General features: G+C 38.9%; 3 protein-coding genes and 1 pseudogene across 3 annotated transcripts; 1 reads left to right on the top strand and 3 right to left on the bottom strand.

Moving 5' to 3' along the window:
• Positions 1 to 2,469: 2,469 nt before the first annotated feature.
• On the bottom strand, positions 2,470 to 7,265 carry LOC125592987. The gene has a single exon (XM_048768781.1). It carries the CDS (start codon positions 7,263 to 7,265, stop codon positions 3,585 to 3,587), a length of 3,681 nt encoding a protein of 1,226 aa, XP_048624738.1. The 3' UTR covers positions 2,470 to 3,584.
• A 14,758-nt stretch (positions 7,266 to 22,023) lies between these two features.
• On the top strand, positions 22,024 to 27,034 carry LOC106444763 (DUF21 domain-containing protein At5g52790-like). The gene is made up of 13 exons (XM_013886205.3): positions 22,024 to 24,273; positions 24,370 to 24,446; positions 24,550 to 24,633; positions 24,885 to 24,998; positions 25,110 to 25,196; positions 25,301 to 25,440; positions 25,523 to 25,610; positions 25,687 to 25,760; positions 25,844 to 25,974; positions 26,062 to 26,225; positions 26,304 to 26,350; positions 26,444 to 26,717; positions 26,865 to 27,034. Exons 1-13 carry the CDS (start codon positions 24,093 to 24,095, stop codon positions 26,907 to 26,909), a joined length of 1,506 nt encoding a protein of 501 aa, XP_013741659.1. The 5' UTR covers positions 22,024 to 24,092; the 3' UTR covers positions 26,910 to 27,034.
• A 10,659-nt stretch (positions 27,035 to 37,693) lies between these two features.
• Positions 37,694 to 40,547, bottom strand: LOC106442853. Its single transcript, XM_013884489.1, has 7 exons — positions 40,261 to 40,547; positions 39,776 to 40,083; positions 38,827 to 39,698; positions 38,577 to 38,745; positions 38,325 to 38,478; positions 37,868 to 38,207; positions 37,694 to 37,777 (listed from the first exon to the last, which is right to left on the bottom strand). Exons 1-7 carry the CDS (start codon positions 40,545 to 40,547, stop codon positions 37,694 to 37,696), a joined length of 2,214 nt encoding a protein of 737 aa, XP_013739943.1.
• A 3,625-nt stretch (positions 40,548 to 44,172) lies between these two features.
• Positions 44,173 to 49,435, bottom strand: LOC125593010 (annotated as a pseudogene).
• Positions 49,436 to 72,089: the final 22,654 nt, after the last annotated feature.

The raw sequence follows: 72,089 nt of genomic DNA, 5'->3' as shown, positions 1-72,089 counted from the left end.
GACGGAATTCCGAAGAAGATAAGGGTTTCCTCGGAATTTCCTCGGAATATTCCGAGGAAATTCAGTGGAAATAGGGTTTTTAAACAGAAAACAACGTTTTGCAGTTTGAATAACACTTATATAACCCTTATTAAGTGTCTTAGACTGATTATGAAGTCAAAAATTTGTTCCTTACCCTATAATAAACACTTTTCCGATTGTATGAACGAAATCCCCACAACATAAGAGAAACACTTATACACTTTAATGAATGGTAAAGGGAATACTTTCAATTCGTTTTGAAATTTGTTATTTCATGGTTTATGATCATCTATACAAAGAATCCTCAATGATATGCATTACAATTGTATAAGAAAAGGAATACGGCAAAAAAAAATTGATGTTTTGAAACCCCAAACACTAGTTCCTCGGTATTTCCTCGGAAAATTCCGACGGAATTCCGAGGAAGATAAGGGTTTCCTCGGAATTCCCTCTGAATATTCCGAGGAAATTCCGAGGAAATAGGGTTTTTAAACCGAAAACAACATTTTGCGGTTTGAATAACACTTATATAACCCTTATTAAGTGTCTTAGACTGATTATGAAGTCAAAAATTTGTTCCTTACCCTATAATAAATACTTTTCCGATTGTATGAACGAAATCCCCACAACATAAGAGAAACACTTATACACTTTAATGAACGGTAAAGGGAATACTTTCAATTCGTTTTGAAATTTGTTATTTCATGGTTTATGATCATCTATACAAAGAATCCTCAATGATATGCATTACAATTGTATAAGAAAAGGAATGTGAGAGACAAGGTTTCACTTCTTAGATTTAGGTTAGGTCAAGAGAGATGAATGAGAATCGTGGGCTGAATCCCGTAAATAAACTTGAAGAATGAATATGATTTTATTGATGAGTTGAAAGATGATGAATACAAAGGAATGTATCTTGAGATGACTGCTAAAGAATACGTAATGCTTTTAATCTAGTACAAAAGTTGATATATGGAAAAGAGATGGCTTGTCTTTTATCTTCTCCGTCTTTATATAGTCTAGGTTTCGTTGGCAACCCTTCAACTGTTCTCCTAGATATTTGGCTTCAATTACGGAGCTCGCTTTAGGCTCCTCTTGACCGAGTCTCTTAAGGTGTTAGCTCACTTTCTGTCGTGACCTCTGCTATGATGTTTCCCAGGTCCAGTCGTCAGCTCGGCTTTCAGCTCCCTTTGTTATGATGGGCTTATCGCAACCCACATGCTAGCTCACGCTTATCGGTACCTCACCTGAGGGTCATATTCGGGTCCAACAGTTGCCCCCAGCTTCCGAATAAAATCCTTTGTCTCGGAAGCTAGAATCTAGCTATCGATCTTATCTTTTCGTTAAGATAATGATTAGTTCTTATCCTATTTAGATTCAGCTTACTCGATCTAACGGTCTTTATTACGTTTGGCAGAATCTATGGTTCAGATGGAGAGGGTTTGAAATGACTTTTCCGAATCTCGAGAGGTGATGGGATATAAAGCGGTGAACATTAACTGCTAGCCTTCCACTTTCTCCACGCCTCCGTTCGGTTTTCAAGATAACTTCTCTCTCTTTGGAGACGATGATATATATATATATATTTTCTTTGGATTTATTGCAGTTGGCTGGGGCTGTTAACAGGGCCCAGCTCAGGTTTGAGAATGCTCTGTGTGCTGCCCCCAATGCTGGTGAACTTGCTGAGGTTACCGAGATGGTTAAGGCAGCCAAAACCGATCTTGACCAAGCCCGGGTTCGAATTTCTGAACTCGAAGCCGAAGTGACGAGGCTAGGCTCGAAGGCCGATGCTCAGCAAGGAGAGATCGAGAGTCAAAAGCTCGATATCCAGGTGAAGAGCAGGAGGATCAATGATTTAGAGGCTGCTCGAAAGATAGCTGAGCATCAAGTACGTGAACTCATTGCCTCATCCCGGGATAGCCAGAAGAACAAGGAAGCTGAAGTCAAGCTGGCTGTCAGGGAAGGGAAGAAAGAAGTCGCCGAAGCTTACGGCAAGATCCTGGTCTGTGTTAAGGAGAAGTTTGCTAGGAAGAAAGATGAGGTCGACGCTTTGGTGTACGCTTAGGAGCTCCAAGCTAATGCCGACCTCTTGAAGGATATACTGAACAACAAGATCCAAAGCGTTGAAGAGGAGTACAACCAATTGGTGGCCTTATTACCAGAAGCGACAACTGCGTATGAGAAGGCTCAAGTCTCTGACTTCTCGGTCAGCAAGCTTCCTCTTCCCCAGATCTCGGAGAGTTCAGGTACTTTCGAGATTAACATGTTTAATCCATCCTTTTCTGGGGAGTATGGCTCTAATTTGGGTTTGATGGCTCCTGACTTAGCTCCAGTCGAGGCAGCAATAGGAGGTGACGGCAATGTGGTCGATGAGGGAGTTCCTGCCGGTGCTGGTGATCCGATTCAGGAAGAGAAGGAAGATTGAGAGCTACGGCTCTTTTAACTTTATGTTTTGTGTTTTTAAGACTTCGGCCTAAGGGCTTTGTTTCGTTATGTTTTATGACTTAGTGCCTGAGGAGGCCTTTAAACCTTAACGCTTGCTGGATTTCAATAGCCTGGGGAGGTTTTTAAACCCTTTCTTATGTTTAAATCGTGGCTATTATTTCTGTTTTAAGTTTTTGAACTTAACCTCGTTTCATTTAATCATAGTGATTGCGAATCTCAGATGAGTTGTGTGCCGTCATCGTTGAGTCGGATTAGGACCTTTAGTCTTTATTTATGATAAGCATTTAGCTTAATGGATATTCGGTCGTGATAACCTTAAAGAGGAGTTCTTGATTTTAGCTCGGGGACCTGAGTCCGATTCGTAAGGTTCTGGGACCTGGTTGTTCAGGTTCGTAGGAACCTTTATTTAGATTCATAGGGACCTGAGTTAATTCGAAGGACTTCGAGGCCTTTGAAGTTTAACGGATGGAATTGAGGAATTTCGGGATTTTCCTGATTCTTTAGGATTTTAAGACTTTTCGATTTTGATAAGGGTTTCAAGACCTTCTGGTTTTGATTAGGATTTTAGGACCTGGTTGATTGTTAAGGATTTTAGGACCTTGCTGATTGTTAAGGATTTTAAGACCTTGCTGATTGTTAAGGATTTTAGGACCTTGCTGATTGTTAAGGATTTTAAGACCTTGCTGATTGTTAAGGATTTTAAGACCTTGCTGATTGTTAAGGATTTTAAGACCTTAGTTTATGTTAAGGATTTTAAGACCTCTGGGTGTATTAAGGATTTTAAGACCTTAGGTTCAGGTTTTCAGGGACCTGAATGTATTCGAGATTGTTGAGCTTAGGTCCCGATTTAGGGGGACCTAAATTTTCTTGGAGGGTTTTAAGACCTTTGATGTTTTTGAAACTGAATCAATCGTTTTATTAATATCAGATATCAGAGAATACATGATTCAGATTATTTACACAGTAACTATTTTTAGGCTAAGTGTTCTTGGTAACACCTGCCCCTTTGGCTTAGGTGAGGAGGTTGGTGAGAAGAGGTTGGGGCTGCACTCATGACGGAGTTGCCTACGTACCCAGTCAAGGGATCAAGCCAAACGTAGTTCAGGGGTTTTAGGTACCTAATGATAGTATCTTTTGAGGTTCGTGGCATTCCACGATCGGATTTCAGGTACCCCGGTTCGTACCTTCTGGAGTTTGTAAACTCCGGGTCGTACTATGTGGATAATTCGGTAGGGTCCTTCCCAGTTGGTTCCTAACTTTCCAGCTCCCGGTTCCTTTGTTCCTTCGAACACTTTCCTAAGCACTAGGTCCCCTACGGCGAACTGTCGGGGCCTTACTTTGGAATTGTAGTGTCGTGCCATTGCTTGCTGATAATTTTGAATGCGAAGCAAGGCTTGGTCTCGTCTTTCCTCGATCAAGTCGAGGCTATCCATCAGGAGCTGGTTATTAGCTGCGGGATTTGAGGTGCAGAGCTCCCGTCTGAGGCTACCTGCGGTGGTTTCTGCTGGGACGACAGCCTCCATCCCATAAGCTAAGGAGAAGGGAGTTTCCTCTGTAGCTTTTCGTGGGGTGGTTCGGCAGGCCCATAGTACTTCGGGTAGTTTTTCCGACCAAAGCTCCTTTTGGGCTCCTAGGCGTTTCTTGAGGTTTGCTAAAACTGATTTGTTGGCAGCCTCCGCCTGTCCGTTCCCTTGAGGTCGCCGAGGTGATGAGAAGGTGAGGCGGATGTTCCATTTATCGCAGAAACTTTTGAAGTCGTGGGATATGAACTGTCCTCCATTGTCGGTTACGATTTCGTATGGGACGCCATGCCTGCATACGATGTTTTTCCAAACAAATCCTTCGACCTCGAATCTGTTTATTTGTTGGAAAGCTTCAGCTTCAATCCATTTCGTGAAGTAGTCGGTTAGGACCAGGAGGTTTAGTAACTTCTTTCCTTTCCCTGAAGGTACTAATGGACCTATAATGTCCATAGACCACCTCATGAATGGGTAGGGAGCTGATATGTTAGACAGCTTTTCCGCTGGTTGGTGTATGATCGGTGCATGCCTTTGGCATTTGTCGCACGATGAGGAGTAGACCTCACAATCTGCGATAATGGTAGGCCAGAAGTAGCCTTGCCTTTTTATTCGGATGGCTAAGGCTCTGCCTCCGGAATGGTTTCCACAGGAACCGTCGTGCATTTCCTTCATGAGTTTCATAGCTACTAGGCCGTGAACGCATTTTAGGTAAGGTCCGGAGACACTTCGTTTGTGGAGGGCTGACTCGATTATACAGTATCTTGCTGCTAAAGCTTTGAGTTTTCGAGCCTCCCACTTGTTGGGTGGAATTTTTCCCTCTAGGATGTAATCCATGATCGGTATTCTCCAGTCTTCTCTTCCTACAACTTTGTTGTGAAGAGAGGAGGGAGATTCCTGTTCGGGACCTGGTGCCGTGGTGCCCCCGGAGATATTTGTTGGAGTAGGTTCTGGGTTCTGAGGAATATCTCCAATTTCCTCGTTATCCCCTGTGGTTTGTGTAGCGTTCCTAGATGCGTTTTTAAGAGCGGTGCGGCTTCTTGTTTGGATTTTATAGACAAGTGGCTCCGAGGTCTGGATGGTGCCCCCGGAGGTACTCGTAGAGTTAGGCTCTAGGGAGTCTGAACTTCGGTGAGTACCTTCACTTTTGTCGTTGTTTTCCGGGTTCTGGGTTGCTTTCCTGGAGGTGTGCTTTCTGAAGCTGCGTGTTCTAGTTTTCGGGAACCAGAATGTCGTGAAAACTTGGGTAGCTACCGTCGGGAGGCTGTTATCCTCTATTTTTTCCTTTGGTTTGCTATCCATCTCAGCCTTGGTAGCTATGTCGATACTTGGCTTCTCGATTCCTTCCACGGGTATAATTCGTTTTACGAGAGGGTCGGATGTGGAAGCTAATGCGGCGAGCGCGTCTGCTGAGGAGTTCTCCCCTCGTGGGATCCTCGTTAGCTCGAACTTGTCAAACTGCTTTGTGAGGTTTAGGACGACCTCGAGGTATGCCCCCATTCTTTCGTCCCTTGTTTCGTATTCCCCGTGAAACTGGCTAGCTACCAGCTGCGAGTCGCTGTAGGCGTTTAGCTCCCGAATTCCGAGGCTCAGGGCGAGCTTTAATCCAGCGATTAGTGCTTCGTACTCGGCCTCGTTGTTGGAAGCGTTAAATCCAAGTCTATAGGATTGTTCGATGGTTTCTCCGGCTGAGGAGGTTAGTCTTAAACCGACACCGGAGCCTTGCCTTGACGAGGCTCCGTCCACGTATAGGCTCCATTTCGGAGCCTCTGTTTCCTGGTCTAGATGTCCGGATGCTAGCTCAATAACGAAATCGGCGAGGACCTGAGCTTTTGCTGCTGCTCGGGGTCTGTACTCGATGTCGTACTCGCTGAGCTCTATAGCCCATTTTGCTAATCGTCCGGATTGGCTAGGGCTATGCAGAATCGTCCGTAATGGTTGTGAGGTCATTACGATGATCGAGTGCGATTGGAAATAAGGTCGCAGCTTCCTGGCGGCTGTCACGACTGCTAGGGCTAGTTTTTCCATGGTGGGATATCTCGTCTCGGCGTCTATTAAGCTTTTGCTAGTATAATAGACAGGTCTCTGTTCGTTTTGTTCCTCTCGTACTAGCACTCCGCTGACTGCAGCTGCCGACACGGCGAGGTACAGGTACAGTGGTTCTCCTACTACAGGTTTGGATAGTATCGGAGGTTCCGAGAGGTAAGCCTTCAGCTGTTTGAAGGCTTCTTCGCACTTTTCATCCCATAAGAACTTCTTATTATTTTTCAGAAGTTTATAGAATGGAAGGCATTTATCGGTGGACCTGGAGATGAATCGATTTAGTGCTGCGATCCGTCCGGTCAATCTTTGTACCTCTCTGGTCGTTTTAGGTGATGGCATTTCTAGGAATGTCGCTATTTGTTTCGGGTTGGCTTCGATGCCTCTTTCGGTTACGAGGTAACCTAGGAATTCGCCGGAAGGTACTCCGAAGGTACACTTAGCTGGGTTTAGCTTCATGTCGTATTTGTTGAGGATTTCGAAACATTCTCTTAGATGGGAGATGTGGTCCTCCCCCTTTGAGGATTTGACTAACATGTCGTCGATGTAGACTTCCATGGTTTTTCCGAGTTGTCCAGCGAACATTTTATTTACTAACCTTTGATAGGTAGCTCCCGCGTTTTTCAAACCAAACGGCATGACCTTGTAACAATAGGTTCCTCGTTCAGTTATGAATGCGGTTTTCTCTTGATCCTCAGGATCCATCATAATCTGGTTATATCCTGAAAAGGCATCCATAAAGGACAAGAGCTGGTGTCCAGCCGTTGCTTCGACCAAACGATCGATATGAGGTAACGGGAAGCTGTCCTTAGGACAGGCTTTGTTTAAATCGGTGAAGTCTACACAGATTCTCCATTTCCCATTCTTCTTTTTTACTACCACTGGGTTAGCTAGCCAATCGGGGTATTGTACCTCTCGGATGGACCCGGCCTTTGTTAGTCGATCGACCTCGTCGTTGACAGCTTGGGCTTTTTCTAGACCTAGCTTACGACGTTTCTGTTTGATCGGTTTAAAAGTAGGGTCTACATTGAGCTTATGAGTGGTGACATTTGCATCTATGCCTTTCATGTCGCTGGTGGTCCATGCGAAAGTTTTGATATTCTGTTTTAGGAATTCGACGAGCTCCTTTTTGGTTTCGAGAGGTAGCTCGGATCCGATGCTCACCTGTTTCTCAGGGTTTGAGTCGTCGATGCTAACTTTTTCGGTGAGGTTCTTAGGGGGACCTCGGATATTTCGTTGCATTTCGCGACTCTCCTGGATCTGTAATTGCTATTGGGGGGATTCTTTTATGATTTCGAATCCTCCCAGGTAACAGATCCTTGAAATCTTTTGGCTACCGTGTATGGTAGCTATTCCGTTGGTTGTTGGAAATTTCACGCATTGGTGATAAGTTGAAGCTACTGCTTTCATCTTATGAATCCAAGGCCTTCCGAGGATTGCGTGGAAAGGGGATGGTTTGTCGACAATTATGAAGTTGGTCATTTTCATGACTCCGCCAGCTATAATTGGGAGCTTAATTGTTCCCAATGAGGTGGCTGTTTCACCTGAGAAACCTACGAGGTTGGATTTCTGGTCGACAATTTCGTAGTCGTCTATTTCCATTCCCTTTAGTGCGTTGTAGAAAATAAGATCGACGGAGCTTCCGGTGTCGATCATGAGCTTAGGTACCTCGTACCCTGCTATATTTAATGTTATGACAAGGGCATCGTCGTGAGGTCTATCGAGGTCTAATGTCTCGCTCTCCCAGAAAGAGATCTTAGTGTTAGACTCAGGCTTGGTCGGTTTGGACTGAGTGTTTGACACAGCTTTCCGTACGTGACTTTTAATAGAGTTAACGGAGTCTTGACACACACCGGACCCTCCAAGGATGTAATCGACCCTTGAGCCAGGGCTCGATTGGGGAGGTGGTTTACTCAAGAGGGCCTCGATTTGTAGGCTTTTTCCTTGTGGAAACTTTCCAAGGATCATCTCGACTCTCTTTTTGGGAGCTGGGGGTGGTGAGTCTGTTTCTTTTTCAGGTGACCTCTCGCGTTTCGGAGAGCTATCTCTGGGACCTCTCTTCTGATAAGGTTGTGGCTTTTTGAGGTCCACATCTTTTATTTCTCCGGCTGCGAATTTAGCAGCCAGTTGTCGTTGGAGGTCCCAACATTCTTCGGTTGAATGTCCCTTTCGATCGTGGTAAGAGCAATGTTTGCTCTCGTCATAACCTTTGGACCAGGGGGCTTTAGCTGTCGCGGCGACAGGTTTTTCTTCCTTGTCTTCCTCGACTACGTAAGAATGTTCTCCCTGGGTCTGATTATTTCGGGAGCTACCTCTTTTGTGAGGTCCCTTTCCATCGGAGGCTTCGCCTTTCGGGTGACTCTGGGGTTTTCTGTGGAGCTTATCTAATGCTGCCATTTCCTCCTCCAAGGTAATGTATCTAGAGGCCTTATGGAGGGCGTCATCGATGGTTGGAGGGGGATTTAGCGTTAGCTCCGAGAAGAAACCTGATTTATACCAGAGACCTCTCCTAAGAGCCTCAATGGCTACCTGATCGTTGGGATTCGAGAGTTTAGTTCTTACTGCTCTGAACTTTTCGATGTAGACTCGCAGTGAGTCTTCCAGTCCTTGTCTGATCTTCCAGAGGTCAGCCTCAGACGCTTGTTTCAGGATGTGAGTTGAATATTGCTTCATAAAGGCGTTAGCCAATTGATCGAAACTGTCTATAGAGTTCGGCTCGAGGCTGGAGAACCATTCGAGGGCTGTTCCGATCAGGTTTTCGGCAAATGTTCTGCAATATCCTGCATCACACTCTTCCTTTGTGAAGTGAGCTTTAACGATAGCTAATCGGAAGGCTCTTAAATAGGCCTTTGGGTCTGCGTTCCCATCGTATTCAGGAATTTTAATTTTTCGAGTATCTCTTATGTAAGAGTTGGCAATTCTATCGGTGAACGGAGTTCCACGAGTCTCCTCAATTAAGCTCTCGATTTCGGGAGCTGAGCTCGTTACCTTGTGAACTTGAGCTCCCAATTTCTGGAGAGCTGCGTGGGTTCGCTCCATGTACCTGCGAATTGCGTCAGGTCCCTCGAAGGGAAGGACATTTGGGTCATTATCAGATACTCGGCGAGCAGGTTCCTGGTGAGACCGAGCTCGGTCGTCTTCCCAGCTAGCTGGCGAAATAGGTCGCATATTGGTCCTTAGGCTCCGAGCGAGGTTAGTGCGGAGAGCTGCAGGATCAGCATCCGTTCTTTGGTATTCGTCTGTGCTTGGGGTTGAAACCCTAGCTTGAAACACTGAAGCTGATGTTCTGGCCCCGGACGGTATGTTGGTTCCTGCTCCAGACCCGGAAGGAGGTGGCGGTGGAGGCAAACGGGTGCTCCCACCGGTGTTTCGATCAGGCATGGAGCTAGTTGTAGCTACATTGCTCCCCATGGTGCTGGTGATAGGAGGGGTAAACGCAGGAGCTGTCCTAGCGCGAGGCGTTCGGAAAGCAGGTTCCTGCCCTTCTGCACCTGGGCTATCAGGGGAGAAGTTCAGGCGCTCTCTAGGGAAGGAAGGGTCGGCTAACCGTTCATGGAAAGTGACTCCTCTTCCCTGGTGGACGGACGGTTGGGTCGTTGCGGATTGAGATCTGGTTATCTCTTCGAACTGTTGCTGCCGTTCGGCTAACTGTTGCACCGTTCGCTCGGTCTCTTGAGCTTTGTCCACTAACTGGAGCATCATCCGACGGATCTCAGAAAGCTGATCTTCCGTTTGGTTCGGAGCGGATTGATGCGATGGGTTATTGAGGGCTGAGGACCCAAAGTTGGTCCCTCCGGAGGCTCTCGGGTTATTTGCCCCCGGAGCAGTGCGGTTCGGTGAGCTATTGCTCTGGTTCGATTGATCGGGGTTAGATGGATTCGTTCCATCTAATGGATTCATCCTTTAAGCTTTAGAGAAAGGGATTCGATTATTTGTCCCCACAGACGGCGCCAATTGTGAGAGACAAGGTTTCACTTCTTAGATTTAGGTTAGGTCAAGAGAGATGAATGAGAATCGTGGGCTGAATCCCGTAAATAAACTTGAAGAATGAATATGATTTTATTGATGAGTTGAAAGATGATGAATACAAAGGAATGTATCTTGAGATGACTGCTAAAGAATACGTAATGCTTTTAATCTAGTACAAAAGTTGATATATGGAAAAGAGATGGCTTGTCTTTTATCTTCTCCGTCTTTATATAGTCTAGGTTTCGTTGGCAACCCTTCAACTGTTCTCCTAGATATTTGGCTTCAATTACGGAGCTCGCTTTAGGCTCCTCTTGACCGAGTCTCTTAAGGTGTTAGCTCACTTTCTGTCGTGACCTCTGCTATGATGTTTCCCAGGTCCAGTCGTCAGCTCGGCTTTCAGCTCCCTTTGTTATGATGGGCTTATCGCAACCCACATGCTAGCTCACGCTTATCGGTACCTCACCTGAGGGTCATATTCGGGTCCAACAAGGAATACGGCAAAAAAAAATTGATGTTTTGAAACCCCAAACACTAGTTCCTCGGTATTTCCTCGGAATATTCCGACGGAATTCCGAGGAAGATAAGGGTTTCCTCGGAATTCCCTCTGAATATTCCGAGGAAATTCCGAGGAAATAGGGTTTTTAAACCGAAAACAACATTTTGCGGTTTGAATAACACTTATATAACCCTTATTAAGTGTCTTAGACTGATTATGAAGTCAAAAATTTGTTCCTTACCCTATAATAAATACTTTTCCGATTGTATGAACGAAATCCCCACAACATAAGAGAAACACTTATACACTTTAATGAACGGTAAAGGGAATACTTTCAATTCGTTTTGAAATTTGTTATTTCATGGTTTATGATCATCTATACAAAGAATCCTCAATGGTATGCATTACAATTGTATAAGAAATGAAATACGGCAAAAAAAATTGATGTTTTGAAACCCCAAACACTAGTTCCTCGGTATTTCCTCGGAAAATTCCGACGGAATTCCGAGGAAGATAAGGGTTTCCTCGGAATTCCCTCGGAATATTCCGAGGAAATTCCGAGGAAATAGGGTTTATAAACCGAAAACAACGTTTTGCGGTTTGAATAACACTTATATAACCCTTATTAAGTGTCTTAGACTGATTATGAAGTCAAAAATTTGTTCCTTACCCTATAATAAACACTTTTCCGATTGTATGAACGAAATCCCCACAACATAAGAGAAACACTTATACACTTTAATGAACGGTAAAGGGAATACTTTCAATTCGTTTTGAAATTTGTTATTTCATGGTTTATGATCATCTATACAAAGAATCCTCAATGGTATGCATTACATTTGTATAAGAAATGAAATACGGCAAAAAAAATTGATGTTTTGAAACCCCAAACACTAGTTCCTCGGTATTTCCTCGGAATACTCCGACGGAATTCCGACGGATATTTTAGTATCCGTCGGAATTTCCTCGGAATATTTTCATTTAGCCGGGCAAATATTTTGCGAAAATTGAAATTAGAATTCCGACGGAATTCCAACGGATAGTATCCGTCGGACCCTAGGTTTTATAACCACGAGCCGCTTCTTCTTCCCCATTTCTCTGTTCTTCCTCTGTACGGCTCCTCTCTCCTCTCCGGCGATTTCCCCCTGAATTCCGACGATATCTCCGGCGATCTCCCCCTTCTCTTACACAAATCATGTAAGGACCCTATCCCACTCTCTTAGGTTCTATTTGTTAGGTTTTTCTGTAGATTTGATAGATTTTTGTTGGGGTGATTGGTTAGGATTGTGATTTGGTTGTATAATAGGTTTAGAATTGTGATTTGGTTGAATAATTTGTTTTATTGAATTGATTTAGAATTTTTTTATATTTTTTTTATTTTTTTTTGTATTTATAAAATCGATTTTTGTATATAAATTCAATTTTTGTGTAAAAATTCGATTTTTTTATTTTACAAAACGATTTTTGTATATAAATTCGATTTTTTGGATTTTACAAAACGTTTTTTGTATATAAATTTAATTTTTTGGATTTTACAAAACATTTTTAATATCTATAAAACTTTTTTTTGATTAAAAACTATTATTTGGGATTTAAAAAAATATATATATATATATTTTATAAATTTCTATATTTATTAAACATTTTTAATATTATTAAAACTATTTTTTGTAATTATTAAACTATTTTTTATTTATTAAAACTATTTTTTGTTTATTAGAACTATTTTTATATATTTATTAAACATTTTTAATATATATAAATCTTTTTTTGTGATTAAAAACTATTATTTGGGATTTTTTTTAAAAAATATATATATATATATTTATATTATATAAATTTCTATATTTATTAAACATTTTTAATATTTATAAATCTTTTTTTGTGATTAAAAACTATTATTTGGGATTTAAAAAATTTTTTTTTTTAATTTATATAGAGAAAAAGACAAAAATAGCACTAAATCAAGTTTTTGTTCCCAAACTAGCACTCAAGGTCAAAAGTCACAAAAATAGCACTTAATGTTTTATCAAAAGTCACAAACTTAGGGTTTAGAGTTAAAGGGTGGGGTTTAGGATTTAGGGTTTAGGGTTTAGAGTTTAGGGTTTAGATTGTAGGGTTTAGGGTTTAGGGTTTAGGGTTTAGGGTTTAGAGTTTAGGGTTTAGGGTTTAGAGTTCATGGTTTAGGGTTTAGGGTTTTGAGTTTAGGGTTTAGGGTTTAGAGTTTAGGGTTTAGGGGTTAGAGTTGAGAAATGAGGTTTTGGGGATAAGATTTCAAATTTTGAAAAATAAAAAAATTAAAATTTTCAAAGGATAAACTTAGAAAGGTGCTATTTTGGTCATTTTAGTTTTTGAGTGCTATTTTTGTGATATAAACTTAGAAATGTGCTATTTTGGAGATTTGCCCATTTATATATTTCTATATTTATTAAATATTTTTTTTTTTAATTTACAGGTCTCATGATGATCAGACCCGGCCTCGACAGCGTCGTGGTCGTGGTGTTACGGGGAGCCAGTCTCGTGATTCCAGCCATTTTAGGGATTCCCCTTCGCCCCACAGCTCCTACCATACATCTCCCTCTGCTGCACCCGCTCCTGCTCCTCTCGCTGCCGCTGCTGCACCCGCTCCTGCTCCTCTCGCTGCCGCTGCTGCACCCGCTCCTGCTCCTCCGGGTCCTCCGGGAGTGATGAGTGTTGCGGAGTTGGTTCGACAGCCCGGTCGTGACCATCTTCCCTATCTCACTCCGTATCCACATGGACGGGGTCAAACATGGTAATTAAACATATTTTTTTTTTCTTTAAAATTTGATTCATTATTAACCGTTTGTCCTTTTTATTAGGTTCAACCGATCCGGGAACGGGATCAGCGCATGGATCAACCGTATGATGTACTCGGCCCTCGACAGGGGACATCCGACTTTCACTCACTTCCCTACCGACAAGCAGCATCTGTGGTTTCGTCAGTTTGCAGTAAGTATTCTAATTTTTTACTTATATTTTTAATCTTTAATATAAATTTTCTACTAATTGTGTTTTTTTTTCGGCAAGAGTTCAACTGGAATTCCGATGAGACGCTCTTTATCTATCACCACTTCGTCCATAAAGTTATGGACAACTATGAGAAGCAGATCCACGAGTGGAAGAAGAAGTGGGAAATCAACAAGGTTTGTTTTTAATTTATTAAACAATTTTTTAAATTTATTAAACGATTTTTTAATTTATTTAACTATTTTCTTTTTTTTTATTAAAAGGTCCCAAAGTCCATAAACAACACGGTCTGGACGGAGTTGTGTGCGCATTGGGATAAGGAAGAGACGAAAGAAACTTCTTCCACCAACTCCACCAACCGCAGGAGCGACCGTAAAGGGAAGAGCGTCTTCAAGCATAACTTGGGTGCTCAATCTATTGCCTTTCTGGGAGATCGCATGGTAAGTTCAGTCGCTTTTTCTTCAATTATTTAAATTTTGAAATTTTATTTTTTGTGCATTTCTTCTAATTTCTAATGTTTCATTAATTTATGTTTTTTTCAAGGCGGAAGAAAATGATGGCGAGCCGGTTGATGATCTCGCCCTAATGAAGAGGGCGTATACCAACAAGAAGACCGGCCAGATTGATGACGGTCTTGTGAGGGAAGTGGTCACCCTGGTCCAAACTCAGGTGCAGGACGAAGTGTCTCAGCTTCAAACCGAGGATGACGCTTCGACGGCTTCGACCAACTTGTCCCGGTTTCGAATCAACGAAATCGTTGAATCCGTAAGTTCTTTTTTTTAAAGTTTAATTCATTTATTTCTTGATTTAAATTTGGCTATTTTCTATTTCAGTCGGTTCCAAAGAAGAAGGGACGTTTGGTCGGTTTGGGTCGTTGCACCCGGTCGGTTCCTCCTTCTGCACCACCGCCCTTTGTTGATCCAGAAGTACTTACGGCTCAGTTGAAGGACAAAGGTGATCGCATATCTTTGTTGGAGACCCAGATGGCGGCTCAACAGGTGGGCTATGAGACACAGAGGAGGTTGAACCAGCAAATGATGGAGATGATGCAGAGGATGTACCCGAACGAGGTGTTCCCGGACGTGCCAGACCCGTAGTTTTTTTTTTTCTAAAACTCGGAATGTTTTATTTTTATTTGTACAACTTTGAATATTAACTAATATGATTTCAATTTTAATTTTAATTTTATATTTTCGAATTTAAATTTCAAAAATTTTATTTTTAAAAAAAAAATTAATTTTTTTAAAATTCCGAGGAAATGAACCCTCGGAATATACCGAGGGACTAATTCCTCGGAATTTTCCTAGGGTTCAAATTCCGAGGAAATAAACCCTCGGAATACACCGAGGGACTAGTTCCTCGGAATTTTCCGAGGGTTCAAATTCCGAGGAAATAAAACCTCGGAATATACCGAGGGACATGTTCCTCGGAATATACCGAGGGACCCTTGTTCCTCGGAATTTTCCGAGGGTTCATTTCCTCCGAATTTTCCGATGAAAATTCCGAGGAACATTTCGTCGGAACTTCCGAGGTAAATTCCGAGGACGTTTTCCCTCGATATATTCCGAGGAGATTTCCGACGAACTGGTGGTCGTCGGAGTTTCCTCGGAAATTTGTTTCCTCAGAATTCCGTCGGAAAATTCCGAAGGATTTCCAAGGAAAATGGAATTTCCGAGGAGTTATTTCCGAGGACTTGTTTTGTCGGTATGTCGTCGGAATAACATGATTCCGACGACATACCGACGATTTTTTCCCTCGGTATGTCGCTGTTTTCTTGTAGTGCCGTAATCATATTTTTCTCCTCTATCACGTTTAACCCTTCCCAAATATCCCTTGATCATACTTTTCTCTTCTGTGTTTAAGTTTTATTATGGCTGAGGAAGGATGAGTTAGATGACTTTGGTTTTGTGTATGAGTTAGAGTATGAAGATCATAATTCTGAATCTGAGGTTTAGTGTTTAAGGACTTGGTGTTTTGATTTGGTATTTTTATTTGTTGTTTTGCTATTAAGACTTGGGTGTTTTGCTATTTAGGATTCAACTATAGTGGATTTGGTGTTTTGGTTTTAAACATACATATTTTTCATTGAACTTAAAGGAAGTATTATTATATAGTTGTTTTGAATTCCTTTTGTGTGAGGCATACACATGGCGCTCGCCTGTGGCGCCATGGCGCTTGGCGACCACTTGCTCGCTTTGAGTCGCCACTAGCCATTTAAAACCCAGGTTATATCTCTTAACTGATAAAAATTAATGAGACTAAAAGAAGAAAGAAAAAAAACAGAACAAGAAGTATGATGAGACACACCAGCAAATGTTTGTGAGCAACGGTTAACCGGACGAATACGGAACACAGCTTGTTGTTAATAAACGATCGTCAAAACCTTCTCCACAGACACTGAAACACACACACAGAGTTTTGTAGGGATAAGACACACCAAACCGAGCTGATTCAAAGAGTGTGTGTGTGTTTTTTTTTTCTGTTTTTTTAACCTTTGTTATTCTCTATGTAAGTTCCAACAGGTACAAGAAGCTCTTCGTCTGATACATAGAAACTGTAAGGCAACATCTCCTCCTGGACAATTAACAATTAACAGAGTAAATAAAAAAAAGTTTCTGCAAAATCATTTCCTTCGAAGAAGTTATACTTCAGAAAAGGTGAAAAGAAGATGGTGTTACGTTGTTGCGGAACTTGTTGACGAGCTGAGTAAGCTGCAGAGGACCAGCAGTCTGAGTAATATACATTGAAGAACCTAAGTGAGTTCCTTCAGGGTCTGTTAACACACACATCACCGTGTTACTCATCCCTCCCTCGCTCCTCGTCTCCATGTTCATCACGACCAGGAACGACGGAGTTCACCCAGAGACAACTCCGCCTTCGTGTTGGCAATTAGGTTTGTTTTTATTAGGGTTGGGCGGCCAAAAACCGCAATACTTTTTGAGCTTTTCTTTTTACATAATTTAGAAAGAAAAAAACAGTGTTCCTCAAAAAAAGAAAGAAAAAAAACAGTAAAAAGAGAAATGAAGATCGCCGTCTGTGGTCATCAAACCCACAGCCACGTGATTAAAGTTCACGCACACTACCACTGAGCTAAGAGTCTAAGACGGCTTGGATTCTATGCTTGCCCGCTCTTAAACTTTGACAATAGGTTTACACGATTAAGAAGTGAAAGTACAATTTGATGACCGTTGGAGGGCACTAGATACCGAGAGTTTTGTTTTTCAAGTGTTTATATTTCACTTGTTTAGTTTTCAAATGGTTTAACCTTAGTTAATATTTGAACAAAACTTAGGTTAACCTTTAAATTCACCACACCCTTTAGGACCAATCAAAGTGACACATAGATTATTAATTAAAAAATATTAAATTAAATAAAAAATAGATACAAAAAATAAAAACACTAATTTTAACGACGTTAACGCTTCCAAAGAAACCCTAAATCTTAAATTCTAAACCCTATACCCTAAATTCTAAACCCAAATTCTAACCCCTAAACCCAAACCCTATACCCTAAACCCTAATCCTAGACCCTAAACCCAAATTATATACCTTAAACCCAAAAAATAGACTATAAACCTAAATCCTATACCCTAAACCCAAGTCTTAGACCCTAAACCCAAACCGTAAACCTTAACCCAAACCCTATAGCATCTAAGTTTGGGGTTTGGGTTTAGGGTTTACCGTTTGGGTTTTAGGTCTATGATTTGGGTTTAGGGTATAGGTTTTGGGTTTATGATTTACGGTTTGGGTTTAGGATTTACCGTTTGAACTTATGGTTAAGGTTTTGGGTTTAGGGTATATAATTTGGGTTTAAGATTTACGGTTTGGATTTAGGGTCTACGACTTGGGTTTAGGGTATAGAGTTTAGGTTTATAGTCTAGTTTTTGGGTTTAGGGTATATAATTTGGGTTTAGGGTCTAGGATTAGGGTTTAGGGTATAGGGTTTGGGTTTAGGGGTTTGGATTTGGGTTTAAAATTTAGGGTATAGGGTTTAGAATTTAAAATTTAGGGTTTAGGGTTTAGCTGGAAGCGTTAGCGTCGTTAAAATTAACATTTTTATTTTTTGTAGCTATTTTTTATTTAATTTAATATTTTTTAATTAATAATCTATGTGTCAATTTGATTGGTGCTAAAGGGTGGGGTGAATTTAAAAGTTCACTCTAGGGGTTGAACCTAAGTTCTGTCCTTAATATTTCTATCTAATTTGGTACTTGAAATCAAAACTAAAGCTTTGACCCAAAAAAAAATCAAAACTAAATCAAGGTCTGTTAGATGAAAGTGTTTTATGAAAGGGATATTGATAAGTACTGAGATAGTGCTGACTTGGCACCTGAACATAAGCATGGAGAAGCTTATATTCTACGCAGACTGTTTATGGTTAGAGTTTTCAATAAATGTAAAAAGGGAATTGAGAGCATAGGAGGCTGAAAGAGTCTCTTTGGTTCATGATCTGACATGATATTGTGAATGGAGCTTATGGTTGATGTGAGATTGCAATATCTAGTTCTTTGTATTGGTGTGATTTCTAGTGTAATAATATGTCCGAAAAAAGAGAAGGTTACAATGACCATAACATCATCTCCCTTCACATGTAGCAAACACGAATTCACCAAAAACCCAAAGTTTGAAAACAAAACTCCATCTATACTTATATACAACAAATGGCCAATTGCAATGTACTTCAACCATATCAATATGTTATTTTGTACATATTCTAAACATACAATTGTGTAAAAAAAAAATTCACTACATAATGATTGAGATAAGTCTCATAAACAAGTTGTGCAACTAAAAAATCTACAGTGTTAAATTAGATGATGTTCATAAGTGGATTGATCCATCTCTTTTATATATTGGTTAATATATCTTTCAACTTTCAATGTAGACAACTTTGTCACTAATAGTATTTTCTGAATTCAACATTTTTTGTTTCTTTCAAGCTCCTTTCTCTCGCTGTAGAGGCTGAACATTTGCACACATTTTAAACTTCTTATATTGCTACACACTTGGCATTTGCAAATATTTCAAATTTTAGGTAATAGTTAACAATTGCAATAACCAAGAATTAAATTCACAGTCGCAATAAATGGGATTTCGATTCAAGTTAGAGAAAATCACAAAAATGTGATACCATTAGTGGTGGATAAAGAGAGTGAAAGAAAGACTTCATTCAAAAAAAAAAAAGAAAGAAAGAAAGAAGAAACCACACTAGGCGGAGAAATACCACACTTGAAACACTTGAACAGTCAATCTACGTCATCCATGGTGTTGACGGTATGTTTCTTTGACATTGGTCTCCCCTCTTCTCTTCTTTACAAATATTTTTCTTTTTATTCTGTCATTCATCAAAAAAAAGTTAGCAGCTAGAAGCAAAACTTTTTGAATCTAACGTTACGTTGAAACGTAATAGAAAGTTTTCATATGATTCACGTGTTTCATAACTTAAAAGATTTGCTAAAAGAGAACAAAAACCCATGCCCCTTCTTTATACACCTTCTCCGCAAAACATTGTCCTAGTAACACTTAAAAGTAATGATAATCTAATTACACCCTTATTTATAAAAAAAAATATGGTAAACCATTTCCCTGGAGAGAGAATGTGAAAGCTCCGGTGGCCACGCGCTGTGGAAATCTGGTGTAGTGCGGATTCGAATTCGGGTCCCTTGGAGATCCACGGAACGCCTTGACCACCCGACCACAGACGCGTGGTTATCACCCTTATTTATAATTTTAAATGTCTCGTCTTAATTATGTCTAAACTTAAATAAAACTAAAAATAATTAGTAAAAAATATAAAAAAAAAACCTTTAAAAACGTGCAACTATTTGAAAAATATGAACTTGCTATTTCTTGAAACATACAAACCTACAATTTTGTCTTACTTTTTTTTTTTGTAATAGGGTATATTTTGTTTTTCTATATATTACCTGGTATCAAACTTGAAATTAAATTTAACATTATTCCGGAGTTGTATATTTCTGATTTCCATTGCATTACGGGGGAACCAGCAGCTAAGACTTGTAACTATTTTCTTTCGATTTTTTGTAAATTGTTATGCATGTATTGACATAATAGGACGTAACTTCACATTTTCTTGGTTTGGTTTATATTTCTACATGTTCAAGATGGATCACCTATGTGAATCTGATGCTAGTTTTCACAGCATATCATTGGTCATTGAATTTTCTGGAGTCATACTATCTCCTGGATTTTTGGAAATATTTCTATCCTTTCCAGCATCCAAATCAATTTTGAATTTATTATTCTAATAATTATCAAGAATAGGTCTAAATATCAGACACAACTGAACTATGCTTTCTTCCTCACATATCCAACAAAATTTTGGACTTCGCGATTAAAGATATGTAGCACAAATTACAAAGATATGTTGTATATTGACTGAGATGAATACTAAAACAACAAGAAAAAAAATAATAAAAGGAGAAAAAATGTTAATAGAAAAAATATTTTTAGCATCAAATGTAAGAAAAAATGGAGAAGAAAGATATGATAACAACATTTCCAAAATTTCAGGATTTTCATAATTAAATTGGCAGAAAATACATTCAACAATTGGTAGAATAGACAAGGTTTCATAATTGGTAATCTATGCAAAGTAGAGCAAAGGAAAATTTTAGAACATGGTAAAAAATACTTTCATAAACTGCTAAAAGGAACAAGAAATGGTAGAATGTCCATTCCTGAATTGGTTGAATAATGAAAAAGCAGTAGAAAACTTGTTTAAACAAACCGTAGATCAATGTTTGGTGGTAGAAATAATTCAAAAGTTAAAACACAATTTCCTTTCCCCACTAAAAAGTAGAATGTACATTCTGAAATTCATAGAACAAGTTATATAATATTTTCAAAATTAACAGTAACAAAAATTTCAACCAATCACATAAAATTTTTCTATGTTTATATTTTTCCTATTTAACAAAAATTAAAAATATATAGTTAGAAAAATTCCATATTTAATAAAAGTTATTGCAGAGAAAATATATAACTTTAATGGAAATACTTTTGGGACAATATGTGAATCTTTTGTCCTTGTTTACCGAATCCTCCTCCACGGAGAAATGGTTCATGAGACAGCAACCTTATTGGAGGTTTTTTGTTCCTAGATTCTTAAAATACATGTATGTGTATGTATATATTATATATGCGTATGTAATTGTAGGGTTCTAAGCTTTACGGGAAACTCAACCGAAAGTTTCTTATTTAAGAAACTTTCGGTTGAGTTTCCCGTAAAGCCGAACAGTTGGGTTTTCCGTAAAGCTTAGAACCCCACAATTACATACGCATATATAATATATACATACACGTACATGTATTTTAAAGCAAGAAACTCAAATGTGGTTGCTCTAATATACTACCTGCCTCTTGAAGTTTCACATAAACACACTACTCAAATTAAAGAACACAATGTTGTAAACAAAATTTTCGTGATCTTGACTAACGGAGATGTGGCTGAGCTTTAGAAAAAAAAATGGAAAAAGCTTTGAAATTTTTTTTTTTTTTTAATTTTTTATTGTGACGAATATTTTTGGTGATAAAGATTTAGAAAGTGATGATTCAGATTTTAATATGAATTTCATTAGTTAGGTTAAAGTAATTTAGTTTTTATTTATATGATAATATAATTACCCACATTTTATTTGACTTTATTCGGTCAATTTGATTTTAATGATTAGATTTGATTAAAATATATTAACAATGAGATATCTATGTTTATTTTATATTTATTTGTCTAAAATTTATTATCAAAATTGTAAAACTTCTTAGATTTTGATGTTTGAATCAAATTTTAAAACAGCCCAAAATGCTTGTGAATCAAAACGGATTAGACCCAAATATGTATTACACTTGAAGGCTTTGGGCCGAGTGAGGCCAACCCGATGAAATATCATCTTCTTCTATCTACAACTATTGTGAGTTTTTCAGGGTTTTTGGTAATGTTAATAGTTAGGACGACTCATAGGTATGTTGCTAATTTTCTGTTTACTATAGGGTTGATTGGAAAAGACACTAGAAATTGTGTACATCATCTATTATTTATCTCTGAATCTTTTCTTTAAAGCACACATCCTTTACTTATGAAAATAAATCTACAGTAAAAAAAAAAATTACCACAGATACCACATTCATAGTACCACTTTTCGTATTTACACTAAACACTAACCCTTTTTACCTTCACTTTTAATAAGAATAAAAGACATTTATATCCTTAGGGTTAACTAATCTAGATTTAGAGTTTAGAGTTGAGGGGTGGAGTAGGGTTTTTGGAATGTAAAATTTAGGATTCTAATAAATATATAAATAAATACTTAAAAAATATATATAAATTTTTAAAAATAGTTTCAAACATAATTTTCGATTTTCAAAAGAAATTAAAAAAATTCAAAAATTTTTTTTATAAAAAAAATCAAATTTGAAAAAGTATAATTCGAAAACATAAAAAATATATATATATTTTAATTTATATAGAGATCAAATGTATAACAGTCTTTTGACACTTAATGAAAAAAATATTTTTGAAAATGTCCCTTTAGTGGTGGTAAAGATGAAATTATCCCGTTAAAAAATTAGAAAAAAATATGTTAGCTCTAAAAATGAATTTTCTAGCATTTTTATTCAGTGCTTTTAATATCTTTGGAAATAAGTCTTTTTTTTTGTCATCAACTTATACATACTCATATAGACTCTGTAAACCAAATTGGGAGATATTGATCCATGTGAACGACGAAAGACGGTTGCTTCCTGATACTGCGTGCTAGGCTATCCGCTGTTGAATTTTGCGTTCTTGGTACATGGATTATCTCTGAATGGATGAAACTTTATTTCAGGACTTTAATATCTTCCAAATAACTTGCAAAAGTTGGTCATTCTTCTAGTTCTGAAACCATCTTCACCTATTGAGAACAATCCGTTGCAAATGTAACCTGAAATTGACGTAAGTTCCTCATGCATTTCATTGCCCAGAGAGTAGTGCTTGCGTCTCCGCATGAAGAGGAGATAGACTAACCCGAACATTTCTCTCCCCCATCAGCCCATCAAATCCTTCTAAAGTACTGAGCCAACCCTGTCCGGAGTAAATAACATTCTCTTTCCAGAAACCATCTGTAAAACACCATCTTCCTGGAATTGACGGTAAAGTCGTAACCTCTACGTGTGATACTGTCCTCTGTTCACTCACTATCTGTGCCTTAGCCCAGAGTGTTGATTCTGTTTCTGCCAATTTGAGTGTATCCCTAGGATCAATGTCCAAATTACTAAAAACTTTATTATTTCTTTATTTCCAAATGTACCATAGTATCCATGCAAACTGATGATCATCTAACTGCGGGAAAACCCTCCAGAAAAGATGATCCATGTTTGTAAAGAGAGCATGATTATTGCGGCGCTCTTAAGGGGGGTTCTTAGCGGAATATAAGAACTCGTCTCTTAACTTTTAACTTTTAACTAAAAAAGCTAATGCCTAATTTCTTAAACAAAAAACTAAAGTCACAACTGCAACCAATCAAAGCCACATTTGTTTTACTAAAAGTGACAACTGAATAAATTAATTGTTAGTGGATTTGTTAGCAGAAAACTTAAGAAGATAATGATGTTCTTCCCCCATATTATATACTAAATTGATGGTAATAAGCTTAGCTTACTTGTATTAGGCAGCACTTGTCTTCGATTTCTTGGTGGAATAGGACAATATTTAATTAGCTTCTCTTACTTTTTGTTGGGAGAATTCGTCTGAACTATTTTATAGCTTATTTAGCCTCATTTTTGAGGTCATTTCTTATATCCGACCCTTACAGATATTATTATGTTCTACTCGTCCCTTGAATCGTTTGTTTGCTTCTTTAGTGAATCGGTCACTGTTTTGTTATCATCCATTTTTTAATACTTCTCCACCTGCTCCGTAGGAACTCGCTCTCTTGTTTTACTAGTATTTCTGAAGATCCTTGAATTAGCAAAAATATATTTTCCTGAAATCAATCATTTTGTGCACATTTGGTCTTATTTGGTGAATCGTTTCCACTTGCTATGAATTGACGATGCGGGTTGTTTCACGTTGTTCTCCTCACACCTTTTGTTTAAGAATTGCACCACACAATAATAGCGACTAAGTGAGTGTGACATTCCATGCTCTATCCTTGTTCTACCAAATTGTATACTTGATGTCTTCGCCAACATCACCCTCTCTTTTTTTTTTGGTAAACAACGTGATATCAGGTCAGAGGAGAATGGTAAACTGACAATTATCACATCATAAGACTTTGTGATATCAGGTCAGAGGAGAATGGTAAACTGACAATGATTAGATAAAATTGTGTGGACAGAAAAATTGTGTGTTTATGTCGACCAAAATGTTGATTTTGAGTTGCAAAGGTTCGTAGGAAAGAGATTGTATCCACCTTATGTAATGGCTAATCAAGAATAAGATAACTTCTTTACTATAGATATTTGGATGGTGGTTCTTGGATCTATTTAAATCATGGTGTAGCAGTTGGTATTACTTTGTCATCCCTGGCTACTATTTAAGTTACTATGATACCCAAACTCATTATCCCCCACTCTCAACATTCATATAGTCTTTACTCTCTAAAAAAACTTCTGAAATGGCAGCAAATGATGTCCCTTGCTGTGAACCTATGTTCTGGTTTTACCTTACTGCATGTTTTGGTCTAGTTGCTTTCGCAGGTTTAATGTCAGGACTGACCCTTGGTCTTATGTCCCTTAGTCTCGTCGAACTTGAGGTCATAGCTAAGGCTGGTGAACCCAACGACCGCAGAAACGCTGGTCAGTGTCATGAACCCATTGACCCTACTCATACTTTTTTTACTTCATAGTTCACTTCAAACTAACACCATTAAAAAAATACAACGAAATGGCCAGAAAAGATCCTGCCACTCGTTAAGAACCAGCATCTTCTGCTGTGTACACTCCTCATAGGCAATGCTTTGGCGATGGAGGTATCATGCTTATGCACATATCTTTAGATACAACTTAACTTTATCTTTTTCAACTTTTTATTTAGTATTTAATGACAATGTTTCTGTTGCTAAAATCTAAAAGGCTCTACCAGTCTTTGTTGATTCCCTGCTTCCAGCTTGGGGCTCTGTTCTGATATCTGTGACTCTCATACTTGCATTTGGCGAGGTAAGTGGAGTTTGAACTAGCTTTCTGTGCTGATCTGATTCATTTAAGGTTGCCCAAAAACTCGTACGGTTCTCAGGACTAGCTTTGAGATTTTGGAGACCATAAACATTTTACTAAAATTTTAATAATTTTTTTTAAAATAATATTAGAGTCTATGTATATGTATATTAATTTAAAAAAAAATTGGGCACTAGGCCAATGTTCAGGTTGTGACAGAACCGGCCATGACTGTTCTTTTTTGATTGTTGTAGATTATACCTCAAGCTGTATGCTCTCGATACGGGCTAAGCATCGGAGCAAAGCTATCGATTTTGGTTAGATTTATTGTCATAGTCTTCTTTCCGCTAGCTTATCCAATCAGCAAGGTAACTCAATCAGCTTAAAAACCAATGGAATTTTATTAGAATGAAGCAGAAATTGTTTTTTAAGTCAAAAACAATGCTTCAAACTTTTACTTCTTCCTTCAATGTTCTTAGCTACTCGATTTATTGCTTGGAAGAAGACATTCTACACTTTTCAGACGAGCAGAGCTCAAGTCATTTGTGTTTATGCATGGAAACGAGGTTTATTTCAAGTTTTGAGATGATTTTTTTTTTTGAAAAATTGTTTTGTCAATATGTAAGCTAAAACCTACGTCTTTCTCGGTGTCCTTTCTTCTGATAACTAGGCAGGAAAAGGCGGGGAACTAACTCACGATGAAACAACAATCATATCAGGAGCTCTCGACATGTCTCACAAGAGTGCCAAAGACGCAATGACATCAGTCTCCAAGATATTCTCACTTGATATCAACTCCAGGCTCGACGAGTATGTTCTTCATTCTGTTTTTCCTCAAATAATACATTTTCAGTTAGTTTGTTATTCTTATCCTTCAATTTGGGGTTCACAGAAAGACAATGGGACTAATAGCAAGTGAAGGCCATAGCCGAATCCCTGTATACTCGGTGGATCCTACTGTTATCATCGGATATATTCTTGTGAGTAAGCAACAAAATCTACACAGTTAAGTAATCTTGAGAAACACTATGCCTTCTGACATGAGTTTTTGATTAGGTCAAGAACTTGATCAAAGTCCGTCCTGAAGATGAGACACCGATCAGAGATCTCCCCATCAGAAGAATGCCTAGGTATATTGATTTTTCTAACAAAACTGCTTTCTAAGCTGGAACGTAACGGTCCAAAAAGTTTAATTATTGTTTTCTGCAAGCAGGGTCAATTTGAATCTACCTCTCTACGACATCCTCAACATCTTCCAAACAGGTCGAAGCCACATGGCTGCTGTCGTTGGGACTAAGAACTGTACCAATACCAACACTCCTGTCCATGACAAGAGCATCAATGGTTAAGAGACTTGTATATATGATAGATCATTAAATCTGAAATAATATAAAGTATTGAGATGAGAAGTATATTTTTGTCTTAATTCAGGAACGGATAATAAAGATGGAAATGTTGTTTTGAGCATTCCTGTGATGAACTCAAGTGAAGTTAATCATCAGAGTCCAATCCGATACATTGATAGCATTGCTGATGAAGATGAAGAAGTCATCGGCATAATAACTCTAGAAGATGTCATGGAGGAACTCATACAGGTAAGTAATTAATCATTATAGATGGTTAGACTACTAACATTATATTTTAGCTAACCATCTTAATTATGAACCTTGTAGGAAGAAATATTTGATGAGACAGACCGGTATGTCGAAGTTCATAAGAGGTATGATTGATCACCACTAATGAATCATAATGGATAGAGTGCAAGTTACATTATTTTTCACAAGACTCGGAATCTCTTTTGTTACCTCCGTAGGATAACAATAAACATGCCAATAGCTGGGAACTCGAATCCACATTCGCCGGGAACTGCCACGTGGATTTCGGAGCTAACATCTCCTATCTCGCCGTATCGCTCAAGTCCACTGTCGCCTAACATCATGATCTCTACGCTGCTCCGGTCACCGATAAACTCACCTTACCGTCAGTCTCCGTTTCTCAGGCCTACACTCTATGCTTCACCGTCACAGCCTCCTTCGGTGCTCTCTCCGGACAGCAATGATCGTTATTACTATTTGTCTCCTAGTAGGGTACGTACGTAACTTGAATATCAAGAAATCGTTTTGCAATGTCTTCTTCTTCCTTTTTTTTTTTTGAAAAAGGGCATTGCAATGTCTTTCTTAAGTCATAAGTTAAGTTTCGACTTTGCTCTTTGTTTGTGTGTTGTTACCTTGCAGGTGGGGAAAACGTACGCGAAGCTACCAAGATCAACTGGTTCGTAAAACGAAACGGTAGATCTTATTAAAAATGTATTTAAGTGAAGCAAAATATATTAGTAACAAGATTCAAAAGACTTTCTTGTCGATCATTTTTCAAGATTTAGGTGAATCTTTTATATGCATGTGAATTGAAGTGAAGAAAAGATGAACTGTCTTTTTTTTTTGCGTATTAATTTTTTTTTTGAAAAAGGATAAATAGTAGGAAACGTGTGGCTAACAAAATCAATATTATTAATACAGAATCATTGCTATCTTTTACCCCTGGTAGACCTTGGAATATTACTTTTGTGCCACTGGACCTATTTAAAATATAAATAGAATCCTATAACCATAATTATTTCTAAGCAATGTTTAAAAAAAAATAACTACTTCTAACCGTATATATTTTGTAACCTCTTTTCTTAATTCCAAAATTTTAGGAACCCACAACTCTCAATGGCTAAACTGTCGACTATGTTTAAGTCCAAACTGTATGCAGCCCAATAATTAAAGTTATGTCGTTTGAAATGGTTAATATTGATATCTATTCTATTAAAATGGTTAATATTGATATCTATTCTATTAAAACATCAAGATGACCTATTCATATATGTGTACTCCAACTATTTTAATATCAATATTATTAATACAGAATCATTGCTATCTTTTACCCCTGGTAGACCTTGGAATATTACTTTTGTGCCACTGGACCTATTTAAAATATAAATAGAATCCTATAACCATAATTATTTCTAAGCAATGTTTAAAAAAAAAATAACTACTTCTAACCGTATATATTTTGTAACCTCTTTTCTTAATTCCAAAATTTTAGGAACCCACAACTCTCAATGGCTAAACTGTCGACTATGTTTAAGTCCAAACTGTATGCAGCCCAATAATTAAAGTTATGTCGTTTGAAATGGTTAATATTGATATCTATTCTATTAAAATGGTTAATATTGATATCTATTCTATTAAAACATCAAGATGACCTATTCATATATGTGTACTCCAACTATTTTAATACAATTATTAAAATTTCTTATTAATTATTTAAAAGAAGTATTATACAAAGAGAAAACACATGACTAAAAATCATAAATATAAAAATAAAATTTCTAAAAAAATGTAAAAAAATAATATTCCCGCCCTTAAAGATAAAAACAAAATATGCATGCCACCGTATACATGTATCATAAGGTAGATAATCAAATTCACAAAAGAATACTTAAGAAAAGAAACTATTAGTTTACAAAAGAAAACAACATAATAGTTTATAAAAAAAAAAAAAAAAAACAACATAACAAGGTTCTTTTCTTAAGATGGGTTCCCTTTGTTCATATGAGTGGATGAGACAGATCACGAACAAGCTATGGATCTATGGATGCCACACGTGTTATGAAAATTTTGACTAGTTAAGTTGAACTCTAAGAAATCCGAGAAATTTTCCTGATTAATGGCACCTTAAGGTACTACGTTACATCCGAAGAGAAGTATATTGGATGCCAAAGATAATTCTGCGCTGGATCTACATAAAGAAAGGTCTGGAATTGGACAGTTCTTAATAACCCAGTTTGCTAGGTTGCATGGAAACGAAAACGGATACGCGGAAACAAAACGTTTCGAAACGTGGAAATTTGATTTTTGTTTTGATTTTTCTTTGGAAACGTTTTAGAAACGTCTATATATATATATATTTGTCATCCTATATATATATATATAACTAATATTTGCATTTATTTTTATTATGTTTAGTATATCTTAGAATATAAATAAATAAATAGTCATTCTATTTAATCATACGAAAAATAAAATAAATCATCATTAAACATCAAAGTCATATAAAATTCAAAATAACAAAAACCCATTACTTAAATATTAAACAACTTAAATAAATAAAAATCAAAACACCAAGTCAAAAATCAATAACATCATCTTCAACCTCATTTTAATACTTCCATCAAACATGACCACTATCAAAATAACAAACTAATCCTTATATTTATTAATTATATATACAATTTGTTCTAAAATAATAAAAAAAGAGTTTTTTAAGCGTTTCCAAAACAGAATCGGGAGTTTCCAAAATCGAAACGCAAGTTTCCATTAAGTTTCCAAACTGAGATTTTTAAGAAACAAGTTTCCAATGCGTTTCTGCGAGTTTCCGAGAGATTCCGATTCCGAAACGTTTCCGAAACGTGAAACGGACTTTCAACGGAGTTTCCATGCAACATAGCCGGTTTGTAATATTGGTCTGGTCATATATGGTTTTTGGGTCTAGTCTTGGTTCGTTATGGGTCTTTGATGGGTAAAGAATATTGACCAAGTTCAACTACTCATGGCTGGACTGGAATCTTCTAAAAGAAACCAAATAAAATTTATGTAAACATGGCCCTTAAATTTTATACTATTTTTAGTTAAGCATTTTTTATAAACAAACACACAAATTAACTAGATGGAATGCTCAGTTACTAAGCTATATCGCTTGTTTTAAAAGTTGCGCACTGATTTGTTACTTTTCTTTTAGGTTTACTATAAATTTGTAAGTATTGAGCGGCCTAAAAGCAAATATTTTTATGACTTTGGGTTTGTTTGAGTTTGTCTTTCTTGATTTATTACTGGTGTGAATTATTGAGAAGCTGGTAAAAACACATGAAGGTAGTTTGGGGTTTGGATTCTCAATTCATATTTGATATGACTTCATTATTTAGAAGGGTTTGGATTTGATGTCATCGTTCAATTTAAACACTCTTAAAAGCGCGGATATATTTTTCGTTTGAATATATTCATATATATTTGATTTTTTAATATGTTTGTGTAAATGATATTTCCTTGTTATTTTAATTTTGTAACATGTATTTACTTTTGTTTGTTGCATAAATATTAGCACTTGTGCTCTCATTTTTAAATGTGTTGATTTGTGCCAACACTCGAGAAATTATATTTGTATAGTATATGTCGTAAGTTGACGTAAGTCAACTGATTTTTATTTGACAATATATTGGTGTAGTTTAAAATTTCCTTTTTAAATTTTGTGAATAATCTCACTAATACGAGGGATTTTGCTTAAATAGTATAGATGTAATATGTACCGTCAATATTAATTTCTTTGGACAAATTTTAGAGAAAATTGAAAAAAAGAGACATTTAAAAGTTGGATTTGTCCCCTTAAAACTTTATATAAATTTTTGGGCAATTCTCTTAAATAGTCATTTTTAAGTTTTTGTTACAAAAATAGCCCTTAAAAAGAAAAAAGACCAAAATAGTCCTTTTTCTTGAAATTTTTAATTTTTATTTTTTAAAATTTGAAACCATATCCCAAAACCCCACCCTAAGTCTAGATTAGTTAACCCTTGGATAAAAATACATTTTACCCTTCAATAAAACTTATTTTGGTCATTTTCCTCATTGATGACTATTTTTGTGATAAAAACTTAAAAGAGTTATCCTAGGAAATTTCTCTAATTTTTTCTCATTAAAATTTTAATTATTTTAAGGGAAATTTGAACGCATAACAATAGCGAAAATCGAAACTAAGATTCTAACCATATCAGATGTTAGGCTACGGGGCGTCGTATTTATGTATAATGCCAACCATGCCCCAGACTGCGCGTGAGAAAGCCTTGGACCCACCGCTTTTTCCATTTTCCTTACCCCAGGAAACTGAACAGTTTCCACTGCCGTTCTTACCAAAACAAAGCGACATAGAAGAACGATTTGGAGAGCGTTAGCCTTTGTCGCAATAGAAAAAAAATCCGGCCGATTTCGGGAACAAAGGCGGTGTCAGTGGCGCATGCGGCCCGATTTCAGAGGGAAAAGCGAAGCCATCAACGGAGGTAAGTTCGATTTCGTATCACTATACCACTCTGAAATCATTTTATGAGAAAACCTGAAGGGGTTTATGAAATTGATACTACACTCTGCAATATATTGCAGATCTGTGCGAAAGGGGTGATCGTCCGCGGAGTAGGAAGGTACTTTCGAAACTGTTTCACCGTAACATAAGGAGCGTTTAATAGACTATTCGATAAAGTAATGTAGTATAGACGAGTTTTTGTCTGCATATGTATCCCTTTTGATTTGTCCAATTCCCGTCTGCAATTGAATACGATGTGTCCCTTTGCTTTGTACATGAAGTATATTATCGTGCACGTTTGTATACCGTGTTGCATGTTTGTATTTTGTATTGTAAATAATGCGAGTAAATTGTATAACCTAACCTATTTAGATTTCCCACAGTTACTATACCTATGTTTATGTAGTATAGCATCACGTAAGGTAAAGAAAATTTGGACGCTTGCCAATTGGAGTAGTTTTGTACTTTCATTGTCTTACTTTGTATCTGATGTAGGTTCGTTGATATAATTGCCCTGTATTCACTTTCTTTCAATCGACAGGATGGAAGAGTTAGGTTTGCCAGAACGCTTGTTTCAGACATGATATGAACCAACAGGACGGAGAAGAATAAACAACTACTTCAATTTGCGGTGGATTGAGGTTGTAAAAACAGCACTTTCGGATGCTCAGCAGAAGCTATTGGCTGAATCTCAGTTTAGACAACTAATTCTTATGGGGTACATACATTTTCAGTAATGTTTGCACACCAGCTGTTGTCGCGTCAGTTGGTGACCAAGAAGTTGTATGAGCTGTGGTGGTTGTTTACAGGGAAGTCAATTCGATATGGTATTGGAGACTTCGTATTAGTTACAGGTCTCAATTGTGGGACTCCGCCAACACTGTCGCTGGGCGGACAGCGTATGGGAAAAGGGGAAAAAAAAGACAAATCAAAGGGAAAACAATTAGGTGGTGATGGCGCCGTTTGGCAATCATTATTTGGCAGTGAGGAGACGATTACACCAGAGTAGATCCTATGCAGATTGGGACAAAAAGACAAGTACAAAGATGAGGATACCAGATTGCGTTTGTCTCTTCTCCTGCTAGTAGAAGGTATTATATGCCCAACTAGTGGGTTAACACCGATTAGACCAGAAGTAGTAGAGATGGTCAGTAATATTGGGTTGTTTATGGATTATCCTTGGGGAAGGGATTCGTTTCTCTTAACGGTTTCAAGCGGAAAGATTAGGTCGGCAGGACAATTGGCACAAGACACACTGGCAATACAAGGGTTTTCGCATGCTATGGTTCTAGTCACAGTCTGCAGCTGCCCACAAATTATTGCAGAATCACGCTTAGGGGAAGATCTGGTGAATGACGAGCTTCCCACAGAAGACATTGTCGATGGCGTTTGTGCTCGGAGTGTTAAAATTAATGTTGTAACTGTGCAAAATCTTGAGCTCATTGGACAGGTAAAGTGGCAACATTTTTAACTAGTTCTCATAATCTTGCATCTTTTACATAAACATAAAGCGCTTTGCATTTGGTATTTTGCAGGCTACAGTTTGTTCCATACTATGTGAAGTGTCTGACATACCTCCTATCCAAGATGAGGTGGAAGATCTCCAAGTTGCTCATATGGTATCTTTGATTCGCGATGGCTTCCCCTTTGAAATCAATACATGGCGTGGTGGTGTAAAGGCGTCTGATGCTAAGAAATATAAGGGTGGTTATGGCCCAGACAGATTAGGCCCTGATGGGTCAGATCCTGCTCAAACCTAAAATACAGATGGTCATGCAGGAGGGTGTGGCCAGGGGGTTAACTTGGATGTTCCAAATCTGGTGCGTGTATTGGCAAAGGAACTACATGCACGTGGAGGGCCCTTGTTAGCAACTTTTAGAACCCACATAAGCCGAGAAATGCTCCTCCTAAAAGAGGAAGTTTTAGCCGCATCGAGGGTGTCTTCACAAGGCGCAATGCAAGATCCAGCAGGAGGTAGTGTTGTGTGTTTACATTTATTAAGCTTGCCTGCTACTTTTTTTTTAATTCTATCATTTTTCATGTCTCTGCGCATAGGAGATGGAGGAATATCCAATTGTATTCCTCGAAATAATGGCCATGGAATCCAAACAACTACCTCCACCTTTCCATCAGACCTCACTGCAACCTTTCAGGTGCCTTCTCCTGGTGCTCAGCTTGGAGGAAAAGATGGGGGAACGCTTGCATCATCGGATGAAGCCCCTTCTGAGTTCGACAATACAACTGTAAGGAAAATGTATACTATTTGGTTATATGGTATGGACTCCTGTCAAATTTAAACTTTGTGATGTTTGAGTCACACGACATACTGGTGAACCAATAGCCGACCACGTCACTCCTGCGGATTCTGGTGACCAGCACCCATCTTTACCGGACGCCTTTAAAGATGATGTCGCTACATCGGGCACAGATGGGGTTGAAGACGAACCTCCTGTAAGTGGGAGTGGTCAATATTGTATTTTACATTAATAACCCTCTTTTGGTTGGTTTAACATAAGTAAATATTTAACAACTGCGCTTGGATTTCGTTCTTGGACTATACCATATGTATGATTAATATGGAATACTGTGAACAGAAAAAACGAAGTTGTTGCCATTGTCATTGAATAATAGTGGACTTAATGTTCCTCAGTTTCTACTGATCCGCCGGTAACTGACGCAAAAATGATATATATTTTCAGGCTCGGTCGGGTGACAATCTAGATAAAGGACCTGCTGTCGATGAGGACAATGTTAATCTGGCCTCTTCTGAACCTTCTTATAAAGCGGCAGCCCCTCAACCTATACAGATGGAGGTTCAGCATCCGCCCTCCAGTTCTCCGACTTCAGCGACAGATGATGTAAGTTGTACACTTATGTTACATACCTAATAGTGGTTCTTCTATGTACATATGAAGCATATGTATTTCATTATGTAGTTCAACTTCAACTCGCTATATGATTTTGAATCGTTTATATATTTGCAGCCATCTCATTTAGTAGATACATCAGTGTCACCGCTGGATGACACCGACCCAGCGGTGGGGTGGAACACCTCACGTTCCAGACCTAAAAGATCAAGGGGAAACACCAGTAAACCAACTTCCCTCTCTAGTTGTGGAGACGAGGGCTAGCAAAAGGCGTCGTACACCTTCCGTGAGGTTTTCATCTCCAGAACCGGTTCTTAAGAAGATAAAGGGTAAAGGACGAGGCAATAAAAAACCTGGTCCGCGTAAACAAAAGTTGCAATTAGAATTGCCGCCGCTTCCTGATGTGTGTACCTCTTCTTCCACCTCACCAACAAAACCCACATCAACATTTGAGACACCTACAATCGTTGGTTGGCCCTTTCGTTGGTGGATTTACCCCGTGTGTTCGACTTAATGCATTCCGGCTGGCTGGATTTAGCACTGTAATGCATATGCGAAGGTAAAATACCATACATACCATTTATTTATGATTAGCCTCTACCGTTTAAAATATTAATACTCAAACCTCCTTGTAGGGAATACGATCTCGGAGAAGTATTATTGTTGCCAATTCTGTTTTTCAGTCCTTTTTTGAATCTTCGCAACCGCAACCTATTAGGTAATCAAAGTTCTATAATATTTGGTTTCCAGCTGCAAATCTAATGTTTTTTGTTTACAGGCGGCAGACATGGTTGTTACATTTATCTGAAGCCGTCTGCGTAAAGAGGGTATAAAATCTTATGATTTCATGCCTGCTAGTTTCGTGAATGCTCTTCGTGGGGAGTACCAGCAATTCAGTCGTGTTCGAGACGTAGGAAAATTCAGTTTCTCAAGTATTTTTGGGGATCCATGCTTCCCAAATATGCCCTGGTCTGACCAGGTTGCAGTACTATACTGCCCATTTCAAGTCGACGGGAGGCATTGGATTGGTGTTGTCATTGATATATCACAGTGGCGCATACATGTTTTAGACTGCAACCGTGCATGTCTGCATGAAGACAAGTTGGAAACGCTGCTTAATCCGATCGTACGTCTAATGCCATTACTCATACGCCGCAATGGAGGGAAAGACTTGAACGAGGCAGCTATGGAATCGACTATGCCCATAACCCGGCTTGACCTACCTTTTTGTTGCGAACCAACCGGTGTGACTGTTCCATTATATGTACCAAATTTGTACAGAATATGCGTTCCTAGGCATAACATTTTTTTTTCTTTGGCTTCCTTCCGTGTTTACATATACGCAAGATTATCGTGTGTTGCAACCCATATCCTGTTGGAACTGCATGCAACTGACAATATGCAGCAGGTCGCCAATCTCTCCGAAGAGACAATTGCAATTGCAGCACAGACATATGCAGTTGAAGCATTCGCCGCTTTCAATCCCGAACACCTCAACGATTTTCCAATCGCCTAATCACTTTGTATTTCACTTTCCCGCGAATGTCGTATTTATAATTGAAGTTTCTTGTGTACCCATCTATTGTGAGCCCATACTGATGTTTCTGTTGTTCACAGCATAACTAGTGCAAACACACTGCATTGGTTAGTTGTATAATACATTATGAGTAACGTTGTTGCGTTTTATCTACTTTGGTTCGTGTTAAATAGGCATTGTTTTCGCTTCTAATCGCTCATTATCATATAAAGGTTGGGTTTTGATTTTGTTTTGTTTTGTTACTTTGGTAACCAACATCACTTGGCATACTATTCCAAATGGAATATAGTATATTTTGCCTGTTTTATTTTGGCATTGGTGAAAGTCTGATGTTTTGGCATTCTTATTTGCATCACCAAGAAAATTAGGTACACCCTTTATTTAATCACCATGTGTTTGTTTAGCTACGATATGCAACATAAATGTATTATATTGAACACGTGTCCCGTTGTAGTCGCCTTTATTTACTCTCGCATCCCCACCGTAACCCTATAGAAAAAACTTTCCCTTTTTACGCCTCCGTCTGTAAACATGGCAACAACCCTTAGTGAGTATTCAGATGCAAATTCTTTTCGCTCATCAGAGGGCAACAACAACGACGGCCTGCTATGTCATTGTGGTCGGAAAACCAGCATAACTAAATCATGGTCCGATGACAATCCGGGTAGGCTTTACTTCCGCTGTGATGTTCATACGTTCATTGCCTGGGCGGACGAGGAGCTACAATGTATGTGGCAGAAGGCAAGCTTATTGGAGGCTCGCGACATTATACGCCGCCAACGAGACGAGATTAGACAGCTCATAGCAGCAAATACGAAAATCCTATGGGATCAGGCTTGTGTGCAGGAAAGTAATGTCGCTTCTGGGGAGCACGTTCCTACTCTGGCTGACAATCATAAGTTGGAGGTCGAATTGGTAAAGGTGGGAGAGAGAGAGAGAAAATGCTCCGCCACTGTTTGTCCATTTCCTGGGTGGGTTTTCTAGTTGCAACAGCAATCATTGCATCCCGTTGTTTCAAATAACGACTCAGGCTGTGTTGTTCACCCCACTTGTCTTTTGCTCCTTTCGGTTTGGGACCTTAATCAACTGCATCAAAAATCGGACAATTATATATTGTTGTTAAACATGTTTCCTCTTTTGGTTTTTAATCACCTACCCCTGTGTGAAAATCGTTCTCTGTTTATGGTCTCTTAACATTGCAGTTTCTATTATGTATGTTTGAGTAATAGTTGTGTGCGTCTTATATGGTAACTATTGCCTGAGCCATTTCTAATCACATCCGTATCTCCTCATTATCACTTTTCTTAACAACATAACTTTACAATGTCGACCCACAGAGTTGCTTGCTTAACTGCATGTACTAGTCATCTGTGCAGACTATACTGTATATTTTATAGTATGGTCAATTTTTGGCATTCATTTCATGTATGTAATCCTACCAAATACTAGCTGTTCACACTTTCACTATTTAGCATTATTACCTCTATTCTTATCGGTTCTTCGTCTACGTTGCATCAACTATAGTATTGAATCCGGTGTTATATTCCCACCATGTAATGCCTTAATTTTATATTTTGCTACTATACTATAACAATGATAGTCTGGGAGTATAACGCCTATCTAAGATTTGCAATTGTTTAGTATACCTGCGATTGTTGAGTGTGTAGCATATTATATATGGCTTCGTACTCATACCCTATGTGCTGTTTATCAATACCATGACATAGCTTTACATCGTCCCCCGCAGTGTTGCTTGCTCACCTGCGTTTACTATTCATATTCACATACTAGAATGAATATTTTATAGTCTGCTGTAGGTTTTTTAATTTGATATATCGAATACTACCAAATACTTGCTGTCTCACCCATTCGCTATATTCCGGATTTCCCCTTTTATTACCGGTCCTTTCTCTACGTTGCATCAATAATAGTATTGAAGCCGTTGTTAATTTCCCCTCCCCCATGTAATTTTAAATTTCAAAGTTATGTAACTATACTATATAAACGACAGTATGGAAAGATGTCAACTAGTTAAGCGACTTAAACAACTACCACCACTTCGTCTTGCCCGTCTTTTACCGTATTCTGAATTGTTGACCAGAAGTGTGCATCATGTATATTTTTTCTTACGTTTTATTCTTTCACCTCTTATAATCTTTGATACTATGTAAATGGTAGTATGTTATTGCCTGAAATTTGACTGCTTTCTGAACCTTTTCAGTCCAAACACTGACGGGAATACAGGGCATTTCATTTATCTTACACAAAAAAGAAGCTTACAGGATGGCGCACATATTTACAAGAAGCATCGACACAATATTTACAGATGCTTACACTAACAACTAATGAAATTTTCTAAAATACTTCTGTATACTTCAAAGGGTTTTGGTATACACCAGTATTTTAGAACCTTGAAAACACCATAGTTGCTTCCGAAACATCACTCCATCGGTTCAGATGGGTGGAATCCTTATTGCGCCGGGCCTAAAAATGATTTCATTTTCCCACCTTTCACAAACCCCTCCCCCCGTCGTCATTACGTACTTAATTATGTGGCACTACGGCAGGTGGTCTTGTTGTGTCCTTCACCCCTGCACTTAGTGCATTTCCTACATCCCTTCATTCCACCATGCTGTTAAACAAACCAAAAATTCACTTCGTTTAAGCTAACTATTCCTTTTAATGTTTTCGTATAGTTAATGTATGCCAAAAATCACCATACCTTATCTTCGCCTCTCGACAAGATGCGGACCTTGCGGGGCCTGCCTGGTGGTCTCTTAAACGCCGGCGGTAGTAGATCCCCCTCAAATTCTCCTCCAAGTTCGTTTCCTCCTACAGATGGAATGGGGTAAATCTTCGCTTCGTAAGTACTATGACATGTCTCCGCATAATACGCAGCTGCCACCAAAGATTCAGTTGGGATATTGGCTCGCCCAGCAGCAGCCACGGCATGACGACATGGAATACGTAGATGATCGAACGCATTGCATGAACGTGTTCCCGCTAAGAGGTTGACCAGGAAACACTCTCTGTTTTGGGACATCACTTGAAACTCAGTTTCACTAATTCCACAAACCGCCAGCGAAGTAGACTATTCAAAGTTTATTTCCACTTGGCGTTGCACCTTCGGTGTGAGTGTCCCTTTATGGTCCATAGTTTTGGCACAACGAAGTGCAAACCAACTCACAAGTGTTGTACGTATGTACTCACACATGGAGATGAGGGGGAACTCTCTCACTTCTTTCAATACTGCATTCCATGACTCCGCAATATTAGAATCCATTATATTGTAACGGTCCCCTTGAAAATGCGCACGGCTCCAGTGATCAAAACCTGTGGAAAAACAGATGTTAAAAATTTGTAACCATACTATAATTTAATAAAGAATAGTAAGTGTCTCTTGTATACAATGTCAACTAAATATGTTGCGCATCCAGGGCTGACGCGTTGAATAGCAATGAACATCTTATTGAATCCTTCCACAGTATATGCTCTCGCTGCAGCTCCCATGAGGGATGCTAGTCTTTGTGATTTGAACCTCCCCTTAATGTTCCTCCACAAATGTACGGTGCAAGCGGTATGTTCTGCTGACGGGTACACCTGCATCACTTTTTTTGCTTCTATGTTAGTAAACATATTATATGAGTTTTTATAGAATGAAATTCAGGTTTTAAGACTAACCTTCCCAATTACGTTATAGATGCTTCTATGGCGGTCAGAGACGAACACCAACTGGTCTGACTCCACAACAAATGACTTCAACTGAGTTAAGAACCACTCCCACGATGCATCATTCTCGCTATCAACCACCGCGAAAGCAAGTGGGAAATTTTGAAAATTCCCATCTTGGCAAGAAGCAGACATTAACCATCCCCCACACTTCCCTTTCAAACTTGTTCCATCGATGATAATTAATTTTCTCATGTACCTATAGCCTTTAATGGATGCGCCAAAGGCTATGAATGCATACTGAAACATCATACATCCTTCCCCAGTCTCAGTCTTCTCCAGTACACAAATGGAACCGGGGTTAGTGGTTTGTAGCAGCCCCATGTATGCTGGCATGAGTGCGTAGCTTCCCGCCATCGATCCTAAGACACTTTCCATAGCAATTTCACGGGAGCGCCAAGATTTCCAGTAGGAGACAGTAACATTGAAGTCGTCGAGCATAATTTTTCTTATTGTTGCAGGTGTTGGACCTCTTTTGATTCCAATGAAACGAGATTGTATTAGCTCGCCAATAACTTGTGTCGTTGCCAACTTGTGGTAGTTCCGCCGTGCATCAACGGAGCAACTGTGCATAAGGGTTGCTTGCCTTATCTGGAAGTTTCTGCTGCCATCGACTTTTGCTGCGTAGACGCGCCATGGACAGTCGATAGCAACACATATCAGGACCATAAAATTTGGGGTTGAGCGCTTTGTCTTAAAGTGAAACTTCCGATTTATGGCATGAATAGCGATTTTGATTTTGCAGTCGCTATTGGACTTGAACACTTGGCCAACAAAAAGATTGTCTCCTTCATAAGGTACAACTTCTAAAGCTGCATCGAGACCTGCAATTCATGTTGCTTCTTGGTAAGTCTTATATTGAGACTATTTTATAGTTTAGTGTAGACGTCTTATTACTAACCATCAGCTTCGACGCTCTCCATAACTGTTGGTGCATCCCGTGTGAATAGCACAGGTTCAGAGCTTTCGTCATTAAGGAGGTCATGTAAAGAGTCTTGAAAACGCGTCCACGTGCAGAGGCTACTTTGGGGGGACAAATTGGATGTCCATGTCAATGTAGGTGCTTCTATTGGCTCAGGTTCTGCTTCAACATGTTCCTCCATTTCAGCGTCTTTGATGTTGGGGACCTCTGATTCCTCGAACAAGCGACGGCGCACAGCTCGGCTACTTCCCCATTTCTCCCATATGCACCTTTGCTTGTTGACATCTCTGGGAGAAGGAACTTAGCACCAGCAACATCTATGTCCCCTTCTATTGCAATCGCTTTCCCTTTCCCTTTATAAGGCGCTTCCTTGGCAGAACATGCAAGGCGAATTATATGCTCGTGAATGACTATTCCACGTTGTGTGTTTAGTATAGTCTTGCTTGGTTGTACAGCAAAACTACCCCCAACGTCGTTTTTTCTGGTGTGGACATGTCAAAGGGATTTCCGACATCGCAAATTCTAGCCATTCTTCCTCCAACCCTTCATTTGATTCAGTCTCATCGTTATCTTCGTTTCGGATCAGGGTTTGATCAGTAACATGCGCAAATGGCGGTCTTGTTTTCCCTGTTGTCAGCGCATTGATATGCTCAGAGATGGTGACAAACAAGTTAACCTCCTCGATTTTTCGCCTCATTTGCACAAACGACTCAACCTCATGATATGTATTGTGGTGTTGAACCATCACCATCGTCAATCTGGATCCATGTCGGATATTGGTATGAAAGTTTGATTGTGACGTTCTCTGCGACGATGCGTAGGGTTTCCTTCACCATTTTGACTAAATCTTCATATTCTAGGCCAGGATAGAGGATAATGATGTGCATGTTGTCTTCTGAAAGGGAATCGAATATCCATTTTCCGTTATCCTTACGCACCCACGAGCCCGTAATTAGCATTACATTGTCATGATCCGTCATCTGCATTCGCACGTGTTAGACCACATGTTTAGTTTCATTTACTACTATTCATATGCAATATATAGTATAGTCGTCAGATCTATTTGTTGCTGGTTCCCTTTATCCTTAAGCAATGATCTCGTTGACCTTACTGAACTTGCATTTAGTATGTAAAACAGAGTTTTAATGCCTATGCAGTTTGAATCTAACACTCCTTATATATTTTACCCTCCATATCATATTAACACCGCAACCTACCCGAATTAGAACAATAAAAGCGCTTTAATGTGGAAATTTCCATACCTGATCGTTGTCGCCTAGTTCTTTTACTATCCCACTGTCTTTTTCTTCAGACTTTTTTTAGTTTTCCACTGTCTATTTTTACCCTTCAAGCAGTATAGTTTAGTAGTATTTAATATAAGGAAGAATTAATATTAGCCACACGTTCGTTATGAGTGGGAAATTCTCATCGTTTGAATTATTTCAATTTGGTTATGATATTGAAATGACTGACTATTCTATGTATAGGTTTGGTACACCGCAATTAGTCACATGGGTTTTACGTTCGTGCTGCTTCGCCACGCTCACGCGCTATGTGGGTTCTTTTCGGGAATTTTGAACGAAACCGGTCGCTTCCGTGGGCCCGAACTGTAGCATGGTTATATTTTACATTCTCGGCCTCCTTATGAATATCCGATAAATTCTTCCTTATTTTAATATCATTGTACCCTTAAATTAATTTAAATTTAATTTAATTAAAATGAGAGAATTTTTCGTCATCCTCTGTCTTCTCCAATGTGATGTAATTTAAATTTAATTTAATTAAAATGAGAGAATTTTTCGTCATCCTCTGTCTTCTCCAATGTGATGTGGCTCATCTCGACGTCTAATTATCTTCTTTAACTTTGCTCAGTGCTTGCTTCATCTTCTCGAGTTCGTGCCATGCTCAGTTCTAATTGCTGCGACCAAGCTTCTTCCACGACGTCAACTCGCGATGTCACTCCTCTGTTTCCTCTCCGAAAGCTCCAATATCATCTTGCTCTCATCTTCACTCCACTGTCTTGGTTACGTCAGAAACAGCCCTTACCGTCGCAGATCGAAGGAACGCTAGTGAAAAGTAACAATGGCCAGTTTGGGTAATGTTGCAAGACAAATCCTCCAATTGTTGACTAATCACGGATTTGTCCCATAACTTTCTTTTTGTACATATTCCTCCTCAAATTAACTCCAAAATTTTCAGTTGTTAAGTCTAGATCCAATTAATATTCCAAAATTTTCACCGTGTGTATAATTAACAGTTCCACCAAGCTTCTTAATAATGTTGATATTACGCAAATCAACATTTTTAACAAGCAACACAAACATATTTTAGTCGATAACTATATTTAAATTCCAGGTCAAAAATACAAGAGTCTTTGTGTCATGTTGGTTAAATGCCTCACGATGTTTTCATGGGTAGTGGGTTCGAACAACAGAGTTACAATTTTTACCTTTTCTCGAATTTTAATTAATTCAAGGATTGTGGGAGAGAAAAACATAGGAGATAAGATATTGTGCGAGATTTAGGGAATATCTAGTATAAATTTAGGAGATATATTAACTGAAATATGAAATTTCCATATTTTCCTTGATTTGGTTATAATAGGTATCCTACATGTAGAAGACTGCAAAGTGGATGAAAAATCTATTCTTCCCAAGGTGTAGCATTAGGTAAAAGGCATAACACATTAGGGTGGACACTTTACCCGATATCCGAAGCCGCACCCGAACCCAATCCGAAAAATCCGAACCGAAATCCGAACCGAAGTAGCAAAATATCCGAACGGGTATTGAATTAGGAGAGATTGTATATCCGAACCCGAACCGGTAATATTCGAACCCGAATGGATATCCGAATATAACCGAACATATGCATAATTAACCATATATTTCTAGTTTACATCTCTCATTTTATATAAAACATTTATATTAATACTACGCATATTTTAAGTTCATATGATATATATAGAATTACGGAAAAAATAATTTGCTACTCACTTAAAATGCATGGCAAACTTTTTATTTCAAGAATTAAAAAAAAGTTATATCCAAAATTTAAAAACAATGACCAAATTAATGTCTTTTTTAGTTTCCAAATGTTATGTCCAAATCTATTAACCATTCAATCAATTAAAAATAAAAAAATTAGTTAAGTGAAAGTTATATTTTTAAATAGAAGAAATTTGATAAATGAAAAATTTAATTTTTTTTTCAAAATCTAAATATCCGAACCCGATCCGAAATAACCGAAACCGAACTAAAAATACCCGAACCCGACCCGAAGTACAGAAATACCCGAACGGGTTCTATAACTCTATACCGAAATACCCAAACGGGTTCTATAACTCTATACCGAAATACCCGAAAGTCCAAAATACCCGATCCGAACCCGAATCGGTATCCGAACGCCCACCCCTATAACACATTATGACATATAAACAAGATAAAGTAAATTGTAGAGTTGTTTCTATAAGTTGTAATCAAGCTACTGGTAGACTAACGTCATCTTATTTGAATATAACTGAACGAATTATAGCTAGAATATAATATAATATATAAGAATTTTTTTTTTGCGTTATATATCCATGATAGATCTATGTATAATATTTAGTATATGATTTTTAGACTAAACAGATGGCTAGAATGAGTATAATATCTTCGGCTATGACATAAAATAAAATATGATTCCAATATTTTTTTTTGGAGTTGAAACATATAAATAATCGTTTCTAGTAATTTTCATATTTTTTTATATATTTTTAAAATTTAATTTACTATTTTTTCATTGCAGAAAAGTACAACATGTCTAAAATAACCAAAAATATCAAAATCCTAATAAGAGAAACAAAAGTTCAAAAAGTTCTTTTTCTTCCAATTCTCCCCAAATTTTAAAGGGACATAATTTTAATGTATGAATTAAGTCTACATTATCCTAAATTATCATATTTAGGGGATGATTGGCTGTGGCTGTAGATGCTCTGGACAACCAATCGAGTTTTTATTTCCTTAAAAAACTCATAACAAAAAAAAAACTCAGCAAAATCAAAATATGGCTGTAGAAAAATTTATTTTCAAAACAAAAAATTAGTGTTTTAAAAAAATTACAACAATAAAAAATACAGCAAATAAATCTACAGATTAAATTTTACAGCAAAAAATATAAAGCTACGGTTCTTACCGATCATCTCGTTGGTATTTGTGAAGTTGATTTGCTTGTTTGGTTCTCTATTTTAGAAAATTATAATTTTTATGAGATAAGACAAACATCCACTCTCCTAACGATTTACAAAGCACGGCAAGGCGATGCGAATACATATATAGTCCAAGTTTTTTTTTTTTTTTTTTTTTTTTGACATATATAGTCCAAGTTGAAGATGTAGTAATCGTCGTTATTAATGAAAGTGACACAGAGGCTGCGCGATAGTGCTGACAAATTTATTTAATTTCCATGTTCCTTTCAAGAGGTCATCTTTACTGCAAAGTCGTGCTTAATTACCTTGAGATTACCTTGAGAAAAAAAACTAAGAAAAGGGCGAACACCCCATGTAGAATGGTACCAAAGGCGACAGCAAATATTTCATGATATACTCGATTGTGAAAATAGTTACATATTTCCTGATAGTTTTCTATATTGGAGATATATTAAATTTAGTATTTAAATTTTGTAGGTTTCAACATATTATGAAATGATCTATGTTACAAAATTAATTTATATGATTACGCTAGTTTAACAAGTTACATCCTCAAGAAAACTTTAATTTTCTGCATGGTCAATTACGAAATATCCTCGTAAAAGCCACATTCGACATGTGGAACTCCCAAGCCGATTACATTATACTCTCTATGTTTTATTTTAGTTGTCGTTCTAGCCTTATATACATATATTATAAAAATATTTAATTTTGCATATTTTCAAAATAAAAAATATCATTACCTATACATCTAACTATATTTCAATCAATAGAAAAAGAAAATTGTTAATAATTTTTTTATTAAATGTTTAAAACAATACTTATTTTAAAACGAAATTTTTATAATACAACGACAATTAAACTTAAACTGAAATGAAATGAGTATTTTTTATTTTATTTTTGTTAGAAAAGATTTTCTAATTATTTTTGCACGCAGATTAGGAAAAATAGTAATTGTTCTGTTTTACCCCTATTTAAGACATTGTTTTGTTTGATTTTATCAATTAATTAATTAATTTTAACTAAAGGTAAAAACTGAAAATTTTATTTTATATTTGCATTAGAAATGTAAAACAATACAAAACAAATTTGAAAACCTAAAATGATACTTAATATTTTTTTTATTTTTTTTATAACCTTGGTGTGTGATCTCAAAGGCTTTCTAGGTTCAATGACTAATCACCAAGAGGCTCACAGAAATCCGGATTTTCTTGCCACTTAAGGCATCTATGGGTGGCCAAAATAGATCGAACGACAATTAAACTTAAACTGAAATGAAATGAGTATTTTTTATTTTATTTTTGTTAGAAAAGATTTTCTAATTATTTTTGCACGCAGATTAGGAAAAATAGTAATTGCTCTGTTTTACCCCTATTTAAGACATTGTTTTGTTTGATTTTATAATTAATTAATTAATTTTAACTAAAGGTAAAAACTGAAAATTTTATTTTATATTTGCATTAGAAATGTAAAACAATACAAAACAAATTTGAAAACCTAAAATGATACTTAATATTTTTTTATTTTTTTTAATAACCTTGGTGTGTGATCTCAAAGGCTTTCTAGGCTCAATGACTAATCACCAAGAGGCTCACAGAAATCCGGATTTTCTTGCCACTTAAGGCGTCTATGGGTGGCCAAAATAGATCGAATCCATGGCGGAAGCTCAAGCTGGAACCCCTTTACGACTAGGCCAAGACCACTTGGTTTAAATGATACTTAATATCAAACGGGGTATTTATCATTATATAGAAATTGATCACTATTTTCGAATATAGGAGAAATGTGCATTACAATACCCCAGCAAAAATACACTCTTTAATAATGTACGTGCTACACAACGAACACTATCCCAAAATAATTCTAGAGAATTTTACAAAATCACACAAATTGTATTTAGTTCCTGCACAACTCTATAATCCCCGCATTGTTGTTAGTGAGAATTTGCATAGGAAGAATAACACTGGTACGGGTAGTTCAAATGTGTAATCGGATAGGCAAGAATCTCAACCGGTTTAGGTGTAGCCGGTTTCTCCGGTTCAGACTTTTTCTCAGATGGTTTAACCACTTCAACTGAAACGATATCTGCTGTACATATCTTCCTTAGCTTCCATACGATTTTCGATACATCAACTTCTCCAACCACCGTCATTTTCCCGGTCTTCTCGTCCATTTCAATCGAACTATCGAAGTAACCCCTAAAAGTTTTCCCAACTTTCTTTTCCAACTTACTAAATGTAATTATCATATTGTAAATGTTGAAATGTATAAAGATACCTGGAAAACTAGATACGGTCCCCCAGACTTTCTTCTTGATTCTTTCATCGTGAACACTTAATTGCAGCACAGATTTCTGTCATTTGAAACCGGAGATCAGTACGGCTGCAGTTTCATGTATTTTAGATTTTTTTGTTGGTAAAAGTGTATATATATTAATATATATTTATACACTAAAACATATCAGTACAGATGTTTGTTTGTTTTAGATTTTTTAAATAAGTATGTTTGTGTAAATTATTCTCATTAATTAAAGTATATTTATTGTTTTTCTTTTTTTTACTAAAGGCTTAAATATATATAGATTGTTCACATATATACAAAACCTTAATGAATGAATTAGTAGAATATATCAATATATCGACTTAACCCGTCGCTAAAACTATACACTAAACCAACTACAACACCAGTTGTATACCTGCGGGGTCATGGCTGAAGAAAATTATAGAAATGCTTCAGTAATTTCCTATCTATTTTTAAAGAAAGAGAGAGACTGTGAGGAGATATAAATTAAGATGTCGAAGCTTCTTGATGACAATTGCATGTCCTTCTTAGATATATCTGATATATAGAAATTTCATAGTTAATTTACGTGGAATTTAATTTATGACCCTCAATTCTCAAAAGTATTATCTATTTTTAAAATAACAAAAGCAATGTGAACGACCACAAAAGAGTAAACGAGTCAATATTTATTAGTCTCTTAGTGTTTTAGGGGGGTTATTAGAAATTGGGTTGCAGAGAAGTTATTAATTTGGGCTTTGGGTCTGTGATAGTTTTTATTGGGCATTTGAGTCGCGACACTTTGCGACCTTATAGCAGTTATGCTACAAAGACTTCTCAACCCCTCCTCTAGCTGATAAATAACGACATTGCCACTCTTTTCTTTACACGTGAGAAAGACCAGCGCGAACCCCAAGACAGACTCGCCAGTTAATTCTTATCCGCAAACCACCACGGTCATTAAACAGCTTTCTTCTCCTCTCACTCTTTCTCTCTCCATCAAATTATTCGTTTGACCTAACAGTAGAAAAGAAAAGTTTTTTTGTTCTTAGCTCTCGTGACGAGTGAGAACAGCTTTCAGGTCCGATTTGTGTGTAGCAGGCCCTGTTCTTAGCTCTCGTGACGAGTGAGAGCAGCTTTCAGCTTCGATGGTATCACAATCGAACGCCACAGGATCTTCCGGTCGTCGCCAACGACCAAACACACCGAAAGCAAAACCCGTCTCCCGATCTAAGAAGACGAAGCGGTACCCATGTTCGTTTTGATGTTCTTACTTTACAGTTTACTTTTAAAATGCTATTCAGACATTAGTTTGCGACTCACTCTGTCCTCGCCTTAAATTCTGCATGTCATCACCGGAATGCAGTTGCATTTTCTGAACATTAGTTTGCGACTCCGTTCTACTAAATACGCAATCATCTCGTTTTGTAGTTTCCGACTCCGACGACGATACAACACCCTCCTCCATGGATTCCACGGCACCGACGTCTCCACCGGTGGATGCCGTTGATGTCGGCTCATCCACAAAATTCCCTAGAAGGCTGTTTGCTCCGGTATTTTTCCCCACGCAATTGCGGCTGAACATTTACTCCAAAGCCAATGTCATTGCCTCTGTAGCGTCTGCTCTAAAAGGTTCTTCAGCCATGGACCGATTACTCTGCTCTCAGTTTAGCAAACTCTTTCGGCTACCTGTTGCTCGATGCCCGAACTCAACCAAGCTCATTGGCAGCCTTCTCTGCCGGAAGCTTATTACGATTCGAAAATATGAACTTTGGTTCACTTTCGGTAATCATCCTCTTCGTTTCTCCGTAGATGAATTTAAGGAAATAACTGGCTTGAACTGCGGCGTATTCGATGTTGAAGACTCAGAAACTGAGGTTAATGAACCAGGTAGTATGTGGAAGCAACTCTTTGATACAACGGTAGGTGAAATAACTTTGGTTCAGGTGCTTAAGTTGCTAGAGAGCCCATATCTTGCGGATTGGAAACGAGTTCCTTTGGCTCTGATAGCGTTGGTGGACGGGGTTTTGTGTTGTACTAATAAAACACTCAAGCTCACCTAAGTATGTCGAAATGCTCAGCAACCTGGTGTCTTTCATGAATTATCCATGGGGGAGGACCTAGTTTTTACACACCATATCTCATTTTTTGCCTCCTCCGGTTAGTGTCGAAACCCCTGACCCGCTGCATGTACTACGGATCCGGTTATCTCAAAAGACAACCGCATGCTATGGCTTTCTACTAGCTCTCCAGTTGCTCGCTTTTGAAGCGGTTCCTCAGCTGTTGGCCAGAATTCCCGATGCGGATAACACAAACGATTTTTTGGATAACCCTTCGTGTTGTGGAAACACCGTGGTTATCCTCAACACAAACGACATTGTCGCTGTCGAAGGAGAGCCAGATGTAAGTTCCTTCTCTTCTATATTATTTACAAGAGCTTATTTCTGTAACATTCTTTAATTGACCCCTGTTATCTGCCTTTGTAGGTTATTGTAGATTTCAGCCTCGTCCCCGAAGCTGAGCGACACTTCTGGTTGGACGAGGTTGAGGACCCGAAAGTAACTCGTTTAGTCGACCACATCCGTTCTGGCCATACATTTAGAACTGAAGATTTCGAAGGTGGAGACAGGTCATTTGGTAAAGACAATGCAATTCCGGAAGGCAAACCTCAAGGTGTACCCCTTATACAGCGTACTCTACGACCACGTAAACGTGCTGCTGTTGTTATTGAAGACCTAAAGACACCCGAACACAACGAACCCGACGTTCCGCCTGAATCAGGAAGGTCTCCGAACGAAGATTTGAAATCGTGGATTCTAGAGCAGTTTCAAAACCTTAAGAATGGGATATACGAGCGCTTAGACCAGTTTGAGAAAACATTATGCGATCACTTCGGTGTGCCCCTACCTAACATCCACAACAAAGGCAAGAGGAAGGTGGGAGAAGATGATCAAGGATACTCCGGTTCTCCGAAAAGTGTCGAGAACCAGTATAAAAAGCAGCGCCCAAATCTGAAGTCAAGAAAAATAAATTCAACGGTTCCTAAGCCTGGACAGGAAATGCATTCGTATCCACTTCACTCTGCAGACGGCTTAGAGGTACACCCAATTAAACAAGTTTGAAATTTAACATATTCTGATGTTTTCAGATAATGTATATGTAATTTTTTTTTTTTTTTTTTTTTGTAACACTTGTATATGTAATTTAGAAGCCAGTTTTGTAAGTTAGTTATTTTTTTTCCTATCTTGAGTTATAATAACATGGATTTTAAGACTTTGTGTTTATACATTATATACCTTCATGTCGCATTGACAATTTGACATTAGGCTAGATTATATTATTTGTATCTCAACTAGGAAATATCAACATTTGTGTGTTACCCAAAATTCAGGGAACCATAGGAAACACGCAACCTGGCTTCAGCAGGGAGACTCGCGAGAACAACGAGAATTCAACTCTTCTTACTCCACAATTCGATCAGAACGCAACCGATAAGGTTTTATAGGTTTCTGTTTGTGACAACGTGGTTTTAAATTTATTGTATCAATGGTAATGGAGGTGTACGTTTTCAAACAGGGACAATTCGATCAGAACACAACCTATCAGGTTAAGTGATTTATAATTTGTTTTTCAGAACCTTGTTTTAAACTTAGTGTACCATTTTTAAAGAAGGTGCACGGTTTTCATACAGGAGCCACGTACACCAAACGTTGTACCAGATGAATCGCAGACTCCAAACCCCCTCACAACGCTGACTATTTATAGGGGTCTTTTTTTTTGCTCGGCCACAGTCCTATGTGTCACCAGCCAAGGTGAGTCAACCTGCTGTGAATTAGTCTTTTCTTTGGTAACATAGCAGCGTAGAAGTTTCTCGATTTTTATATTGGGTTGTTCACACTGCTTGCAGAAAGATGACACCTACATTGGTGAAAAAGCTGTGGATGTCAAGTGGGATGAAGCAAATCCTCATGCATACAGTGCAGTGAAAGAAGTACCTGTGGGTGAGCGTCCATCATCAGATCCGAATCCGGAATCTGCCCCAGATTTTGCATCCACCAGAAGTGAAGATAATGTTGGACCTGTTTCCACAAACCTGAGTGGTAAAAAAACGCACGCACCCATTATAGAGGGCGTTGTACCTGATTCGATGGCTGTTCAAAATCCGACATCCCCGGTTGAGGAGGACGAGAATTATGAAAGCTGCAAAGAAAACATCTCATTTGATTCCCAGTTGCAAGGGAAACGCCCTCGAGCTGTAGAAGATATGCCTGGGTCTGAGCCGGATGAGGACGACAATTATGTGGAGAGTGGTGGTAAACGTGTGCCCAAAAAATCCCAGAAGATTCGCGGAGTGTACACCCCAGATGCAAGGCTGAAAGGGTTGTTCATGAGCGAGAAGAAAGCTGAGTATAGGCCCCTACCGAAGACAAACCGTGCTATTTTTAAGAAATTCAGCGATATTCTCAGTGAAAACGTCGAGCAGTAAGTGTGGGATGTCATTTACTGTTATATACATATAGACATCTTGTTTCCGCTGATTGAAAATGTCGTTCTCCTTGTTTAAATTTGCAGGCAGCTCGCAATCAAAACCAATCACATTGTCACGAATTCTTTCTTCCTTGGCATAGCTACACCCGGGAACTGGTTGCCTGACGAGGTACTATATCTTTTTTCACCTCCCACAATTAAAAGATTGTCAACTTTAATTTATTTTTGTATAATATTAAAACAGCACATGCATGTCATAATGCAAATGTTGTGGAGGCGTCGTGGAAGTGTTCTGCAAAAAGACCGGAGGGTAATGTGTGATCCGTACTTTACAAAGATCATTACCTCAAAGTGGTCTGCTTTCAGTGAAGCCAAGGATAAGTTACATTTTGATTGGGGCACAAACATAGCATCTTATGTCACCGGAATGTGTAGGGGCAAAAACCTTAAGTTGCAACTTGGTCGCGATATCGACGTGGTGTACGCTCCAATGTTCTAGCAAGATAAGCATTGGGTTGGTCTTTCTATTAACTTGCAAACTTCTAACGTCACCATCTTCGATTCTTTCATCACTGCGAATCCGACTGAAACACATGTCGACGCACACATGACTCCTATTCTGAAGTCCTTACCATATATACTTGAACAGTATGTCGGGTTCACAGACTATCTAATCAAAGAAGAAGAGCGAACTTACGCGTGGAATCGGTTTCAAGGCATCTATCACAACAATAGGGGTGGGGACTGTGGGCCGTGCGCTGCTAAGTTCATGGAGATGCATTCTAACGGTGATGGGAAGGAAGAGATGAGTAGAATAACTGACAAAGTTGTGGATAAATTTTGTGAGCAGTATGCAATAGATTGCTACGAGGAATTTGTTAGCGATTTTCAGGTTGCGAACGAGGCAGAAATGAAGTAGCATCCACTTTATCTTAACTATCCGTTTTCAATGAAACTTGTCTTTCTATATATTTGTATGAACTTCCTATCTGCGTTTTTTGTTAAAAGTGTGCAAGATTTTATCATTGTGAATCTATTTTACTTATTCGAACACAAAACAATATTAACTATCTCGTATTTATCTGAATTGAAATTAATATACTGCATACCATTATGCGTACACTTAAATAAATATCCTGCATACCATATAAATTATTTGAACCTTTTACTCGCAACCAAAACGGAACATTTTCAGTGCTAAATATACAGCGTTATATCGGTTCAAATGTTTATTTAATAGATAAACATACAGTTAAACAAGAAAATCCTTAACACCGTACACTTAAACTATTAAACCGTACACCATGCTTTAAAAGCTAGTAGAACTCGTTGGGGTAACGGTTCTTAAGAAAGTACTTCAGGTCTTCGATCTCTTCAGCGTTTTTCTTCTCGTCTTCTTCTAAACGACTAAGACGATCTTCAATGGAATATAAGATTCAAATTTTGAGTTCGTGGTCATCAACCTTCCGCGTTAGCTTTTTCGTTTCCTCTTCAATACCCTCATCCCATTCTTTCTTTCAGTGCAAGCCATCATTCTGGAAACCACATGTTGATATTAAAAATTCAAAGAATGAAAAGGAATATGTTATAAGTTTGTTACCTCAAAGTGTTTGCAAACTGTTGGGGTCAAAAACGGTTACGACGAAGTTTACGTCCAAATCCCCGAAGAAGAAAAACGTAGAAAACTTCTTCGACAAATACTTTTTCAAAATAGATTCTTCTTTACGAAAAAGCTTTGCGGAGGAAACGCGAGTCATCGGACAAGAGCCCGAAAAGGATGGTTACGCAGCGACCAAACACGTGCTCCGCTCGGTCGCAACGTAGCGACTGAGTTCGAGCCAAGGCTCAGTCGCTACGTAGTGACCGAACGTCCATTCCGCTCGGTCGCTACGTAGCGACCGAACGTCCATTCCGCTCGGTCGCTACGTAGCGACCGAGCTCGAACCAAAGTTCGGTCGCTACGTAGCGACCAAGCTCTTCCGAAACGTCGATACGACATTAGTCCATGCGTTCTCGTCTACCCTTCGATGCTGTCTCCCGAAGACCGTAGCGAACCCATTTCACGATTCCCCGCCATTCTAAGTTATCGATCAAACTTTACCGTAAAAGCCGCAGAAAGTTCGTTCTTTATCGTAAGAGGATGTAATAAACGCTTCGAGTCAGAAGACGGCCCAAAGGGACCTAAGACATGACTCGAAGCCCAACTTACGATTTCTTAACCAACAGCCCGTAAGCCCATGACGGTTTACGCTTGGTTCGCAAGGAAAGATAAATGTCAAGTTTACGCGGATAAATACGAAAGTTTGAAGATAATTACGAAGATCGAAAAAATAGAATATCTCATTTTTTATGCTATGGCGGCTTAAGGGCAGAAGGGGAAAAGCGTAAACCGACCTTGGAGCTAGTATATAAGGAGTCCTAGGCGAGAGGCATGGGGGAGGACTTTTGACAGCAAACTTAGCACTTAGAGCGATTTTAGGCAATTTTCCGTTTTTGTTATTCGAGCTGCGACTCAATTAGGTTTTTGCCGTCTTAGGGTTTTAAAACTAGGAATCTCGCCAATAGCTCTCGTAGCCCAGACACTTACCTTGTTGTAAACGCTCAAACGCAGATTCGGAATAAGAACTATCTTGCTCTCTTTTTCGATTTCTAATTTTATTACTGTTCTCGTTTCGTGTTCTGATTTCTTTGCGTGTGGTATTAGCAGATATCCGGGACCTCTGGGAAATTAGGGTTTTCCTAGTTTCCTTATTTAAACGGAAATCGACAGTGCGAATTTTGGTTCCCACACAAACGAAGTACTTCTTTCCAATGTCTGTTCCTGCCTTACAGACATGTATGACAATCTGGCCACCGCATGGACAACGTAGCAGAATTCCATTGTCAGAGTCGGCAACGAAGAACAGCATGTCATTATACCTCTTATGTTTTTTATCGTCTTCGTAGCTGGGATCTGTCATTGTAAAAATTTGTGATGAAGATTTACAATGAAGGAGCGGTTTTAAATAGGAAAGTAGTGTGGATGTAAGTTTTAATGTTTAATCTGACATTCCAACCCACAAACATTGATCCGTCACCAACCAAACAACCTTCATTTATTTCACCACCAAACCTCTTTAAATCTTACAGTCTGTTGCGAAAACATTATTTAAATATTTTGTGTCCTTACAGATCTTAAACTAAAGTTGGGCCGTTTGTTTTGATTCTAAGAAAATATAGCCGTTTGGAGAGAAACCACATATTTTGAACTTTAATTCAAAATAAATGTAGTTTCTTGGAAAAAAATAGCCGTTAAGGGTAAAAAAGAGCCGTTATAGGGAAAATTTCCCTATATAAGAAGATTGAACTGAGATGTTTAGTATTGTCACCAAAGAGAGCTCCTCTTTCTTCAAATTACATTGATACTATATTTTGAGGCGGATTTCATAATGACGGATCCTTACTATTCAAATATCAAGCAGTGGAAAATGGATTCCGATAGGCGTGAGTTGGTTCTCTATGCTCACCATTGCATACCCAAAATCTGTGCGTGTGGTGCTCCTGTAAGATTGTCCACCGACGAGAAAGGAAAGAGCTACTTCGAATGCACAGAGTTTGAGGTGAGTAAATAAATTGTATATATGAATTAAATATTTTGAGTTTAGATATGAAGTTTATTCTCTTATATCTTTCAGGATGATGGGTTCCACATTCGTCATGGCTGTTTTAATGCCTTCGAAGAAGAGTTGGAAGAGTTAAACGAGAAAGTTGCTGAGGAGGCCAAGAGCCGAAAGAAGATGGTTGATGAGATGAAGAAAATGCGTGAAGATATCAAACTGCTTAAGGAATTATGTATGGAGGGGGATGAGGTGAGAAATGATGTTTATAATCGTATATAAATTCAAAATTTTCAGTTTATATATGAAGTTCACTATCTTATATCCTTCAGAATGATGGGTTTCACAATCGGCATCGCTGTTTTGATGCTATAAAAGAAAAACTGCAGGAGGTAAAGGAGGAAGTTGCTGAAGAGGCCAGGATCCGAAAGACGATGGAAGATGAGTTGAAGAAAATGCTAGAAGATATTAAACTGCTTAAGGAATTGTGTGGATGTTGAATTACTTAAATAACACTAACTAGTATTGTTTAATTAAATAACTCTAAATGCATCTAAATGATTATTAATGTTGTTGTTTTCAATTAATGTTGTTCTTTTTAATTATTAACGTTGTATTTTATAATGTTCTATTAAATGGTCGAATTTCGTTGGTTCTCACTCTTGTACACTTTCACGAAACGCCTACTAATTACGCCTTTAGTGTTCCCAATGGTTGCTTATCCTATCAACCGGCTCGTTTAAATACACCGTCGGCGAATGCAACATCATCATCTATTTTTAAAATTCTGTCCTGCCATAGGCGAAATGAAGCAAGGAGAATCTTCTGTGAGAGAATACAATACAATGTTTCTAGCAGGAGGTCTGGTAGACAAACACGACGAACCTACATTGGTAAAGATGTATCAAGAAGGCTTACGAGAAAACATACGGTCGGAGATTGGAACAATAGTCTTCTCGACACTAGAAGAAATCATGCAGGCAGCTTTGGAAATTGATGAAAGTGATACGCCATCTGACACAAATTGCTCTTCCACAGAATCAGACGACTCGGTTTCAGATGACTCCGTATCTGATGATTCGGGAAAACGCCCCAAGAAGAAGGCTAGAACGGAAAAGGATCCTAACGACGACATAGACGACCAAGACCATGATGGTGAACAAGAAATAGAGACTGATGCTGAGTACGAAAGTGAGTGGTCTCCTCCAAATCCGGTAGAAGGGAGTGATGACGAGTCCGACAGTAAGGTTGATCTTGAAGACTATCAGGAATACATAGAGGAACACCACAAGTCCGATTCTGAGTCAAGTGAAGATTCCAAATGATGTTTATGCTCGATAAACCAAATTTCTTTAAGTTAATTTTTGTAAACGCTGCGTTTGCACACAAATACATCGTTTTCCTAGGAATATACGGTGTACACAGTATAAGATCGTACACCGCTTTTAAATCGTATCGTTTGCCTTCTACTAATTATTATTATGGAATAAAAAACTTGTTGCACTTACTTTAAGATATAGAACTGAATGAACTAAGTTTTCACTCTTTTAATTAATAAAAAGTGATATAGAACTGAATGAACTAAGTTTAAGGCGGAGTGTACAGCTATATCCAGGAATATAAGGTGTACACAGTACAAGATCGTACACCATTCCTATATCTTATCGTTTACCCTCTATCAATTAATAGCATCAGAAATAGAACTGGATGAACATAATTTATGATATAGTGTACAGTTATACTCCGGAATATACGATGTACACCGTATATCGTCGTACACCCTTTTATATCTTGTCATGTTAACTATAGAAATTAGTAATACGAGATAGAAAACTGGTTAAACTTAATTTAAGATAATGTGTACAGTTGTACTCTGAAATATACGGTGTACACCATATACCGTCGTACACCCTTTTATATCTTGTCATGTTAACTATACAAATTAGTAATACGGGATAGAGAACTAGTTAAACTTGTGTAATCGATGAGATGAAGAAAATGCTAGAAGACATGTGTAATCGATGCTTGAACAATGATAACGAGCGGTTCATAGTAAAGAGGCATTTGTTCATGTCAACAGCCGTCCCCTTGTTTTATAGTTGCAAGTGTTCACCATGCTTGGACCAGGATTGGGCTCTTTGGTACATTGAGCACATCAAGGCAACATACATGTGTAATCGATGCTTTTGGATTAAAGAGGTTGCTCTGTTTCTACGGGATTTTTGGTGTTGCACTGGTTTTGTCAAACAACCGTCAAAGAAACCGTTTGTAAAGAAGAAAACCGGTTAGTGGCGGTTACTGCCGATACAAGACCAATGGAAAACCGGTTAGTGGCGGTTACTGCCCGTGTTCACCATGCTTGGACCAGGATTGGGTACTCTGGTACATTGAGTGCGGCAAGGCTGGAGACATGTGTAATCGCTGCTTTTGGATTAAAGAGTTTGCTCTGTTTCTATGGGATTTTCGGTGTTGCACTGGTTTTCCAGATTTCGACACATGGCAGTAATAGTGCATGGTTGTATTACCTGAACACTATATCAATAAATATAATCTTTTATGATATTTAATATGGTGTCTTACCCTTATCACTCTATCAATAAATATAATATTTTTGAAGCTGAATGTGGTGTACAGCATATATTTTCAAAAGAAATGATGTATTCAAACAAATTCAAATTCATATCGGTGACATTGTACAAAATTCAGATTCGTTCTGACATCGACGGGACTGATTAATACTTTATTTTTAATTAAAAGAGAATTTGTATTAATTCTGACATCCCCGAGAAAAAGTTCTACTAAACAATCATTTTGCTTAATCGTTTAGGTTACCTTGAATCGAGGCAGGTTATCTAAACACTATATCAATAAATATAATTATTTATGATATTTAATATGGTGTATTGCCCTTATCACTATGAATAAATATAATATTTTTGAAATTCAAAGTGGTGTACAACATATATTTTCAAATGCAATGATATATTCAAATAAATGCAAATTCGTTTCGGTGACATTGTACAAAATTCAAACTCGTTCTGACATTGACGGGGCTGATTAATACTTTATTTTCAATTGAAGGAGATTTTGTATTAATTCTGACATCCCCGAGAAAAAGTTCTACTAAAACAATCATTTTGCTTAATCGTTTAGGTTACCTTGAATCGAGAAGTGGAAAAGTCACCTCGGCATTATCTACTGTGTAGGGGATATTAATGCTAATTTCATATTACTTACTTCATTTTATTGTGTTAAAACGGATCTGACTCTCAAACCATTTCATCACCGCAAAACATTCCTTAACTCAAAATGGTTTTTGAAATCAAACAAGGATCGATGACCGTTGATGAATACGAGGATTTCTTCCTCGGTCTTGAGATCATGAATCAAAAAAATGAGCAGGATTTGATTAAAATCGCTCGTGAAGGATTGAAGGAAGATATCCGTGAGGGTTTGGAATTTGAAGAGTTTGCAACTCTTCAAGCACTCTTTCTAGAAGCAGCCGCAGTGGAAGAGATACTGGAGATGGAAAATTCTCCGGAAGAAAAACCTCGCAGACGTAAGAAGAGGAAGAACAACTTATTGGACCCGGAAGATGAACTCCCCTGGGACAAACCGCAACCTGAAGAGGAGGAAAAGAGTGAAGACGAAGAGTCTGACGACGACTGGTCGTATGAAGGAGATACGAGGGTGGAAGTTGAGTACGACGACATGGGTTTTTCCACACCAGGTTCTGTCTCCGCCGCCTCAGGTACTGTAACCGACGAATCGGAATCTTTAACAGCCACGAACAGCACTGCCGATGGTGACTCACTCGCTGACTCTAGCGTCTCCTTCGCGAACATCGTCGCCGAGAACAGCGCTGCCGGTGGTGGCTCCGTCGCTGACTCAAATGTCTCCGTCGCTGACAGCGTCGCGGACAACAGTGCGGCCGGATTAGGTTCCATTTCTGGCTCCAATTCAACCGGAGTGGGCTCCGTCTCTGGCAACGTCGCTGACTCGAGCCCCTCCGCCGCTGGATCCAGCCGCATCTCAAACTCCGTCGCATTCTCTGGTGCCGGTAAATGCTCAGCAATCTCAGTCGTCTCCAATCTCTAGTTTTAATATGTTTGCTTCAGTTTAAGTTGTTTGCAAGTATGATTTGAATGTAGGTTTTTGGGAATATTATTTGATGTAAGGGGATTGTTATGGTTTTACAACTAAGATCGTACACCGCTTTTGTATCTTATTGTGTGCCCTCTACTAATTATTCATATGGGATATATAACTGGTTGAACTTAATTTAAGATATAGTGTACGCTTATACTCCGGAGGGTGATGATCTCTCGGTCATACACCCATTGATATGTTGTCATTTTCACTCTGCGAATTACTAAAATGGGATATACAACTAAATGAACTAAGTTTAAGAGAGAGTGTACAACTATATCCAGGAATATACGGTGTACACAGTATAAGATCGTACACCGCTTTTAAATCGTATCGTTTGCCTTCTACTAATTACTATTATGGAATAAAAAACTTGTTGATGATCTCTCGGTCATACACCCACTCATATCTTGTCATTTTCACTCTTTTAATTAATAAAATGTGATATAGAACTGAATGAACTAAGTTTAAGGCGGAGTGTACAACTATACCCAGGAATATAAGGTGTACACAGTACAAGATCGTACACCACTCCTATATCTTATCGTTTACCCTCTATCAATTAATAGCATGGGAAATAGAACTGGATGAACATAATTTATGATATAGTGTACAGTTATACTCCGGAATATACGATGTACACCGTATACCGTCGTACACCCTTTTATATCTTGTCATGTTAACTATAAAAATTAGTAATACGGGAAAGAAAACTGGTTGAACTTAATTTAAGATAAAGTGTACAGTTGTACACCGGAATATACGGCGTACACCGTATACCGTCGTACACCGTATACCGTCGTACACCGTATACCGTCGTACACCGTTTTATATCTTGTCATGTTCACTATACGAATTAGTAATACGGGATAGAAAACTGGTTGAACTTAATTTAAGATAAAGTGTACAATTGTACGATGTACACAGTATAAGATCGTACACTGCTTTTAAATCGTATCGTTTGCCTTCTACTAATTATTATTATGAAATAAAAAACTTGTTGCACTTACTTTAAGATATAGTGCACAATTTATACTCCGAAGGGTGATGATCTCTCGGTCATACACTCACTCATATCTTTGTTCTTGAGGGTTTTAAAACAAAGCAATATGAGGTATTCAGCTTTTAGAAAACAAATGAAAGTTAATTTAAGGATAGTACCCAATTACCTTAAACGTTCACCATTACAGGGTAAATGAACAACAAAGGCATCTATTACAGCATACTACAAACGGTTAAACCAATCCAATACAGCTTGCAGTTTTGGCAGCAACGGTCCAACCCGACATAATAGATCATGCAGTTGTCGCCATCAAGGCATTCTGTTTTCGTGATTACATCATCATCCGGAAATAAGAAAGTTTCACCGTATGTGTTAAGCCACGGCGCATAGAAGTGGGGCATTAGGTACTGCATCGAGCGTCCCCAATCCAAAACCTCTTCCGACCGAAGGTCAGCGTGATGGGCTGCGAATAACTGAAACACTTGGCTGGCTTCCTTGTCTCTGCCAAGACATACTTTGAAAATGGCTTGAGCGAAGGTAGATAATGGATGCTTAGGCACATTTGGTTCCAAAATTTTAATACTCTCCTCAAGTCCCAATATTGTTGCTGCTTGTAGACCATCATAGCAAATAGCCCTTGTGTTGCCCGCATTGAGGCACTTGCGGAAGAACACTCGAAACCTACCACGATTGCTGATTTGACTGCTACAAAAGCTGACCATTTCTGTAACATCGCAAATCTTTAGGACGGAAGGTTCATGAACAAGTGCATAACCCCGTTTTCCAGCCCGCAAGAAATCACCCAGGTAGTAAAATGATTGCTCTCCAATCAACTGTAGGATTTTGATGATAATTTCGTCGGGAAGATTTGGGAGTAATTCACCTGCCATACTATTATAGAGAATGGGAAGGTTTTTTTGGTGTATTGAGTTGATATAAGACTGATACTATTAAATAGAGGAATTCCACTAAGAAGGCAATGAGTTAAATGTTAAAGTTAATGTTCCACTAACCTTTGAAACCTTTTTCACAGCGCGAGATTTAAAATATCTGTACAAGGTTGTTAGGTTAAAAGTATTGGTAGAACATTTACTTCATAATTATATTCACACGGTTTCAATTATCAACTTCACTGGGAAGCACCTTTACTCCTGCCTCACAACATAGTATGGCGGACAGAGTAGGACAGGCAGTTTACATGAAACCTGTTTATCACAAAATCTAGATTATTATGTTTGAAGTACTACCTCGGCAATAACTGATCATTTTTAATTTACTGGTAATTATATGCATCTGTGTTTTCTTGAACTGTTGTTTAATATTATTTAAGCTACAATTTTATCGTTTTGATTATATATGTACAAGTATAAGGTGTACACCGTTTATGGTCGTACACCTCTACCGTATCTTGTCGGTTGACCTGCAAGAATCAGTAATCAGAGGATTATAACTGTTTGAACTTAATATCTAATATAGTGTACAATTATACTTGAAAGTTAATGACATCCTATAGGCATGACATAACCACTAAACCAACAGTACACACTTGAAGAGATTTAGTTTCCCAAGAAGGCAACCAAAAAGTTTGATTAATTTATTCATAAGTAAAAGAAACATGGAAGTTTGATTAATACACCTTTAGTTGTAAACCCCATTCAAGTCATTTGATCTGTAAAAATTTGGTAATTAGGGATATAGAACTATATAAACCCCATTGAAACCATATACCACATACCCAAAATACGATGATATCCAAAAAAATGGGTTCGACCAATTCCTAAAACACAATCATATCATAATTTCAAAAAAGGGTTCCTCCGAGTTCCATGGAATCGTGTTCCTCGTTAGATTGATCAAGGCACCGGTTCCTTGCATGTAGTCTTCTTGTGACCTTCCTTAAAACACCTGGAACACTTGTTCGGCTTCTTCTTTTTCCTCGGGCCCTCCTATAAACGAAAAAAGTAGTTAGAAGTGAAAGCGTTCAATGGATTTCAATAAGTATTAAGGCAAGGTATAAACAAAGGTTTTACCGCATAATCGGAGGCTCCAAGTTTTCTTTTAATGCCTGGCCTTCTCTTCATTCTTTTCGTCTTTGGTGGATAAAGGTCGACCTTAAGTATATCTGCGGGAGTATTGATATCCTCTGGATTTGGAACCGGTAGTATGATACCCTTAACTGTTTCAGACCAAGTATCTTTGACATGGTATTGTGAAACAAACAAGGCGTACTCGATGTTCCGAAAAGAAACAGCGGCAATAGCGTGTCGGCATGGCAACCCAAGCATCTGGAATTCAAGGCAGGGGCAAGTTCGTTTCTCTAAATCAACAACAAAGCCGTATTTGGTTGGCTTGTGTGTAACTTCAAACTGCCAAGTAGAACAGGGCAAAACAAGAAGGCCAGTTGACAACACTAACTGTTCGACCACTAATTCATCAATTATCTTTGGAATATTTCCCTGCATTTTACTAATATCGTAGCGCCTGCACTCGAACCATCTAGTCAACATCCGTCTTATAAACTCCAGCAGTGCCATTATAGGGCTATCACGCGCTGGCAGCAGCGCCTTATTCAACGTTCCTTCGAAATGTGAACGCGACCATAACTTTTTGTCGATTTTCTCCAAGTAATCCCAACATCTCCAATCCGTGAGCTTTATAAGGTCATAGATCTTTTGAAATTCAGAAACTTTGAAAGCTTCTGCTGCCCTGGCCACCATATGCTTCTGATCCAGTCCTTTGTACTTATCCCCCACGTTACACTTAAGGTGTTCAAGACAAATACCATGGTGTGCAGATGGATACCATTTATCTTTAGCTGCAAATATAGCGGCGCATCTGTCGGAAATTATTGTTAATTCACAACTATCTTCTACAATTGTTGACAACCTTTCGAAGAACCACTTCCAAGAATCTGAGTTCTAGCTATCCACTACGGCGAAAGCAATAGGGAATACGCGGCAGTATGCGTCTTGCCCGCTAGCACTAAGCAATACCCCTTTGTATTTCCCAAACATGTGGGTGCCGTCCACCACAAGGACCTTACGCAAATGCTGCCACCCATCGATACAAGCCTTCAGTGACATGAATGCATACAGGAACCTCGATTTTCCTTCTTTATCAAGTTCGGTTTTAATATCCGTGATTGTTCGAGGATTTGATAATTTCAGTACGTGCAAGTACTGTGGTAACATCTTGTAAGACATTTCCTCTGTTCCTTGGGCAGACGCTATTGCTAGTTCCTTAGCTTTCCAAGCTTTCCAGTACGCGCATGTATAGTTGAATTCCGTTCTCAGTACTTCCGGAAGTTCCATAGCACGAGGTCCACAGTGAAGTCTTTCGTATTTCGAGCGCAGAAGAGCAGCAAGAACTCTAGATGTTCCATGTTTTTTGTACTGCCCTCGCACATCAGATGTGCATTGATGTCCCAAACTTGCCTTCTTCACAAAATACGTAGGAGAATCACCCACTTGCTTAGCACATACCCTCCAAGTACACTGTTTTATCAACGCATTTAGCCGTGACATAGCGTTTACAATGCCTAAACTTGAACCTGCACACCTCCGCGAGTGCATAGATTGACATCGTCAACTTAAACTGCGCTTTGTCCTTAAACTGCCTTCCAACAAATATATCCGAGTCCTCCTTGCTGAAGTCGATTTCCTGCGGCTGAAACCCGTTTCCTTCCATATCATTAAACACAGGAACTACATCATTATATCCATACATTTCCGAAACTTGTATCCCTTTCATGAAAGCCTCTCCACCCTGAACTTGTGAACTTATTCTTACAGGAGGATCCACAAACAGGTCCTCATCTTCGATCACACGGCTGTGTGTGTTGTGCTTTTCTGGTGGATTAGCCTGACCAAGATCAACACTTGCACATGTATCTGTTTCATCCGCCTGTGTACAACTAACGGTTACAGAGGTGGAGGGAAAATGTTTTCTTGGGATGCATGCTTCGCCACCCTCAAATTCTGTAGTTTGGGTGAAAGGAGGACTAACAAACTCATCATCAGCTTCGATTACTCGGTTGTGTTTGTTGTATTGTTTCTGTGGTGTAACAAGAACAATATGATCACTTTCGCCGGAAGGTGTTTCATCATTGTGAGCACATGAAAGGGTTCCTGTCTTCGTTGCTCCTCCACCATGAACTTGTGTAGCGTCGGTATGAGTAGGATCAAAATACTCATCATCATCTTCGATCACGTGGCTGCATTTCTCGTTTCGTTGTGGTGGTGTAACCAAAACAACATTGCCAACATCAGTGTTCCCGATTGCAAAGGTCAGTGCACACCTTACAGTTTCAGAGGACGATTTGGTGAAACGACGATCAACAGAATCATCGTCGTGGTTTTGTTGGTTTCTATCTTTTGGTGGAGTTACATTAACAACATCGACGCTTCCGCAGATATCAGAATCTTCGGTGTACGAAAAGTCAACGATTCGTGAGGTACATACGAAATCCCTTAGGTTGTCTGTGTTGTCTTCGTAATGTCTCATATTGCAACACTGTTTGCCTGACGAAGATCCACCTGTAGCCCTTGACCGTTTGCCTCTTCCAGACCCTTGACCTCTAACTTTGGTGACCACAGAACGCTCATAACCATTACGACCAGACCGTCCACCACGACCTCCTTTTGGTGGACATCCATCAAAATCATCATCTTCGTCTCTCTCACAATCATTTCCAACAAACTCACGCCAGCCATTATAATCATAGTCCTCGTCATCTTCATCTTCATCTTCATTTCCAACGTCATCTTTATCTTCATTTCCACCGTCACCTTCATCTTCATCTTCATCTTCAGCATCATCATCATCTTCATCTTCATATTCATCTTCATTATCATCATAGTCCTCGTCATCTTCATCTTCATCTTCATCTTCATCTTCTTTTGCAAGGTGATCTCTTTTGTTTTCTTCCGATACTGCTTCAACGTTAGCCCGCTTTTTACTTCCATTCTGCACAACTGTTCCTTCTCCACAGCTCTTTTCCTTCTCTTGTAGCGTACAGTTTTGTTGATGCATATTATCCGGATTAACCCCACAAACGGCATCTTCAGCTGCTTCAACGTGAGCCCGCTTTTTACTTCCATTCTCCACTACTGTTCCTAGTGCAAAGCTCTTTTGCTTCTCCTGTTGTAGCATATTACCCGAAGCCGTATTAACCCCATCTACAGCCGCTCCACTATCTTTATCCTTCGAACCTTGCACCCCTTCAGCCGTCTGTGAGTTCAATCCAAAAGATGCATTAACTGCTTCTACTTGCCTAATTAAAAACTCATCATCATCCATTCCGAGTGATGCATCAATTTGCGACAAGATATCTCGTTCGGACCTTAAAAATATCAATTTTTCCCCAACAATCTCTCTAAATGTCACGAAAACATTACAAGAATTGTCTGTCCTATGAAGAGCCTTGAATATTTTATAATCAGTGTCGGTTGCTATCTCCACTGGTGCGGCCCCTTTACCAACCATTTCACTCTCTCCATCAATTAGCCAATAACACATTTCAACCTCTAAGTCTCTTCCCAACAAACCATAAGAAGCAAGAATACTATCTTTCAAACCGTTAACGCCCTTACTTTGCGAGAAGTCGACTGCTCTACCCATTCTCTCATTATCTATCTTGAAATCCCAACCACCATTATCATACATTATCCACCGACCAGCCATAACAACAACGTGTGACCGTGAGTTTCCTACACCCCAACGAACAATTACAAATAAAATTATAGGAACAAAAATGTTGGGGTCAAAATCGGTCACGACGGAATCAATGTCTGAAAGTCCATAAAAATCGGCATGAAGGTTTTTACGGAAAATAAATCTTAGAAAAAGATTTATTTTTACGAAGAATCTTGCGGAGAAAGACTCGAATAAAGGTTGACGCGTAGCAACCAGCGCAAAAGATGGTCGCTACGTAGCAACCGAGCTCTCACCGAAGCTCGGTCGCTAAGTAGCGACCGAGCACGTACACGGCTTGTTGGGGTCGAAAACGGTTGCGACGAAGTTAACGTCCAAATCTCCGAAAAGAAAACTTAGAAACCTTCTTCGACAAATAATTTATCGAAATAGATTCTTCTTTACGAAAAGCTTTGCTGAAGAAACGCGAGTCATCGGACAAAGAGCTCGAAAAGGATCGTTACGCAGCGACCGAACACGTGCTCCGCTCGGTCGCTACGTAGCGACCGAGTTCGAGCCAAGGCTTGGTCGCTACGTAGCGACCGAACGTCCATTCCGCTCGGTCGCTACGTAGCGACCGAGCTCGACGGTCCCTACGTAGCGACCAAGCTTGAGCCGGAGCTCGGTCGCTACGTAGCGACCGAGCTTGAACCGAAGTTCGGTCGCTACGTAGCGATCGAGCGCTCGGTCGCTTCGTAGCGATCGAGCGCTCGGTCGCTTTGTAGCGACCGAGCTCTTCCGAAACGTCGATACGACATTAGTCCATGCACTCTCAACTACCCTTCGATGCTATCTCCCGAAGACCGTAGCGAATCCATTTCAAGCGCCCCGCTATTCTAAGTTATCAATCAAACTTTACTGTAAAAACCGCGGAAAGTTCGTTCTTTATCGAAAGAAACTGTAATAAACGCTTCGAGTCGGAAGATGGCCCAAAGGGACCTAAGACATGACTCGAGGCCCAACTTACGATTTCTTAACCAACAGCCCGTAAGCCGCATGACGGTTTACGCTTGGTTCGCAAGGAAAGATAAATGTCAAGTTTCCGCGGATAAATACGAAATTTTTAAGATAATTACGAAGATCGGAAAAAAATGGAATATCTCCATTTTTATGCTATGGCGGCTTAAGGGCAGAAGGAGAAAAGCGTAAACCGACCTTTGAACCTGTATATAAGGAGTCCTTGGCGAGAGGCATGGAGGAGGACTTTTCACAGCAAACTTAGCACTTAGAGCGATTTTAGGCAATTTTCCGTTTTTGTTATTCGAGCTGCGACTCAATTAGGTTTTTTCCGTCTTAGGGTTTTAGAACTAGGAATCTCGCCGACAGCTCTCGTAGCCCAGGCACTTACCTTGTTGTAAACGCTCAAACGCAGATTAGGAATAAGAACTATCTTCTCTCTTTTTCAATTTCTTATTTTATTAATGTTCTCGTTTCGTGTTCTGATTGCTTAGCGTGTGGTATTAGCAGATATCCGGGACCTCTAAGAAATTAGGGTTCTCCTACTTTCCCAATTTAAACGGAAATCGACAGTGCGAATTTCGGTTCCCACAGTTTGGCGCTAGAAGAAGGGGGGGTACAGATCAATCTAACTCTCAACCACTTGATCAAAACAATGTCTGGAAACACGAAAGACAAAATCGCAGTTCGCAACAACGCTGGTAAGACAACCCCAGCCGCCACTACGCCTATGGCCAACGATTACGCAAACGCCATAGCGCCTTAAAAAAAAATCGAAAAAAAAAACCTAGCCGCGACTTTTCGCCAACTGGAAGTGCTACGAAACGAGCTTGCGATTTCTCTGTCTAAACATAAAGGAAAATGATAAAGTTTATCAAATCCCATAAGTTTGGCTCATTTCCGAGCTAAAGAAGTTTCAATGCGTAAGGGTTATACCAAAACACGTTTTCCGAAAACTTTTTGGAAGGGTAAAACTTGTTCTCCCAAAAACCGCAGAAAACCCCTAGGTTAATCGCGGAAAAAGGAAGCGCAGCAAATCGATTACACAGCTCGGTCGCTACGCAGCGATCGAGCTCTAGCCAAGCTCGGTCGCTACGTAGCGACCGAGCTGTGTGCGTGCTCGGTCGCTACGTAGCGACCGAGCTCAAACCAACTCTCCACTCGCTACGTAGCGACCTGTCAGACCTTCACTCGCTACATAGCGACCAGTCAGGCCTCAGAAAGGTCCTCCTTTAGGTTCTCTTTTGAATCCTCATCGAAACGCTTTTCGTTTCGTCTCAATCGGAGTTTCCGTTGAGATTTTACGACAAAAACAAGTAAGGCTCGTCTAAACTCCTTCGCTTGCTCCTACTCGCCCTTACCTCCATCTTTGTGTTCTCCTTCAAATCTCGATCGAAACATCTCTTGTTTCGTCTTGATTGGAGTTACCATTGAAACTTTACGATAAAAAAAAAACCGCAAAGATTTGTTTTCTCGCTTGGATTCAGATTAATCGTATAAAACGACAACGGTTAACTTAACACCTTAGCCGCCTCAACTATACGATTACGTTGAACCTTTTTATAAAAATTGACGTCGTATCTAAGGAGAAGATGACAGCCAAGTTCGGAAGATAAATGTCAAGTTTAAAGGATAAAGACCAATATCGAAAATGGCGAACATACACGAGAAGAGGAAGGGGAAATAAGCAAGCAAAACTGAGAAGAGACAAAACTGCGTCTTCGAGAGAACTAAGGTATTTCCGACTTGAAATTTTTGAAATCAGACTTGGAATTTTCGCAGGAAATTACTAAGAAATAAAAACGCCTTTGAGACTGCCATAGAACTTCAGGGAACGTAAAACCTAGGTGGATAGTCTAGCGAACTAAGTCTTAGGCGATTTTTCTTGTCTCGATATATCGTTCCATAACTGTTCAGCCAGATCTTGCAAACCAATCTAAACTCTCCAAAAATCGAGAAACGATCGCCACGCATATCAAGCTCGCTTCCTAAAGAGAGAAAAAACGAGAGACATGAACGTCGTCTTAAAACCGATTCGTTTCTAGCAATTTTCTCGGAACCGACATATTCCAAGTCGTCAAAGTGGAAACAAACCAAATCACAGTCCAAGCGTCGTCTTTAAATCATCCAAGATTATTGATCATTTCAAACCTTAGAAGAAGAAACGTACAAAACCCTTCAAAGTATCGGTTCAACTGTTTTCTTTCGTAAAAAAAAAGGGGAGTAGGTACGTATACTATACTCGTATACTCCCAAACTTCAAAAACTTTTGCAAATCGTCAAGAAAACGATTTTGTCAAAGCAAATCATCTCAAATAGGCAAACGACAATCTAAAATTCGTCTGAACGCTAGCAACATATCAAGACGATCATGAAGATAATCTCAAAGACTATACATCATTTCTTGTCGTAATCATGCGTACAGAAAACATATACCAATATCAAACTGAAACTCGACGATTAGCCAAAGTATCGAAGACCTTTCCAGTTTTAGAAAGCCTGTTTGGTTTAAAAATTTCTACGAGAAATCTTCAATCACCAAAGCATTTCTTTAAGTTTCCGTTGTACCAAGTGAGTCACGGAAAAGCATCGAAAACATTTGTGACGAAGAAAACTCGAGAATAGATGTAGCATCGTGTACAAAGAGATGCTTTCCTCCCGATGGTGGCTAGATCCACCTCTGGTCGACCAATTCGTTCCGGAAACGAATGTGTCATGAGAATTCTTTCATAAAACCTATGAAAAACGTTCTGCGACTAGATCGTAATGAAATAAACTTCGGTAACACTCTATGAGTAACTCCAAGCAACTTTCACCTAGGATCGAAATCACAGCAGAAACGTTTCTCGTGAAACCCACAGAAACAACGCAACTTTAACATATGTTTACATATCACCGATCTACAACCTTCGAAAACCGGTCCCCGTTACTTACGCGAAAAATCCTTCGTACAATCAGACCAAGTCTTACGAAGAAACTTTATAAAGTTAACATAACAGGCTTTATGAAGAACCATGCGGCTCGCTGGCTTCTTCTTTTCTTTTCCCTCGGTCACATCCGAGAAGGCAGTCGTCCCGCCACTGACTCCGCACTGGTTATGTAGCAAACCTCTTGGGCTTCGTCTTCCTCAAGCAAAAAAGATTCGATTTTCATAAGACTATAGGTCACATTGTACGAAATATTTGTCGTATAACTAAAACCTAGAGCGGAGAATCGTTTTCTACGACTATCGGCCATATTAGCATGGATAACCCCGGCAAACTTGGCCTATCAATCTCAACAAGCTCTCTTTGGCCCTCGGTCAATTACGCCTTCCACTAATGGTCCAAACCAATATTTGCCATCCCCTTTAAGGACGATCATAAACTAACATGACCTTAAATGTTAAAGTACCATGGTCTAATCCTTGGGCTACAACATCCTTGGCTATCTGAGTGAACACATCCCTCACGCCAAGCCAAACTATTTGAGAAACCATAGCTCCATCACTTAACGGCTAAACAACAATCTACGATTTGTCTAAAAACGTCGTGTGACTATTAAGAGAATAATTATCGTATAGCCTACAGTCGGAAGTCATATGATAAATTATTCGTAACGAAACTCAGTCCTAACAACCAAATGGTTAAAGGAAGATCTAAACTTTTCGAAAATTTACCGAGTTCAATACGCTCCACAATTCACTTTAAGCCCGCAACGTTTTACCCATAATACGCGGCATGTAAGGAAAAATTCGTAACAAAGCTTCTAGAGCTATACGAAACATCCTCAAAAATGCACGAAATAGATCTCGGAAAGCCAACACTTCACAAAGCACTATGAAGAAAAACGCTTCTTCCCATGGAAAAATTTAAGCGACACCTCAATCCTAATTCCTCGATCGCAAATCAAATTATTAGCATCCAAATAGGAACAACAATTTTGGCTGCGAACATCCGTAGTCAAACAAGAACGTTTCTCAAACGCAGGGCTAAGACTAAACCCTTGCAACATCGCAAAACATCTTCAAGCCCGCGAACATTTCAAGCACGAAATGCGGCATACAAAAGAATAACAAATCTTCAGCCTCGCGAGACGTCGCAGACGCCTGAAGATTTGTTCTTCGACAAAATTTCTTTCCTCGATAAAAACACTTTCTTGGAAGACCAGACAGTCATACGCACTAACTTCTTCTCAAAACAGATCCTTCGCGAAGACTCGAAGGGTATTTTTTACCATTAAATTTGTTGCTGATCACAACGAACTCTTAACGTCCTAAACAGACTTAGCCATCTCGTGTAGCACTTCCAGGAGGCTTAAAAGAAACCCAAAATTTTTGGTCAGCACTTCCAGGAGGCTTAAAAATTGTCCTTGGAGAGATGCTTGGTTCCAACCATACAAGTCGTATAAGCCGAGAACCTATCGCGGACTTTTAATCGGTATGGAATCAGGATGAAACTGAAACGGGATACGTAAGTCGAATTAGTCATCGCACCCTCTAAAACCTGGAGTAAACCTAGGTCTTGCCCTAAACCCAGCGCACTGGTCTCTAACATCTCTAGACATAGTATCAAAAACCTTGATACGAGATCCCAAAATTTGTCTCTTTGCCAATATTCGAGCGTCTTCAGAAATCCCGCAAGATTTACACACTGTGGAAAACTCTCGAAACAAATCACGGATATAGCAGTTCACACAGAGTTAGATTACGAGATGACAACTCGTAATCTTCCTTCTACTCCCATATAAAATGCCATCGGCAGCAACACCCTTGATAACCGCTACATAAAAACTAGACCGTAAAGGTCTTGCTGGAAAACAAGTCATAAGAACCTTAACTCCAAGACGAACTACGAAAGGCTTGATCCCTTCAACAAGGGTACGTAGGCAGCCGTCATAAGGCGCAGCCCCAATCTTATCGCGTTCTACTCTTAGAAGAGCGAGAAGACCACTTACCACGAACCTTTTCGACCATTAATTCCGCCTAACTCACCTAACTTGCCAAGCCACTCGCTAAAACCTCACGCTAGAAGCTCATGGTTCTAACGAGCTGGGGAGGCTAACTGTTGGGTTCAAAATCGGTCAAGACGGAATCAATGTCTAATGTCCGTAAAAATCAGCATGAAGGTTTTTACAAAAAATAAATCTTAGAAAAAGATTTATTTTTACGAAGAATCTTGCGGAGAAAGACTCGAACAAGGTTGCCGCGTAGCAACCAGCGCAAAAGATGGTCGCTACGTAGCGACCGAGCTCTCCACGAAGCTCGGTTGCTACGTAGCGACCGAGCACGTACACGGCTTGTTGGGGTCGAAAACGGTTGCGACGAAGTTAACATCCAAATCTCCGAAAGGAAAACGTAGAAACCTTCTTCGACAAATACTTTTTCGAAATAGATTCCTCTTTACAAAAAGCTTTGTGGAGGAAATGCGAGTCATCGGACAAAGAGCTCGAAAAGGATCGTTACGCAGCGACCGAACACGTGCTCCGCTCGGTCGCTACGTAGAGACCGAGTTCGAGCCAAGGCTCGATCTCTACGTAGCGACCGAACGTCCATTCCGCTCGGTCGCTACGTAGCGACCGAGCTCGAGTCAAAACTGGGTCGATACGTAGCGACCGAGCTCGAGCAGGAGCTCGGTCGCTACGTAACGACCGAGCTCGAGCTTGAACCGAAGTTCGGTCGCTACGTAGCGATCGAGCGCTCGGTCGCTACGTAGCGACCGAGCTCTTCTGAAACGTCGATACGACATTAGTCCATGCACTCTCGACTACCCTTCGATGCTATCTCCCGAAGACCGTAGCGAACCCCCGCCATTCTAAGTTATCGATCAAACTTTACCGTATAAACCGCGGAAAGTTCGTTCTTTATCGAAAGAAACCGTAATAAACTATTCGAGTCGGAAGACGGCCCAAAGGGACCTAAGACATGACCCGAGGCCCAACTTACGATTTCTTAACCAACAG

This window comes from Brassica napus, chromosome C9, assembly GCF_020379485.1.
Source record: "Brassica napus cultivar Da-Ae chromosome C9, Da-Ae, whole genome shotgun sequence".
Lineage (NCBI taxonomy): Eukaryota > Viridiplantae > Streptophyta > Magnoliopsida > Brassicales > Brassicaceae > Brassica > Brassica napus.
Note: the sequence above shows the minus strand (reverse complement) of the source record. Positions and strands in the feature narration are given on the sequence as shown.

Bases quoted from the DNA above. Each gene is read 5' to 3' on its own strand.
- LOC125592987 (XM_048768781.1), bottom strand. From the start codon at position 7,265: ATGCAACGAAATATCCGAGGTCCCCCTAAGAACCTCACCGAAAAAGTT.
- LOC106444763 (XM_013886205.3), top strand. From the start codon at position 24,093: ATGGCAGCAAATGATGTCCCTTGCTGTGAACCTATGTTCTGGTTTTAC. The intron at 25,761-25,843 runs GTATATTGATTT...TTCTGCAAGCAG, and splicing joins CCCATCAGAAGAATGCCTAG to GGTCAATTTGAATCTACCTC. The intron at 26,351-26,443 runs GTATGATTGATC...TTACCTCCGTAG, and splicing joins TATGTCGAAGTTCATAAGAG to GATAACAATAAACATGCCAA.
- LOC106442853 (XM_013884489.1), bottom strand. From the start codon at position 40,547: ATGGTGATGGTTCAACACCACAATACATATCATGAGGTTGAGTCGTTT. The intron at 40,084-40,260 runs GTAGTTTTGCTG...TCCTTCTCCCAG, and splicing joins CAGAAAAAACGACGTTGGGG to AGATGTCAACAAGCAAAGGT. The intron at 38,746-38,826 runs GTTAGTCTTAAA...AAAGTGATGCAG, and splicing joins TCTATAACGTAATTGGGAAG to GTGTACCCGTCAGCAGAACA.